Source organism: Varanus komodoensis, unplaced genomic scaffold (assembly GCF_004798865.1).
Source record: "Varanus komodoensis strain SLA01 unplaced genomic scaffold, ASM479886v1 scaffold8, whole genome shotgun sequence".
In the NCBI taxonomy this organism is placed as follows: domain Eukaryota; kingdom Metazoa; phylum Chordata; class Lepidosauria; order Squamata; family Varanidae; genus Varanus; species Varanus komodoensis.
Window position 1 is genome coordinate 3,713,712 of NW_025336481.1, and position 70,862 is coordinate 3,784,573.

The window sequence follows — 70,862 nt, forward strand, 5'->3', positions numbered from 1 at the left end:
AACTCTCACTCCTCCCTTCCAGAAGGGCTGGCTCCTCCCTCAGGGAAGTTCATTCCGCTTGTGGGCCAGGCGGTAGGAGCGCTGGGCATTGATTGGTCCGCTCACCTGCCTTGCTGATGAGCCACTGGGCTGATGACCCTAATGTGGCACTGAAGGGTCCTTGCAAGGAAGTGAATCTCAGGTCAGTCATTAGCTTACCAGCTGGCCTTAAGCAAGATGTTAGTTTTAATATGGGAGGTTAATAGTAGGAGAAAAGCTCCTGCCCCAGTTTAAAGTAGGAAATAGCATGTGAATGTGGTCTGAATGCAGTATTACTCCAACTGAAGTTCATTTCAGAGGGTCTACTCTAAGTAGGAATACCATTGGACAGTTCATGAACACTGTGGAAAACATGTGCATTGTGAGCGAGCCAGATTGGTGGACAACTTTAGAGTTATTTCAGCATTGACAAAAGTTAGTTTCATTGTGTTGGTCTCACACCAGGAACTGGCAATGGCATTGTGTGTAAGATTTTCCTTTCAGGGAAGGGGGATTCCCTTTCTCCCCCTTCTCGGGAGCTTTAATATTTGTCTGACAAGCCTTCCAGACTTCCATGCAGAAGACTTCGGCAGTCAGTGTGAGCTGACAGAACGGGAGCTGGCTTTTTGCCACCCGGCTCCCACTAGAGGTGTTTGACTGCAGCTCCCATCATCCCTAGCCACACACCGAGAGGCAGCGGGCTGAAGAAGCCTGGCGATGCACGTGACGGAGCATCGTGTTTTTGTTTTCCACTCCGGTTGCTCCTTCAATCCCGACAGAAAACCTCTCGAGGGGTTAAGCTAAATGGCTCCCCAGCCGCCCCACGGTGCCGTCATTGGAGTTTTCTTTAGCCGTGCCTGAAGAATCCTGGCAGCGTCTGCCGACTGGCAAGCATCCCAGTGGTGCATCCAGCAAAGGAACAAGCCCTCGGCAGAGCCAAAGCGGGGCCGCTCGTTGCGCTCATGCCCGTTATGCGCAAGCCATGGGAACGCCGTCTCCCAGGGGACCCCCTCGCGCCCCGTCCAGGTCCTCCAAGAGCTGCGGGGTGAGCAAGCCCCCGCTGGCTCTCCCCCGGTGCTCTGCTTCGTCACCACCATGTTAGGCCGTGCCGTTCAGCTCCGCCGAGCCGCTCCCGATGCGCCATGTTCATTCAACGGAACGGCTTTGGGTCTACGACGTCAGGCTTTTTGGAAAGCTGTCAGCCTTTGGCAGCAGGAAGCAGATGGAAAAGGCTCGCTGATCCGTCTCTCGAGTGCTTCTTGTTCTGCACAGTGTCAACACGGAGGGATTAAAAGAAAGGCAGAAACAGCGTGGAATCTGCGGCCGGAGATCTATGCCAGCAACGGTGCCCGCCCTCTTCGTGTTGCTTTTTTTAAAGAAGGAAAAAGCAATGAAAAACTGCTGGAAAAGCCTCAGTGGGAATTCGGCAGGAATCCTCAGCGCAACAATGAAAAGCTCCTAGTTGCAGCATTGTTTTCCTTGGTGTAAACAAGCACACACAAAAACACACAAACACGGTTTTCTTAAATATACCTCTGCTCTGTGCTGTTACCCCCAGCAGAGACATTCTGTGTGCTCCTTGCCCCCCTCTTAGCGCCCGTTAAAGCTTCAGAACGCAGATTGGCTCCTTCTTGAGGGAAAATACATTCCTGGCCGTTCAGAATGAAAAGACACAGGGTTAATTCTCTGCCCCACCTGTTTTACCTACAAAGACACTCATGCCAAAGTACAAAAAAAGCAATAAACATTTATTTGATACAGCTGTGGGTTTCATTTTAATACATACAGTACATAGATTTGTCTCTTCAAGGGTTTCAGTGGTGCTGATATTAATATTTATTTATTACAGTACTCAAGCTGAGGATTTATTTTGTCAATGATTACCAAAAGGACAGATCGTCACAAATCAGGAGTTTTAAGATAGTTTACAGTTAAAACATTTTAATTTTTTGTTTTTGTATTTTTTTTGCAAATAAACACTTTTTAATATATATTTATATATATATTTATATATGGTTACAAGTGATAGACTGAAAATCTTTTTTTTTTTTTTAATTTTTCAAAATACACTTATGCAGTAATGTCTGGCATCAGGAGGGAAAAAAAAATAACCCAAATAGCCAAAAACAGCAACATTCGTCGATGCCCTGGAGTGGGTACCACCAAGAAAGAGAAGGAAAAATTTTAAAATCATTTTGCGTGTGTGTGTATGAATCGACAGTGAGGGTTGCTATGGGTTCTTGAGCACACCAGGAAGGATGGGACTTGCGCACTGCTGTGCCACTCCTGACAGATGGCGGCCACTGTGGCCCAACCATCCGTGGAAGGTGTGAGCAAACGGCCCATCCCACGTCCCACACAAGAGCTGCCCCATTCATCTGGGGGGAGTGGGGTGTCCTCCGGTGGCACCAGGGGCTCTAGATCTCTAGTTCTGAATGCACTCTTCTGAAAAGCGGTCTTTGGTCTCCCTGGAGGAGACCTCCATGGAGACCCAGAGTAGTCACATGAGTAGGTCCCCCGTTCCGGAGCGCAACCGCGGTGTTGCGAATGCGACACTTTGCCCCCGAGATTCGTCGCCACGCCTGAACGTCAGCGGCAGATTGCAAGGGGGCAACGCCAGTGTGCCCACGGGAGCTCACCTATACACCTCTCCAGAGATGCTCAGCTTATATGTGCACATATATGGCAGCTTTGGCTTGAGCAGCTGCTAAGAAGAGGCGGGACTACAAGACCTGAGCTTGGTGCTCTGAGTGCCGGGTTCAAAGGACGCTCCTTCGTGAACACCCTGGTACGTTCGCAGAACCAGGTCACAACCCTTCTATTTCTCCTATCGCAAGTGCGCGACACAAACAACATCGCATTGCCAGTTTTTCCTGTACCCACCAGTCCAATCCTACGTTGAGCTAAGGGCAAAGCTGATGGATCTCAGTGGGGACGTGCCCAGTACAACTGGGCAGAACCCCGGAGGTGAGCTGCAAAATTGAGCACGCTGTTTTCCTGTGCTACACAAATAGGATTTGGGCACATTTACCCCCTTCCCGTGGAGAAACTGATTGTCAAAATTTCTGAAAATCTCCACGTGGATCCAAACAACAGTTTTCTCCGATACTTAGAAGAAGCTGCTGCAAAAGGAAATGAGTCATGGACTGAGGCTCAACAGAACTTCTGTTTGGCCCCACTTAATATATGCATGTGTGTATTTTCAAAGATCACCTAATGGGGAGATCCATACGGCACTTAAGCCATGGGAATGTGTGTATCCAATCCATTTCCCCTGGTTTTAGGAGATCCAGATGAAACTATGTCATTTGAGGGGGAAAATATCCTTTTTGGGGTAGGATGTCATCCTACGAAAGAATCGCAATGCGAATCCATAATGGGACATCTTGTCACTGGAGTCGGAACCCCACCTTGTGAGGTTCCGCTCAACTTTAATAAGCCAGCCAATCAAAAGCCAAGGCAGCTTTCCCAAACCTGGTGCCCTGCAGGTATGTTGAACTTCAGCCAGGTCATGCTGGGAGTTGGCACAGCCCTTGGGAGGCACCCAGAAAGGCAAGGCTAAGCTCAGTGGTATTTGCACTAAACCGCAGTTGCCGTCTTTGCTTTGCCCCAGTGCAGAAAAGAATGGTTAACTACACAACTCTGTATGTCCAGGAAGGCTGGGCTTGGTAGACATGCCAACTGCTCTTGCTGTTCTTTGCAAGCATTCCAGGGGAAACGGTAGTAAATGATCATTATGACAGTTTATTGCAGTAGTTTAGTATAACAGCAAGCTACTAATTTAACACAAATTACTACTGCTCAAGTGAGGATCTGATAGCAGTATTTCTGGAAGTAAATTACCACTGCGGAAGAATGTAAACTAGGGATGTGCTCTCCTCCAAAGTAGATAAAAACTTGCTCCGTTTGTATAATATATTGATATTTATCCCATTTCTTTCAGGTAACGCTAAGGTCCTCCCTTCTCCCTTTTAGCCTCACAACAACCCTGTGAGGTAGGTTAGGCTGAGAAATAGGAACTGCCCAAGGTCATGGCTAAGCAAAGATCTGAACCTGCAGATCTGCATGTCTCTGAACTTGATGGCCAGATTCCACTGCAGTGAAGTTCTGGAGGGCTGCATTGCAGGGGAGGGTGGACCAGAGGGTCAGGCGGAGGGGAAAATACAAAAAATAAAACTGCAAAATCGAGCATGTTTTCGCCTCAAGTACGTACTGCAGGAACTGAACTGTAGGCAAGGCGTGTTAGTCTTTTAGCATGGGAGGGAAATGCTCTCAGTGTGGGGAGCCACCAAAAGATTGCTACTCAGGAAAGGGGGTGGGGGCAGGGGAAGGGGGTGGCCCTCTGGGGAATCCCAGAGGACTGGATTGGGACCCCAGGTGGGCTGGCTTTGCACCCCGGACCTGAAGTTCTTTATGCAGATGGCCCTGTTAAGGTTTAATTCTTCCTGGTTTCAGAAGTCAGTGCTGCACCTGATTCCTGCCACTCCATTTCACTCTCAAGATCAGGACGGAATGTGGGAAATAAAAACAGGACCAAAAAACAAGCTGGTATCCCACTACCTGCCGAGCAAGTTCCTCCATGGGATTTTCTGGCCTTGCCTCTGGGCTGGTCAAGTTCAATGGGAATCCAGAATGCCTGCCACAGTAATGAAGGACTGCAGATAAACTGTCCACTTTTTCAGTTTAATTCAGAGCTTTCCCTAGCCTTCAGCCTTCTACATGTGATGGAACTCCCATCATCCCCAGCCAGCACTTGCATGCTGTTGTTGTTCCTGTTCAGCTGGAGTGCTTGGCCATATCTAAGTGAGCCTCACCATCTGTGGGTGTTATTGTAACAGGAAGCATCCCCAGTGGAAAACCAAGCAGCAAAGTGTTCTAGTCTCTGCTCATGTGAAAAGAGTTTTTACAACACCTGAGATCTGGGTTGGGAATGCATCCTGAGGAGCTGTGATGGGCCGCATTGCTGCAGCCGCAGGAATCAATCCTGAATGCCTTCCTGGGTTGAAAAGACATGTCCCGCAAGTAGAAATGCAGCTCACCAGGGAATGGGTTAGCTTACATGCCCTCAGATGTGCATTTTTCTATGGTTTTTGTTAAAAGGAGCTTTGAGAACATTTTTTCTTAAATTAAGAAAAACTGGATATCGGTTTCTGAAGAAACAATTTTAAAAATGTTCCTTGATGTGCTGCTTTTTTACTTGCAGGGAAGTATTTTGACAGGGGAGATGAACAGATAACTGGTATCCCATTGGTCGTCCAGACACAGAAAGCCGCTTCATACCAGGTCACCCCATGAAGTACAGCCTGGCTTCTTTGGACAGGCGGTGGCTGCCCAGGATCTCAGCAGAAAAGGAGTTTCTCCATCTCCTACAACCGGATTCGACCACATGGAGATGCCAAGAAATGGGCTGGGTTGCTGCTGTACAGGAAACCAAGTTGCACCTTGCTATGTTTTGGAAGTCGCATTCATGGGCAAAAAGGCCAAGAAAGCACGTAACCAGGTAAGGTATACTCCTATGCACGGTCAAACAGTCCTACAACTCCAGCAAGCTAAATAAGCTTCTGTCTAAACATCTGTGGGATGGCACCTGCAGCAGATTTTAGAGACAATGTAATAATCCTAACCCGGAGATACTGCACTGCTGTGATGGACAAACACACAATATATATGGACATCATGTTCGATTTTTAATTTTTAAGAGGAAGTGGAGCGGCTGCTTTCAGCATTGGCTGAAATGTGTCTTTTTGTGCCCTGCACGATATTCAAAAGAATTGCACGATCCTGATGTGCGCAGACTCAGAAGTAAGTCTCATTGTGTTCAATGGGATTTATCTCCAGGGAAATGCACACAGGAAGGTATGCTACGGGAGCTGAGCTTCTAATTGCTTTATTCTTTGCAAGGAGATGTGCTCTGAAGAGCACTTTGGATGCAAAGCAGGAATTTTCAGTGAGCAGTTCAGGTACACCCTTTCCCTTCCAAGGGCAGCTTCTGAATCTTTGGGTTGCTTTCCAGCATTTAAGTAGGGGGAACCCAATGTAAAAACTGCATATATGATATCTGTTCCTTGGCCTTTCGTCCCTGGAACTTGTGATAATTAATCTGTGATAATTTGTTGATATCCCTTGTTTGATAGCCACAAACACAATAAATTTCATGTATGCAATGACATGATTCCACATGTGTGGAAAGGGTGCATTCAAACTTTTCTGAGGTCCAGAGGATAGTGCTCACCATGAATCCTGAGCATCAGAATTTTCTTTTATTTAAAAGTAAGTTTCTAGCCCTCATTAAAGCAGGAAAAAACCCTTAAGACAAATGAAGGCTTAGAAGCCAGAAGACGCCTGGGTTGCCCTAAGTGGACACGAGGCAGGACATCTTCATTCAGAAGTGCTCCCAGTTCTCCCTCTCCCCAAATGGTAACCAGTTGCCACGCCCTGGGGTCCTTAATGGCACATGAGTCTTATTTCTCCTCCTTAAATCTCCCATGGAAAACACACGACACAAGTGTCTGAACTAGACAGAATAATCTTCACACAGTACAGCATGCACCTTAAGAGAATTTCCACAAATTTATCCTGTGTCTATAAACTACTTTTTGCATTACTGTACCTCCTCTTTCTCAGCACAGAACTGGGAGGGTTTTCGAAACAATAAAAATCTCAGTGCAGCTTTCTAAACCCTTCACAGGGGGGATTCACAAGGGAAAGGGGTGGAAGTCTTGGGAAACCAGCCCCTCTAGTCCCGAAGAGCAGCCAAGTGGATTTCCAACGTTCTCTTCAAAGGCGTGATGTGGCGTCAGACGTTGTGCTTTTGCATGGTCTAATGGAAAAGCCTCGAGAATGAGGTCCACCTCCCAGGTGGCCCCTACCACCGGGATCACCCCCAAACCTCAGCAAGTCTGCTGGAAAACAAGGCATGTGCAAAGTGCAGAATTGCCGGGATGTGTCGTCCAAGACAGAGCCGAGCAGTTCAGATTGACGGCAAGCTACTGGCATGGGGCACCTGCCCTCTTTCCCAGCTGGAGGGCCAGGTTCCGTTTCCGAGAGGCCGGACTCATTCCAGGGGTGGGCGGGGCCAATACAAAGGGGGAGGGGCTGAAAGGCAAAGGGGGAGGAGCAAAGTGCCAGCACAGCAGAGCTCAAAGCACGCTTTGACAAGCATGCTTTGGGAGAGGGGCTATTATGATCAATTATCATTATTATTATGATTTCCATTTCTATACTTCCCCACAGCAGAAGCTCTCTGGGAGGTTTGCAGCAAACATGTGTCTCAGTCTTTTAAAAGCGGGGACTGGAAATGGCGCAAAGGCTGGAAAGGCGGTGTTTGGTGGGCCCTGGGAGTGGACGAGACGGTTCCTTCCAGCACTTTCCAGGGATGGGTGGCAAAGATGGAGAGATGGGGGTGTGGGAATCAAGGGGGCAGAGGGGGGCCAGACTGTCTCAAGGCCCATGGGAACAGGCAGGGCTGGGAGGAGAGCGGGTTGGGACAAAGGAGAGATGTCTGGGCCCTCACCCCATGATGCAGCATTAAGCTAGAAAAGCTACCCCATTGGAGGGTCTGCAAAGACCCCGGAGGCTGGTCCTTCTAAGGAGGACCCACCTGGACAGATACAGCCCAGCCCTATGGAAAAGGAGAGTTTTCACAAGTAGTTTCTACTCTGGGGTCAACTAAGCACTCTGCCCAGGCACAGAGACTGCTCTTTCAGTAGCTGTAGCTTGTTTGGTGTGACAGTAAAAAGCTATTTTGCAAAGAGACTGTGGTTTGGGAAGCTCAAAATGAATAAGGGGAAATGTAGTGCCCAACAGTGACTGGGGAAAGGGGCACGGACCGGAAAGTGGGGGTGGGCATTTGGAGACCCCCTGGAGAGCCCGACTTGACCCCCTCTACTGCTCTTGTGCCTCTCCGTTCATATTAAGTATCCCTCTGCAGAAGCAAAGTCCTGATTTAATATCTGAACAATTGAGAAAAAATTAAATCCCCAGGAAAGGACCCATAATACGTAGTTTTCCCAGCATGCCAACCATCAAGACAGCGTGCAGCTCATTCCCCTCCTGGCTAAGTATATCTTGCACCCAACCACTAAAAAAGATTCTCTGTTCTCCTCTGGAGACTAGCGGTTGCCACGGTCCCTGATGCGTTGGGAGAAGAGTCATGCACGAGGAAGCGAGACGAAGGCGTCAAGGAACCGCTCTAGCTTTCAGCAAAGGAACCACAAGCCCCCAGTTCTCATCTCAGCACTATCTCCTTGGCTGGCCTTGCTCTACAAAGCAACAAGACTAGGCCATAAACATCAGTGTAACAAGGAGACAGGAACCCTGGCCGCTCTTAAAGGGTTATAGATTTCCTGAGATGAACTGCAAGAGCTCCAGTAAAAGTGCTATCCAAAGGCCACTTGCTGACATTTGAGCACTGCACAGCCCTGTGGTCAGTGAAGGGGAAAGACAATTTTCTAGATGTGCGCCCCAAAGCTGGGAGCCTACGATTCCTCCTAGCTGTCCAGCCTAGATGGATCTTAACCACTTGCACAAAGAGGCGTGAAAGAAGAGAAGAGCCAGCTCTGCCAGGTTGATAAGAGACTCCTTGCTTTGTCTCCTGGAGGCTGTCACTGCTCGCCACAGGTGACCAGGAGAGTCAAAAATATGTCAGGTCCCCTGGACTTTCTCCATGCGAGAAAGGAGATGAATCCTGCAAAAGGGGTGTGGAATTGCCGATCCCCCAGGCAGCACAGAACCAGTTTATGACTGGGGGCGGCCAGAGCGGGGTAAACGGCATACACACGGAGCCTGCATCTTCTGCTTGGACTAACAGTGGTTCTCCTATCCTAGGCTGTCGGCTCAGATCCCGTCTCCTGGCACACGCAGGCTCCGCTCCTGAACCATGCCACCTCCCGTTCATGCTGCCTGTGCAAAGGTGAGCCGGGCTGACCTGCCCAGGTTTCAGCTTTGGGAAGGCACCATTAAAAGGCGGGCGATGATCAGCTATTTTCTTTAATTGTACTTCCGCCAAAGCGATTGGCTGCCCCAGGTAGAAAAGTCTACTTGGATTGCTATTTTCACTTGAAGTGCTTGAGAAAGAGCAGGGTTTGTTTGTTTGTCAGAATTTTCTAGCACATCAAAGCTGCAGGTTGCAAAGACATAAAGTGACACGGGACACGGTTTATGGCTCTGAGCTACAAAGCAAGAACAGAGAACACCTGTGTGGCTTTTGCTTTTTGGGCATCAAAGCAGTGCCCCGTTCTGGAGGGGTGCAAATGAGGGGATTATCGATTTCTGAGGCAGTGGAGAGAAAAATGATGCATCAAAAGATTTCAGGCAAGACTACTGCTATTTGTTGTAGAGGTTTCTCTCTCCATTACAAAGGAGGTATTTTGCCACTGGCAAAGTAGAAACCCCCCCCCCCTGCAGTGTCCCCTGAATGGTGCATGGGAAGAGCTCTGTAGGTGTCTTAATTTAGCTGCCAAGAGAGGTGGTGGAGCTTACATGAAAAATTCCCAGGAGAGACAACCTGATAAGCGTTTACGTTGACTCTTCTCAGCATACCATTAAAGATATGCCTTATTAGAGGAATCGTTCAGGAAATTACTGAATGGGTTCCACAGAGCGTGAAGAAAGGACTATGAATCTGCAAAGCTGGTGAGCAGAACGGGTGCCAAAGGATAAAATAAACCTGGGAGCTTAATTAACTAAAAAGTAAATAGATTTTCCTTCTGAAATTCAAAAACCTTCAAATGAGAAAGGATGGTACAAATAGTTTAATCCTGTTATTCATGGGGGCGAGGGGGGGGGCACAGTTTCCATCCAGAGTTTCTCCTAGGCGAGGCCTATTAAAATGGCGATTAGTTCTGCACACATTAGAAAGGCTGGAGAGGAACGAGTTGGAGGCGCTGGGGATATGCCACAGATCCGTTCGGCTCAGTGCAGGAAAGAAGAATTTCTGCTCCTCTGCCATCATCTCAGAATGAAAAGATTTGGCACGGTTTTCTAGCACCTCCAGCAGATACACAAGTGGTGGAGAAAGGTGGCAGCACCATCCCACCTTCTGAACTCTGGAGAAGGAAAATAAACACGGGGAGAAGGAAAATAAAGGAAAATAAACCCGACACCCCCACTCTTGAGACAGGCAGTACAAGAGGCACTGTAAAGAAGAGATACATGGATCAGCCCCACAGCTGTTGTGGGAAGAGCCCACTGAGAACAGCTGCTGAGCGATGCCCCTTGAGAGGGATGGGTCAGGACACCAGCGTGGCGCCCTAGATTGCTGAGGAAGGCAGGGATGCTGGTGCAGGGGCATGGGATCGTGAGCTCCCCCACTCTCAGGTTGCGGCTCCCGCAGTCCCCCCTTCTGCCAAAGGGGCTCCAGAAGATCACAGCACCCCGCAGGAGTGGCATTCCATGGGTGGAGTGGAATCCTGCAGAAGGGGGACTGGCCCTGTTGCTCCACCTGCTGGAAGCCCCTTTGGCACAAAGGGATCTTCAGAGCCAAGACTCCGTTTTGTGTAAACCCCATTCTTTTAATGTGACATATATAGTCACAATCCACACAACATTGTCTACTTAGTGACTGTTGTTTTCTAGAGTCATCCTTACCCCCTGAAAGGAGTCAGGTTCTGTATACTCTCCTCGAGGCTGGCAATAACTTTATCGAACTTTGGGGTAAAAATCAAAGGCTTGCTTAACCTGGAAAGGGCTACTCTCACCTAGCAGGCAAATATATGTAGATCACTTGGATTTTAGTGCTTCCATGACACTGGATTTGCATTCTATCGAACAAGTTATCACAGAATAGAATTTAATATTGCACCTAGCTTTTAGTTCTGCTGATTACAGCCTATGGATTTTAGTTAATATTTTATAACAATGCACGCTTTCACAAGAAAACAAACGTCTGGGGAAAATATAATTCAGAAATCCCTCTTCACATTCTTCATTTCCATTTCTGTCATGGGGTAATCCCATACTTTCTGAGACAGATGTTCTTAAACTGCAGTCCACAGACAATGACTGCTCCTTTGTGCTTTTATATGTTCTCCAAGACCATAAGGAAAATAACAGAGGAAAATGCTCAAAATACCATTGGTGTTTCCACCACATGAGAAGAGGAAACCTGCTTTTCAGTACAAATTGCACAAGGGAAATTGAAAAGCAGCTTGCCTCTTTGCCAGTGCAAACTCCAAAAATAAGATTGAAGAGAAACATGGCTGTGTGCTCACTTCTCAGCCATGCGCACATCTGTCCTGTTGTTGCAGCTCCAGCAGAGCCGGCCAGAGCCGGGGGTCAGGCTAGATGACCTGAGAGACCCCTTCTGACTCGCTTTGTTTCTATGTTTCTAAAGGACAGGCAATTAAATTTAGATTTACAAGTGCTGCGATTCATGATGGCTATTAAGGCAAGAAAATGTGGTGGCCCTCAAGGGGCAACCAAAGCAGAACAACTGTCTTCAACCAAACATAATTTAGGGAGCACTTGTGCTCAAGAATATTTTTGATCCATTTGCAACTGCCCGGCATTCAGTTCAAAACAAGCAACAAAGCACGCATGGTGGTGCTGGGGGGGGGCGGGGGGGTCCCATTGCTATCTCCCATGCTCAGTCATGGTCTAGCACAATGCCACATGAATGGAACTTGCACTGCACGGGAGATGCTGCTTGCGGACTGTGCTCAACTGCATAATTACCTTCCCCCACGAATCAATCCCTGCCCCTCCAAAGGAGGAAATGTGCTCAAACTTTCCAAAGCCCGACCCACCTTCCTTCTGCACTCATCACAGAGACTGCTGTGATTCCCTCTGGTGCAACCTTGGATTTTCTGCATCAAAACAAACAAACCAACCAAAGGAAACCAGGTAGCTACCCCAACTTTCTCCTAATCCCTTTCTTCTTGTGATTTGACCAACAGTGCAGGCCAAACCCTTCCAACAGGGACGAGTTGCCCCAGTGCTGCAAACAAGTCCACAAAAATTACTAACCCACAACAATTCTGACCGGGCAGGGGCCGACACCTTGCAATAGTCTGCCTTACAGGCTATGGGTCACCAGAAGAATGGCTCCATCAGACTTCCCCAACCGATTCCCTCCAGATGTTTCAGATGGCAAGCCCGATCATTCCTGAGATCTGGTCATGCTGTCAGGGACTGATGGGAATTGTAGCCCTAACATTCTGGACGGCACCCTGCTAGATCTAAGCCTCGGCTGTTCACATCTACTCTGAAAATGGAAGTAATATTAATACCATGCCAACCACAGATGAGGGGATACAGACCAACGCAAACTGGGTATTCAGAGCCTTCCACAAAGTTCTCACCCTCATCTATCTGTATCACCGTCAGTGTTCAGTTTCTCTCTAGTGCTTGGAGACACCTGGTGTGTGTAGCGCAAATGCCACACTTGCTGCTAACGTAAACGTTTTCTTAGCCCGTGTTAATTTTGTGGCCTCCTCCAGTGCATCCTAGGAACTGTAGTTCTGGGTGGGAGTTGACCATGTTTTCTTGCTCCCTAAGCACTACAATTCCCAGGGCTCCTTGGGAGGAAGGTGCGAGCTGATGGAAACCAGCTGACTGAGACAAAAAGCTAAGGGAAGAGGCTGGACAATCAGAGGTGAAGCCCCTTGGGTTATGGGTAGAGGATTTTCATACTTCAAAATGGAACTGATGGATATGGGGCATGTGTCTCTGTCTGTGCATGTGAGAGGAAGGAAAAACCTCTCAAGCCCAGCCAAAAAAGAATCCGTAGCTGTTTTCATGCTCCAGATGCCCAGGGGATGAACTCCTGAAAATATAGATTGAAAAACCTGAGATAAAGCCAGAACAATTGAGAGAAACAACTTACTTCCAGGGATGATGTTGCTGATTTTGGAGGGCGGGGGGGGGGGATGCTGCCACCTCGGATTTCCCAGTCCCCTCCCTGATTTTTCCATGTCTTCAAATCTACAGGTGTCTCTGGGTTGTCATAGCTATAAAAGCTACATGGGCTCGTCATCTGCCGAGTCGCTGAACTTCCCCCACTATTCCATTACAAAGCAAAATTCTCTCCCAGGAGCATGGGACCTGTGGCATCGCCTTCACTATTGCACAGTTGCTGAGGAGCTGGGCAGGAGGAGGGCTTGCACCCATCCTGCTGGAGGGACCCTGTGGTTATGCCGGGTTGCCACCATGCGTACACATGCTGGACTAGATGGACTTTGGGTCTGACACAGCATGGCTTTCCCGATGTTCCTACAAAGCAAGTGATGCGGCCGGTTGCCCCAAAAATCTACCTGCGCATGGTTTGTGTGAATTCGTCTGTGCAGCCCTGCGGGCAACTGGTTCAGGCATTCGAGTCTGGTTGCCACGTTTGAAAAAATAAAACAAACCCCAAATATGGAGCAAGGTCCCGAGGCCTCCAGCAGCTGTTCTGATGGGTAGAAACGGAGGAGGGGATGCTTTTTTCCCTCTAGCTGTGAAGATGTTGTCACGGGATCTGCTCAGTTTATGAAATTAGGCTCAGAAAATCGCCACCTCCATCCCAGAAACTGCCTGAACGCAGACTGTGACAAAGAGAAACAGCAGCTTCCTGGCAGTGAGGCGGCTTCGTTCTACAACCGGAAGTGTCTTCAGACGCAAGGCATAACCCAGTGAGCTCCTCTTGGGTTTCACCATCAAGAAGCACATGATGGTTAAGGCAATTTCTGAAGAAGGCAAGACAAGCCATGCCGGGTCGGACCAAAGCCCTCCCTTTGTGCAGCAGTCTCTGCTCCCCTTTCTTGCGAGGGGACAAGCAGACTTTTCTGGCCTCTTCCTATACTTTTCTCTAGGAGCAAGTCTTGGGTAGTTAAGCTACTCTGGGTTTCCATGTTGGGTTGATACCATAACTATGGTTAAGGCATCAAACCGCCTAGTGGCTTGATTTACCACAGGTAAATTTTATGTCTGCACTGAGCAGGTCAGCAATGCAAAGTCGGGTCTGGGAATCCTGACTTGTTTTGGAAGTTGGTGGGACTGGACCCGCCCCTGCCCCCGGGAAGACTGGGCTTGCTTTAGCCTCTGAGGTAGCGGCCCCAGAACCTAAGCTGGCCTGGTCGTGTTGCTCGACAACAGCGGTCCCCAACCTGTCCCTCCAGACGTGGCAGAAGCAACGTTCCTGGTTCACTGGAGCTCACAGGAGGGAATGCTGGTCCATAGAGGCAAACAAGCCCCCAGCATATTGGAAAGAAGACAGATCCTTTGCCCCGAAACCTAGTTTACTTGGTGGAAAGAGTACTTCTATATATTGAGGATCGTTCGGTCCTGTGACAACATTTCCTGCTTCACACACAAGCTACAGAAGTACAGCTAGAGCCCAGATTAGTGAGGTCCAGCTACAAGATCCCCCGAAATCTAAATTAGCTGCTTTCTGGCACAACCAAGTGCAAGCACAGGGAGCACTCCTGGGAAGCACCATCTATGCTTTCTCCTAGGGACCACTGAAGCAATGTTGCAACTCATTGTGCATGCTGGGTGGTCCAAACTGGTCCCATAATGGGCCCCACTGGTTGTGTGAGGGATGGCAGACCAGCTAGACTCAAGGCTGAAGGGTGGTGGTGACACACTGGCACAAGGTAACAACACATGCCACGACAACCCCATGATCCCGCACAAATACATTTCTCACATCCATTGACTGACTGATGAACTAATTCACTAATTGGGCCCGTTTAGTATTTTCTTTCTTTTTGTATGTTCTCAAAAGTGTCTATGCTCCCACCCCAATGCAGCAATTTTTTTCCTTTCAAATCTATCATTAATTGAAAGATTGTTTACAAAAAATTATTGTGGTTTCCATAATTAAACCACTCAGGCAATTTATTCTGCAAGAAAAGTAAAAAAAAAAAAAAAGACTCATTGCCAACACCTCCCCACCCATTCCATCCCCAAGAGTTGTTTTCTAAAAACATCTCATTTTTAAAAACCTTGACATCCAAATTATGACTTCCAAAAGAGGTGCCAACTCTGCCAATCTACTGGCACACCAAAAGCAGTTGTAAGAACTCAAATCAGGGTAAATAATAATATAAAAACCAACGAAAAGGAAGACTGGGAAACCATCAAAGTTCTGAAATGTTCACCATCTAACAATCTCATCAGATTTTTCTTTCCTTTAAAAAAAAAAAGCATTTCCTATGAAAATGATCAAAGAAAGCTGGTTTTCAACCACAACCACAACAATAAATTCATTCATAGAATTCCCACCAGCTCTATTTCCTAACACATGACTGCTACCGGAAAGGCAATTCAAAAGTAAAGAAGTGTGAGAAGCTTACACCTGGGTTCCTATTGCACTTTGCTCTCCCTTTGCTCAAGCAACACCCGTTTGCTCTTCCTCGGTCAACTGGTGTCAGTTTCAAGGACAGATGAAAGAGGAAAAGTAGAATGAAGGTCCCCACCAGCAACCGTCTCGTTAGCGGCCGGTCCATGGATGGAGCGTGCAACGCACGGGAGCGCACAAGCACAGGTGTATGTACAGTCTGTGCAGGTTCTCAACAGAAGATTCGTCTCGGCCGACACGCTTGTTTTCTTCTTTCCAACGCGAAAACAAATGTCCATGATTATGCTTTGAAGTGGCTTCTTGTTTAAAAAAGGGGTGAGCAGAGGTGGGCTGGGGCTTGGCGAGCGGGGAGTCGCCCCCCCGCCCCATTGCCCTGGGCTGTAAACTGATCATTAAAGAGTTTTCCTTTCTTCTCAGCCACTTATTTCTCCAGCATTTTATGGGCTGCCCCCTTCTTGCTCGGAGAGGTCTTGCTACCTTTCTCGCGCCCATCCGGATTGCAGTCCATGGCCTGCCACGACCCTGTCATTTTTTTATGGTTAGTCTTTCCAGCCGTGCTCTCTTTGCTTTTGGCGAAAGCCTCTGGAAGTCTTTCCTTCGGCTTGCGCCCCCGTTTTTTCCCATCTGTGCTTTTCTTCTTCTCCTCTGTGTGGCTGGGAGAGGACTGTTCCCTGCTCTTTTTCTTCCGGATGGCCTCTGCAGAGGTTCGGAACCAGTTCTGTGTGAGAGAAGGAAAGGGAGAAAAGCAGCGACGGAGTCTCAGCACAGGTATTGTGAGCATAAATGTGTTTCCGCTGCACGGCAGGGGCAAGACCTCCCAGGGAAGGACCTGATCTGGACCAGGGAGTAAAAGACTCACACCAGAGACTGCTGCTTCATTTCAGAAGTTCAGAAGGGACATGCTGGCCTGGACTAAGGTCCATCTAGTCCAGATCCCCGTTGATACAGCAGTCAAGTGGAAGCCGCAAAGGGAAGTCCCAGACGGGCCTGGTGGAGCCGCACCCTCCCACTCACGTTCCCCCACAGATGCTGGAGACCTTCTGCACCTGGTCAGTCCCAGGATGCCTCGTCCTCCACACGCCTCTCCACCCCCCCCCCTTTCCAAAGCATCCAAGCGGTGGCCACATTTCGAGTTCTTTTTCACATCTTCTTTTGCATGTGCAAAATACACCGTGGGATCAGACCATAAGAATACCAGAGAATCCCTGCTGGATCAGACCTAAGGTTTTTATTTAAAACTTATTTTAATTGTTAAATTATTTAATTAATAGGAGTTTAAATTTTTAGCCAAGAATGCACTGGGGGTTTTTTCAACATTTTTTTTTATTTGTTGTATTGTTATTATTTATGTATTTATGTATTCTTTGTGAGCCGCCCCAAGGCTTTGTTGCGATGGGGGCGGCATAGAAATGCTTTAAATAAATAAATAAATAAATAAATAAATAAATAAATAAATAAATAAATAAGGTCCGTCCAGCCCAGCACTCTGCACACACGGTGGCAAAACAGCTGCCCCAGGATCCCTCCGGCAGGATGGGGGCAAGACCTCCACCTGCCCAGCTCCCCAGCAACTGGTGCATGCAGGCAGGCCGCCTTTGGTGGAGGAGGGAGCCCATGGCCAGCCAGGCTAGTAGCCCCTGATCAAAGGTCTCTACTCGAGCATTAAAACAGTAGCTGTTCTGCTGCTTCAGGAAACCCCAAAGCAGGGCAGGAAGGGGATGCTGATCCCTCGTTTATCCCAAGGATGAGCGCTTAGTGCAGCCTTACTGGACCTGAGTTTTCCTTTTCCAGTGACTGCAGTGCCAGGTTGGTGCGTCATTCCCAGAGGGATTTGCAGGTGGGGAGGGCAGCAACCGGCCACTGCCAAGAAGCGCTCATAGCTGCCCCCACTGGTAAACATGGCCCCCACACCTGCTGCCAAGAGGAGGAGAGAGAACGGGGAGACCTCAGCCAACCCTACGAAGCTCACCTGCATTCTGGCTCCCGCCTTCCGGGCCTCAAGGGGATTTCTCAAAATGCCACTTCCTTCCTGTGGCAAAAGTTCCCCAAAAGTCCTCCATCAATCAACCCCAGTGCTTACCTCTGAGTGAGTCTTAATGATGTGGTATTTGACTCCACTTTCTGAGCTAAACTCCTTCTGACACAGAAGACAACGGTATTTCCCCACGGAATGTTCTCCCTGCAAAGCAAATGCCAGCCCTGTGAATTCCCCCACTACTGCAACCTTCTTCTGGGAAATTTCGACCACACTTGCGCATTTGATTTAATTTAAATTATTTAATTTCTCGGCCTATACAGTTTCAGGCTGTCAGCGGGGGAAAACACAGAATATCCTGATATTTCATAGGTACAGGGGGAAATAGCACCTCTCTCTTTGTAAACAAACCGGACATCAGCAGCAAATCTTTCAGCCTAGCCTTCTCTGACACACTAGTTTTCTAGCTGCGGAGACTTTGTGTTCCCCTGTGAGGGGGAGTTAAAGAGGCACAAACGCAGTTGTTCTTAACTGAAGCGGTTCTGACCAAGAGCGACTGGGTCACCAGAGCTGCCCTCTGGGCACAAGCAGGCAGTTCTATGGCCTCCTCATGTGAAGAGATTCTCACTGCCGTTAGACATGTGTGGAGCGAGGGCAAAGAGCTCGATTCTCTGGGGTCCAGCTGCCAAATTCTGCCCTGACTACTTCATAGTCAGCACAACCAGACATGAAGCCCTCCTGGGACGCTGCAATTTCATTCTGCACCACAGACCATCTATCAGGAGCTGGGCCTCCCTTTAATTTATGACCAAATGTGATCGATAAAGCTTTCGTAATTACTCCTTTAGGTTACAGAGCAGCTAATTAAAATGCCGGATTTCTGCTATCCTGGAGCTTGTGAAAAATGAGCTCTCCTCTTTGCCTCCACCTACCCCTGGAAGGTGTGACATGCATTCTTTAGTGCAAGGATGGGCTGCACTTTGGGATTCCCAAAGGGAGCTGTGGAGAAGGGCATTCTGCAGATATGCACTTCCATTTGGACCTGTCCCTTCCATGGATTAGAACAGGGTGGCCAGACTGGGGCTCGCGGCCACATGCGCCTCTCTGAGTGCATTTTGCGGCTTGCAGAGGGGCTGGAAAAGCCCGGCAGTCCAGAGCCGACTGGTTCAGCAGCAAAGCGGAGGTGGGGCCAAGGAGCCTGGCGGCTTCCAAACACCACCTGTGGGGTGCGGGTGGCCTTGGGCATGAGCGCACTGAGGCTGTGGCCGAGAGAGGAGAGGAGCGCCTGCACAGATTTCGAGGGGGGCTCGGCACTCCTGCAGTACCCCATTGGAGGGGATTGGGGCCAAGTCGGCGGGCAGAGGGGGGCGGGCTGTTGCCGGATGGGGAGCAGCTGCGAATGCTGGCTCAGGGAACGGCTGTGTGTGTGCGTGGCTGTGGACGGATGCTTTGGTCATAGTAAATAGGTGCTATGGCTCTCAAAGGTTGGCTGTTTACTTCCGTGGCTCTTCCGGGAAGCAAGCCTGTCCACCCCTGGATTGGGGCCATCCTCACACAGTTTGAAACACCGTAGCTGGCAGGGCTGGGCCGCCATAAGGCAAAGTGGTCGTCTGGGAGACACAAGCCGTTCTGGTCGGCACCAAGGAAGTCCTCATGGCTCCCCAGACAGAGGGTCAAGACACTGGGCTCAGGTGAGGCTCGAATCTGCAGGGGAGGAAGACGGAGTGGGTGTGTTCTCGGGGGAGTCTGCCCACCTTTGCCAGAGCATGGATGGCCGTTTCTTTGGTTCTTTCTTTCCGCACCTTTGCTGCTTCCATTCTGGCCCTGGGGAGATGCTATGAACTATCGCAGCCAGCGCAGCGTGGTGGCTAAGAGTGCGGGACTGGGACCCAGGAGATCCGGGTTCTGGTCCCCTCTCAGCCACGGCGCTCACTGGGCGACTCTAGGCCAGGCACAGACCCTCAGCCCAACCCACCTCGCAGGGCTGTTGTGAGGATAAGATGGTGGCGGGAGGAGACCTAGGTAAGCACCCTTGAGTTCCTTGAAAGGAAAAGAGGGGGTTGTAAAGCTAATAAATACATAAACAATAATCCCAGGGCCTTTTTTAATTTTCTTGCAGACGGGGGGGGGGGGGAGACCCTAATGGTGGGCGGGTACGATGAAACGCTTACCTTGTTGCAGTTTGCAAGGTGGGCTTTCAAACCAGACACGCTGGAATAGATGGCTGCGCAGCACTGGAAGGAAACACAGCAAGGCAGAGGCTGAGCAGGGCTTGCAGCCCCCCCCCCCCCCCCCCGGCCCCCCCCCCCGCCACTTACCGCAAGCCCTCCTCTGCAAGCTCAGCACAAGCCTGAACCACACGGCTAAGCACCGGGCCTTGCCACCCACTCCCTCCCCGGAGGCGGAGGATAATGGGAGTTCCGTGGCAGGCTGCCGGGCAGGCCGAATCCATCCCTTCAAACACAGCTGTTTCCGGGCAGTTACGGGGGTCCTGCTGGGTGAGAGGAGATCCGAAGGCAGCGGGGGGCCCAGCGGCTGCTGAAAGGGAAACTGGGCCGAGTGTCCCTGGGTGGTTTCAGGCACGCTGGCCGTTTTCCAGAAGGGGCATGCTCCGTTGGCAAAGGCCTCCCACTCACACCTCTCAAACTCATGGCAAGGTTGCTCACGCGTCGGAAGGAAGCCTTTCCTGTCGATGAGAGGTAGCCAACATCTTCAGGCCAGGAGCCCAGTCCTTCCCAGCCGAGCTGCTGTGGGGCTGGACACCCCAGCTAAGGAATAACCACTCATCTCCACACTGCGTAACATCCCACTACCTCCTCCGTCCAGGGTATGAAGACACTTCACTGACGAGGGGGGTGCCCTGGCAGAGATGACACAAACTCCTCTTGCAGGACCAAAGGATGCATTTGGCCAGCTAGTTATCTGGATTGCTTTCATGTACTTATTTAATTTCTATGCCACCCAACAGCTGAGCTCAGCGGGATTCTGGCCAACACTGGAAGAAGCCCCAGAAGCTTCTGCACCATCCCCAAACCTCCTCTCTGCACACACCTTAGGAAACCTGAAGAGACGGCCTGGCTCAGAAGCCGCACAGGCCTTGCGGAGGCTCCTGACTAGGCACGGGCTGCGCTGATTTCCAGGGAATGGGCAGCAGACCTGAAGCGGCTTCTTGGCTCTGGAATGCCCCTGCTCCTCGCAGCCTTTTTCGCCCTGGAAGGATGCTCCAGACATCTGTGTCATCACACGGGTGCCCCAGGGAAGCCCCTTTGGCCCAGGGAGGCTGGCAGGCGGGCGGGTGGCCGGCTCGGAATGCCTCACGCACAGCCACTGGCCCAGTGATGCTGCCTGGACCAGCAGCAACGTAACAGATGCCAGCACGTACTTCTGGGCTGGCAGGCGCTCCATTGAACCAGCTGGGGGAGAGGATATGCTTTGCTGGCTCTCTACTGGCTCAGCACACTGCAGAGAGTGAACCACAGACAAGGAGCGTGTGCTCCAGAGATGTACCGCTTGCTGGCCAGCGTGTTCTTCTCCTTTTTGGAAAGCTGAAGGTGCCTGGCGTCTTGTGAAGATCCAGTGCAAGGGCCACCAAGGGACTCGGTCTGCTCACGCGCAACCTGAAAACACGACTCCTCTGACTGCACCCCCTTGGATTGAAACATCCATGCCGTTTTCCCCTTAATTAGGACAGGGCATGATTTTCCTGCTCACGAGACTGGGAATAAAGGAGGGTAGCCACATCCCGGTTATCTCTGTTTATAGAATCACAGAATAGTAGGGTCGAAAGGGGCCAAGAAGGCCCACTTCCTGCTATTGCAGGACACCAGTTCCCACCATCCCACTCAGAGGGCTGTCCAGTTTGATTTTGGATGTCTCCAGTGTGGGAGAGCCCCCCACCTCCCCAGGCAGCTGGCCCCACTGTCGCATTGCTCTGACAGTGAGGAAGCTTTTCCTGATGTCCAGCCTGAATGTGGGTTGCCGCAACTTGAGTGGATTATTCCGTGTCCCACAGTCTGGCATCAGCAAGAAGAGACCGTGACCTTCCTCTTTGTGATGGCCTTTGAGGTGCTTATAGGGGGATGTTGTTGTAGGGGCCATTCTGGCTGAGCAAAGATCCCCTGCCAGGAATGGCGCGGTGGCTGGAGTCACAAGGTGATCTATGAGGAATGGCACGGAATTTTCAGAAGCCGCAGCAAAGACCCCCTTGGCCTTGGGTGGCCAGGGGTGGGCAACTGGTGGCCCACCAGATCCTTTGGCCTACAGCTCCCATCAGCCCTGGGGAGCATAGCTACGGGTAAAGGTCATGGGAGTTGGAGGCCAAAACATCTGGAGAACGACTGGTGCTTTAAGCCAAGCCCACCGTGTGAGCTCTTCCCCCGGTCCTTCTGGATGGGATGGGATGGGATGGGATGGCAGCATTGCACCCACCAGCTGGCTTTGCCAAGCTCACCTGTCATCACTGTGGTGATGGGAATTCGGGTTATCTTTGTACTGGCGGCTTGGGATTCTAGTCAACCTGCTGCTCCGCCGGGTGACGAGCACTGGGAAATGAGTCCCTAGAAGATGTTCCAGGTTCACATCCCCGTATCCTGTCCACATCTGCTCCATTCAGCTCTTCCAAGTTTGTGGTTTCCTTTATGGATTCCACCCATCTCCGATTTGGGCTTCCCTTTCATCTTCAGCCTTTGAATTCCCTGCCACGATTGTCTTCTCCAGGGAGTCCTGCCTTCTCATGATGTGTCCAAAGTACTTGCCATTTTTGCCAATAGGGAAGCTCCAGCTTAACTTCATCTAGGAACCATTTGTTCGTCTTTCTGCCAGTCCAGGGTACTTGCCAAGCTCTCCTCCAGCGCCGTCTTTCAAATGCATCCATCTTCTGCCTGCCAGTTTCCTTCCCTGCCCAGCTTTCACACCCAGACACTGTGATTGGCATATAAGAGTGTGGACGATCGTGGCCTTGGTCTCGGGTGAACATCCTTACATCTGACCATCTTTCCTTCCAAGCCTCCATCCTCCTAATTTCTTGGTTGCAGCCTCCCTTTGCAACGAAGACTGAGCTGATACAAAATCTTTCATGATCTCAAGTTCTTCACTGTTAACAGTAACGTTCCACAATTCTTCTGCCATCACGATTTTTGTTTTCTTGGTGTTCAGCTGCAGTCCTGCTTTTGCACTTTCTTCATCCATATGTTATCTGTAGTGTTACGGCCATTGCCTACCATACACTCAGATCTTCTCTACCTCCGGAGAGATCCATTGCAGAGGAAAAGGGTGCCCTTCTGGAAAGCCGTTTGGGAGAAGGAAGCCCACCTCTCAGGAAGAAACTCTATGGAAAACTCAGGACTTACGTGGTTGGGACAGTTGATGTGGCCTTTCTCCTTCACTTCGTTTTTCCAGGACTCCAGGAGTGTAGGATTCAGCTTCGGAAGACCAGGACGGGTGTAATTTAGCTGCCAAACAAGCAAGAGGTGTTCATGGATGTCACCATTTCCTGAGGAACAGATCCCTCCCGATCTCTTACCCATCCAGATCTCTCAAGCCAGCTAATAGTTTGGGAGCATCCTCCTCCTTTCCAACTCTCCCATTTTCACCAGTCCTATTAGAATTCTCCCCTTTAATCATATATATGTATAATATATAATGTGACTTCCCGCCTTGACTTCTGTAACGCGCTCTATGTGGGGCTACCCTTGAAGACGGTCCGGATACTTCAGTTGGTTCAAAATAGAGCTGCCAGGTTGCTGACGGGGACTGGGCATTATGTTCACATGACTCCAGTCCTCCGACAGCTTCACTGGCTTCCCATTGAAGTCCGGGCCCAATTCAAGGTGTTGGTGATGACCTATAAAGCCCTAAACGGCTTGGGTCCTGGTTACCTGAAGGAGCGCTTACATCCATATATGCCCGGCCGCCCCTTGAGATCGGCGGGAGAGGCCCTTCTCCGGGAACCCTCCGTGAAAGAAATTAGGAGGGTGGCTACTCGGAGGAGGGCTTTCTCTGCGGTGGCACCTAAGTTATGGAATGCGCTCCCCAGAGAGGTCCGCCTGGTGCCGTCATTATTTGTTTTTCGGCGCCAGGTGAAGACCTTTTTATTTAAGCGGCATTTTAACTGTTAGTATTACTTGATCTTATCTGGCCAGGGCGGCTTATTTTATATTGTATTTTTGTATTTTTAATGTTTATATTTATTGTAATTTATATTATAATTACTTTTATTTATTGTTGTAAGCCGACCTGAGGCTTCGGTGAATGGGGCGGCATAAAAATGTTTTAATAAATGAATGAATGAATGTATAATGCTAGGCATTGGTGCTAACCTTGGTTCAAGCTAACCAGGATTGTCCTCATTACCAAAGTTTGCAACCAGGACTTCAAGTCCTCAGGAGACTGGGAAGGTCAGGCCTGAATTGTGCAGTTACATTCCCCATTCTGTCAGCTCAAAATGCCTTTTCTAAGGCTTCATTATCGGCAGACAGAGCTTTAAATAAAAATAGGCTGGGATTTATCCACATCCTTTTACCCTTTGCCTCCACCCCTTTGGTCCCACCTATCACTAGAATCCGGCCCCGAGATTTTCCCCAGAAGGTTCAGCAACCCTGATGTAAAGCATCAGGTTTTCTAGCAATGGAAGCTTCTAGGCAAATTAAATGGAAAAGCAACCAGGAAATCACACTCCACGTTGGTACTCCACACACAGCCATCTCTGAAGCACCAAACATGAATGAGCCCCATTATTTCCGTTTGCAGCCAGGTGCTGACTGGCTGTCCTTTATGAAAAGCACTCCCTTCTCCACAGCAATCCATGTTTGTTTCAACAACTTTAAAAAGAGACTTCATTTACCAACCCACCAAGCACAAATTGAGTCAACTGGCTTCCTTCTGCATGCACAAATTTAAATAAACTGAAGAAAATGTTTCACTCGATAGAGGCCCAAGGGCCTTGTTTCGTTTGGAGATAGAAGGGATGTGTGAAGCTGAGCTCACTCAGCAGAAGAAAAAGCACTGATGCCTTTGCAGATACCTCCTTAGCATCCAGCAGGGCATGGCTGGATTATGCATCGGACAAACATCATGGGTTTGCTAGAAGAGCCCTTGCATGTATCATGACTACAGGCAGCATTCTGCTCCCCAGCTCAGCAAGAACCAGCTACCAAGAGGGACCCAGCTGATGTGAACGTGTAGACCAGCCCGCTTTGGACTACAGCTCCCAGAATCCCATGCCAGCTAGGCTGAGAACTGCAGTCCAATGGATCTGGAGGGCACCAAGCTGTGGAGGGCCGGTACAGCTCACCTGGGCCTGGTTCCTCAGCCCATAGCCCTGGTTTCCACCCTAACCGTTCACCCCACTTCCAAACTGGCTCGGTGAGTCACAGGCTCTCACCCGCTTCGTCTCAGGGACCAGGTCGTCCTTCATCCTCCGCTTGGTCCAGTCTTTGGCCAGCTCATCCTCGGCGATTTCCTGCAAGTGGAAGACAGCCACCTGGGCAGACGTGCGGCGGATCCTGCCGCTCGGGGTCCTTTCAAAATCCTCCACCAGGCTGGCTTCAGGTTTCGTCTCCTGCTTCTGAGGAGGCTGAGACAACAGAAAAGGGCACAGTCACCAGTACAAAGACAGATGCAGCGGCTGCTGAAGAAATCTTCCACGCCAGTGTTTGGGAGGGCCTACTCAAAAGAGCTTGGAAGCTACATCGGGTGCTCGGGGCGGGGGGGGGCAACATTCACAGCTGTATGGCAGAAGCAGAGCATTTATTACTCCACGTTTACATTTTATTTATTATTGCATGCATATTCGGCCTTTTCCCCTCTTGCAAGGAACCCAAGATTCCTCACCCAATTCCCCTTCCCCCATTTTTCCCCAAGAATAAATAAAATAAAAAATAAAAAATAAATTTTCCCCAAGAACAACTGTGTGAGTGTCAGTGACTGGCCCAAGGTAGTATCCGGGTCTCAGAACATGGCAACACGTTGACTCCCATTCGGCTTTCATTTCCCTGTTATTTTAACTCCCTCCCCCTGTGGCACTGTGGTTAGACTGGGACTTGGGGAACCTGGGTTCAATATGTTTTTATTTAAATAAAAAAATTCAACCTAAAAAAAAAAAATAAAAATTTCAACCTAGGGAGGTTCGCATTGCTTAGGGCCAGACAGCAGGAACACTGGACATTTACTGTCGTGAGGCCGTAACTCACGTCTCCAATTAACTCACACAGCAGCCGGCAATAAAACTAAAGGCTTTTATTGCTATTTGCTACAAGATTTACGATGCAACAGATAAGCTCTGGCAACGAGCTCCTAGCAGCTCAGTTGCCCACTCCTTTCTGAACTAAGAAGGCTAAAGTCACGTGGACCTCAAACGCCTCTCCCGTTTCTCTGTCCGTGGGTGGGACAAACTTCTCCCCTGCCTTTCCAACTGGTCTATTCTCCGTAATCTTCTCCGAAGCTGAGCGTTTCGTAAATTTCCTGTTACGTCTTCCTGTTCTCTAGGACTCAGCCCAGCAGCTTCAGAGTCTGGGGGGGGGGGGGGGGGGACTTGCTCAAACACCTCGGAGTCTCCAGGAAGGGGAGCTGCACCCTGCTCCAACAACTCAGAGCCAGGATGTGGGGAGGCTACTCACGAGGAAGCCTCAGAATCGGGCTGCAGGGGGGTCACCTGGGCCCTGGGCACCACGTAGGAATCTCCCTGTTCCAACGCCTGACTCTCATGGCGAGCCCCTGGCCCTCTCTCACACGCCAATGCCTCTGTCGAGCCGTAAGGCATGACAATTACTTAACTGGTCTGTTTGCTTGGTTTGATGATGTATCCCAGAGTCGATGCACTCAGACTCATCCCCCTCAGATCCTCCTTGTTCTCGAGTGTCCCTGCCTGAACCAGGGATGGTTTGGTTCTCAGCAGGCGCCTGACTAATCTCAATCCTTAACCCTGACTTTTCAGGAACACATTCCTTCCAACTCCTTCCTTCCTTTGTCTAGGTCACCTTTCCAGGCTGAATTTCTTCCCTGGCACGCTGTGCTTCAAGAAAAGCAGGCCCAATTCTTGCATGGGGATTCACAGGGATGTATTGTGTCACCTTGCTGTGCATTAGTCCTACCTCACAGGGTTACTGGAAGCACAAATACACAGAAACAGAAACAGAGCGAGTCAAAAGGGGCCTCCCAGGCCATCTAGTCTGACCCCCGGCTCCAGCTGGCTCTGCTCATGACATGCCCACCATGTGCACGTCCAGCCTATCCTTGAGCACCTGCACTGATGGGGCCTCAACCACCTCCCGTGGAAGCCCATTCCACACCCTGGGGGTCCTGACTGTCAGGAAGTGCTTCCTGGCATCCAAATGGAACCTGGGCTCCCTGAGCTTTGCTCTGTTGGGGCGCGTCCTGCCTTCCTCTGCAGGGGAGAACAGGCCTCTACCCACCTCCGTGTGACATCCCCTCACATACCTGTGTGTCACCAACATATCCCCCTGGAGTCTCCTCTTCTCCAGGCTGAAGAGACCCAGTTCCCTCAGTCTCGCCTCATACGGCATCCCCTGCAAACCGGCCACCAACCTTGTGGCCCTGCTCTGCACTGACTCCAACCTGGCTACATCCTTTCTGTAATGAGGGGCCCAAAACTGAGCACAATACTCCAGTTGCAGGCGCACCAAAGTTGTATACAGTGGTAGTAATACCTCTCTCGATCTAGAAGCCACACTTCTGGCTATGCATCCAAGGGTGGCGTTCGCCCTCTTGACCACCGCATCACACTGCTGACTCATGTTCAGCCTGCAGTCAACCGGCACCCCGAGGTCCCTTTCACAAGTGCTGCTCTCCAGCCACTTGTCCCCCAACCTGTACTTATGATAGCTATTCCTATGCCCCAAGTGCAAGACCTTGCACTTATCCACATTGAACGCCATCCTGTTGTCGCCTGCCCACTTCCATAGTCTGTCCAGATCCTTTTGGATCTGGAGTACCTGCTCCTCAGTTGTGGCCACTGCCCCAGTTTTAGTGCCATCTGCGAATTTGATCAGCAGACTGGTCGCCGCTTCTTCCATGTCATTCATGAAAAGATTAATACAGGTCAGTAAAGGCAGCAAAGCGCTTTGCAAAAAGCGTGCCTTTGGCTAACCATCAACCACAGCAATGAATGATGGGTACAGGGAGAAGCCCAGAGCATAACTCACCATAGGGGGATGCTCTGAGCGCAAGTGGTAGTCATGCCCAGCTTTCGACTTATAAGTCTTCCCACAGTGTGGGCAGCTGAAGACTGGTTTCTCCACCTCGGACGGCTGCTTCCCACACCGCTTCTGGTGGTACTGGTACCCCATGAGGCTGGAGAATGTAGCCACACACCCCTGCAGAAAACATGGAAGCACAGGCTGGGATGGCTCGGCAGCAATGCAACCAAGTTCACAAATAGGACACACAAATGATCAAAGGCCAAGCTCACTGTGGTTTTCTCAAACCCATCACAATGCCCGTTCTAATCCAAGCCTAAACCAGAGAACAGTTTTGCTCTTCTTCTTTCCCCCTGAAAATCTATCCATATTTGTGTGACTCTTTTCCTAGGCCTGCGCATCAACTATGCTTGCCTGTGAAATGCATGCATTTTTGTGCATTTTTTGTGTGCAGGTACTGGTGTGCATTTTTTCAAGTTGTGCACATTTTTCATGCATTTTCTAAAGATACACATGCTTTCAGTCTGTGCATTACATTGAGCTAGGATATGTATGGACCAAACTGCAGATTAAGTCTGAGTCCACGGTCAGCCCAGGAGGTTCAAACCAGGTAAATCCAGATGTTAAAAAAATGAACTGACATGGTTGTCTCCTAAATCTCAACTTCCAGGTAACACATCTGACTGTCAGCAAAAGTGACAGTTCCACTTTTTAAAATGGGAGCCAGCAGAAAAATTGCTGCAAAGATGCTGGTGGAAGTTAGAAGGTGCTGGCATTGCCTTCCCCAACTTAGCACCTGCTGGATGTTTTGGGAGTTCAGCGCATCAGTCCTAGCTGCTATGGCCAACAGTGAGGAATTCTGGGAGCTCAAGTCCAAAAAGGCTGGACACTCAGATGGAGAAGGCCTAGAGGGAACCCTTTCGGGCAACCTCTGCCTCTTATGAGGCAATTAAATGCACATGGGAGCATTTATTTCTCATAATTCCCTTCTTATAGAGCAATTAAATGCCAGGAAAAATTACGTGACAACTGTACTCACAGTTGGCCACACAATGCCTTGAATAGATCAGAATGGGCAATTGGTGGTCCCCAGATGTTTTTACTACAGTTCCCATCATCCCTCCTCAGTGTCTGCGCTGCTAGTGCTGATGGGAGTTGTTGGCTGAAAGATCAGGGCGGCACAAATTGTCCACCCTGATACCTACAAACCCTAAAGCGCAGGATGGCGGATCCATGTTGGCCTGGAAATATGGAGAGGTATCCTCAACTAGGCACTCTCCAAATGGTCTGGACTACAATCCCCATCCTCCCCAGCCAGCATGGCAGACACCAGGTTCAGGAAGGCTGGCATGGCTGTGCACCCTGCTTCAACCAGGGTTCAGCAAACGAGGTTCTGAGCTGAAATGCCCTTTCTCTCCAAGTGCAACTGTTTCCATCCCGGGCACAGCGGAATATTTCTTACCGATATCCGTGAATTAATTAATTAATTAATTAGAATATGTATATGCCGTCCTTTCGCAGAGCCTCAGGACGGCTTACATAAATAAATAAGAATAAGAATATAAAACATGCGAGTATTTTTGCAAAGGGCATAATTAAATACCTCGTTGGGGCATTTTAGCTTCCCCATCTGCTTCAGCACCCTTCTCAGCCTCTCGCGCTCTTCGTGTTCGGTCAGCGGGATCGTGGTTTCCACAGGTACAGGCTGGACAGAAGGGAGCAAGACAGGGCGTAGCGTTATCCAACAGCCTATATGGCGCTGTGCGGACATCTGCCATGCAACGTCCTATTCTCAGGAAGCTCTTCCACCCACCCACCCACCCACCCCATTTTTATACCGCCCAATACCCGAGGCTCGCTGGGCAGTTAACAAAAGTTAAATTAAACAAAAATTAAAGAAGACACACAAGCAAACAAAAATTAACTTGAAACCACAGAACTATAGCAGTGATTGCAACTGAATCAGCACAGAAGCATAGCAGCTGCACGGAATAAAATGCAAGATATAAAAACCAAGTTAAGAAGCTAAACTGCTGCCTGGCACCGTCGTTATTTGTTTTTCGGCGCCAGGTGAAGACCTTTTTATTTAAACATCATTTTAATTGTTAACAATATTTGCTTATTTATCTGGGCAGGGCGACTTCTTTTATATTGTTTATTTATTTTATATTGTTAATTTAAATTTATATTGTTATTTTTGTATTTTATTGTGTTGTAAGCCGCCCCGCAAGGAGCGGCATAGAAATGTTTTAATAAATAATAAATAAATAAATGCTGGGAAAAGAAGGTTGTCACCTGGCATGGAAAAGAATAGAAAGCAGGTGCCAGACACACCTTTTGTGGAAGCTCGTTCTAATGCACAGCAGAGCCAATGGAGCGTTGGGCTCGCCATTTGTACCGTCACTAGATGGAGTTTTATTTTTTTTTATTTTATTAACATCCGCACTCCCCGTGTGCATGCACAGAGGACCATTTGCTTCTGCAGCCAAGCGCAAGAGGGAGGTATTGGCAGAGCCGGAGATACCTCAAGCATTGTGGCACCACGCAAATTTTGAAGGGCAGAAAACCCCAAAGGGGGAGGAGTCCCCTGCAAACAGCCCAGTGAGGACAGAGCACGTGAGCACCCCCTGAACAGGGGCTGGCAGTTGGGAGGAGTGGGGGACAGGAGGCTTGGAGGAGGGGAAGGCAGGCATAGACTGAATGCTGAAAAGCAGGACCTCATGCTGCAACATTTTGCTGCAGGGCCCACTCGCACAGTTTGAAGGCGCAATCTGATGCGCTTAGAAACGGAAGACTACAACTCCCAGCATGCATGTTACAGCCTAAACATGCAAACAGCTCCACTTTTAGTTGATGAAACCAGGACTTCCTCGGGACCCAGAAGGCTGCTTCACAGCAGCAGAGTCAGAGAGGAGATTGTGTGCCTTACCTTGTTGACATGTTCAGCCATGGTGTGATAATTCAGCCCAGCTTTGGACTTGAATTGCTTCTTGCAGTGCTGGCATTTCAAGGCATCCTGCAACTGAGCAAAGCAGGCAGAGGCTCAAGGTTTGAATTTCAGGTGCGGAAGCCTGCGCACATGGTAGGCCTTTTCCCTTCCCTTCCCTTCCCTTCCCCTTCTTGGCCCAGAATCCAAACAGGAAAAACACGACATCAAAGATGGAAGCGTAACAGATGCATTTTATATTTTTAAAAATGAGCTGAATTCACTACATCACCTTTGGCATTTCTCTGAATATCAGCAACTCTCCAGCCCTTTGCCACATTCCTTGTCAAGTTTCTGATCACACGAACTTCAGTATCATCAGTCTTTCCTTCTTGCCCTCTTCAAACCTGCTTGTGTAACACCCTTCTCAATGAAGGGATCCAAACTGGCACGTTTTGCTCTTCGATTCAGTAAGGTGGAGGGCCGGAAGAGCACAGCAGCTGCACTGCTGAACTCGGGAAACAAGAGCTCCAGTCCCCACTAAGAAGTGAAGCTCAAGGGGTGACTTTGGGGCACTCGCTGACTCTCAACCTCACCTACCTCACAGGGTTGTTGTGGAACAAAACAGAGAAGGAGGGAAGGATTATGTAAGCTGCCTTGGATTTCTTGCAGGAAAAAAAGGCAGGCTATATAATTAATAAATAAAGGTATTCCCCTAACAAGGATTTTGGAGGTATTTTTCCTTATGGCCACATGGCTGTTTTACAGGATGAAAACATGACGTTCAACCCCAGCAAAGTTAGGGTTTGCATATTTCACAGCTGTTCTTCTGCAATAGGAACGGGGTACGCGCGCTGGAGCACTTTCCGTGCTTGCGATGGCTAATATGGAGGCGCAACCTCTGAGGCACAGTCTGGAATTCTAGTCCAAGTTCTTGCAAGAGACTGGGAAAGGAGGGCAGGGTTAGACTGAAGAGGAGAACCCGTAAGGGGAAGGCAAGCAGTCTGGCCAGAGGGCTACTGGTCGAATGGAGCATCAGGTGGTCCAATACCCCCACTGCCATTTGGCCTTTGCCCTTGTCAGGAGCCAGCCCAAGAATCTGGCAGGGGAAACCAGATTAGCAGCCCCTTTGCTGCATGGTTGCAAACCGCCCCACAGATCTCAAAGTCACGCAGGTCCAGGCTTCCGCCACAGACTGAAGCTGGGCAGAGGAGCTCACAGTGACAGGAAGTGCAGGGCACTGGAATCCCCCCTCTTCCTTTGTATCTTGGGCTGAATTTTCAGGAACAGGGGCAGGAAATGTCCCCAGCGCTGACCTTGGCTCTTCAGAGCCACCACCCACCATTTCTCATCCCCCAGAATGCCCTGGACACCGTCTTATTTAAGGGCATTCTGGGGGATTAACCATGGCGGGCAGCAGCAGCGAGCGAGGGTTACATCTCCTACCCTCAAAAGGAACTGAAGCAACCCCTTCTCATACAGGGCGAGTAGGGATACAGAATGACCCCTACCCACCCTCACCCCATCCGTGTTCAAAGAAAGGCTAGACATGCACATGGCGGGTGTGTCGTGAGCGGAGCCGGCTGGAGCCGGGGGTCAGACTAGATGGCCCGGGAGGTCCCTTCTGACTCGCTCTGTTGTATGTTTCTAAATGAGGAGCTTAGGGACGGAATTCTTGGAGGCGGGCGCGAAGGCAGACACACACGGTGGGGAGAGGTTTGCTTGTTTGTCTCCTATTTGCCATTGCTAATTTCGGAGTGGGTGTTCCCCTACTTTTTGGCAGACTTCCATGTGCTTCTTGAGACCAAGAATCGTCTTCCTGGTGATCATGCTGCAGGTTGGGCAGGCAACCTCTCCTTTCTCATTGATTGTACGCTGCCACAGTTCTTCTGGGCTCGCTGGAGAAGGGGAAAGATCAATCAGTATTCAGGCAGGAGGAAGGCCAGCACCCACCAAGGCCAACTTCACCTCACGCCCAGAGCTTCCGTATTTCCCCGGAAATAAGCCCCAGCATGATTTTTCAGGATGCTCGTAATATAAACCCTACCCCCAAATAAGCCCCAGTTAAGATTGTCGGCCAGACGGACACATTTAGCACATCTGTTGCAACACATGACGGGCTGTATTGAATTATAAAATAATAATATTAGTATATGATTCAATATAAATAATAATATTGACATTAATACTTAAAATAAATGATAATATAAATTATAATTATTTGAGAATACCCAAGCAGGTGCCTTTGGACGAGAGGTAAACGCCTATGTAATCGGATGAACTTGAGACTTATTGCCAAACAACCAAGTGGAGCACAGACACAACGCACTTGATAACGAACGGGTGTGTTTCATAATTCAATACATCATGTGTTGTAACGCACGTACTTAATGCACTCGTGTGTTGCCACTCCTGTCTCGTAAATCTTCAATTAACACTTGATTTAATGGTAGATTTAAAGGGAATAATATTTTGACCCCCAAACAAGAAGAGTGCAGAAAGAAAGCTATTCCGTCGAGTACAAGACAGGAATTGTGGAGGACTCTCGGGGCAAAAATCTTACGGCTTTCGTAAAAAAAAAGAAAATAAGACATCACCTGAAAATAAGCCCTAATGTGTCTTTTGGAGCAAAAACTACAAGACCCAGTCTTATTTTCAGGGAAACATGGTCAATCTCACTGCGCTGTGAGTTACACGCGATGGAGGCAAACCCCTCTCTGTGCATATAATGCTTAAAGGAAGCAGGAGGTGCAGTTCGAAGCCCGAAATGGAGCCCCTCACTTCTCCCTGGAACAAAGACTGGCAAGTTCTGGAGATCAGGGCTGAAACTGCTTCCAAATTTGCTGCTGCAACAGAAATTTTTCTAAAGGCAGCAATTTTGCAAGGGGACATAGACAAAGCAGTGCTCTTGCACCCGTGCAACCGGATCGTTTTACAGGTTTTAAAGACAGCGATTCCATGAGAACTGGAAAGGGGTGCTAGAGTTTGAATTTTATTTAGAAAGCTTTTTTTATTTAGAAAGAAAGCTTCTATGCCACCCCATTTTAGCCCAGTTCGGGACATACTCCACTATGCTTACTGTTGTTTGAAAAACTCTCACACCAAGTTCCAGGAGACCCAATAAGGGCCTGATCCGTTGCACATTTGGGCAGAAAACACCCTGCAACTCCCAGCATGCCCCAGCCTGAACAGGTATGAGCAGCCATCGTCCGACTCCTGACGACTGGTGGGGGGGTGGGTGTTTATCGAAATGGCACAACGTGAAGCCAAAAGCCACAAGAGGCCAAGCTGTTGTGATCTCACAAGCAAACACAGGCCTGGCCTTGCTCCCGTCGCACGCAGCGGACTAGGCCAAAGTGAGGCCTGCTGAGGAGTTTAGTTGAGCAGCCTCACAGCAATCCATGATCCGAAAAGCTGGGAACGTGGATCAGCTGGAAAAGGCTGCAGCTGTGTTTACTTGGAACATCCTGCCTTCCTCGAGCCAGGAGAGAGATCCCCAGAGAAGCGTGATTTTGTTTGGCTCCCAGACTGGCTCCAGACATCTTAATCGCCAATGATGGAACATCCAAAAGCGCTGATCTGAGAGGCAATCCACACAACCCCTAAATCAGCCTTCCCTGACTTGGCAGCCTCCAGAGGCAGTGATGGGGGTGTAGTCCAACATATTGGGAGAGCCCCAAGGGCAAGGTTGCCCTAAGCTATAAACAAGCTGCGTTTTCCTTTTTTGAAGCTGGAGGCAGAGAGCGGCCAAGTGTCAGTCACAAAATACACACATCCCAGGCCAGAAAGAGCAAGTAGGCTGGGTTTCTTCAGCTGTTCCATGCACGCTGCTGGAAAACAGCCGTGTAAAAGAGCATGCCATTCACAACCGGTGCCATTCCTGCTGTTTACTTTTGATTTTGAGTACTAAAGGCACATCCAGTACAAGTTTAGACAGAAGGAGGGCTTACAACGGTTGGTGCTTCACAGGAAACGTAAGACTTTTTCTGTCTAAACTTACTTATTATTGAAACTTTAATTCATCATGTACTGTGTGTCTGTCCTGAATATGTTGCCAGTTAATTCCGGGGAAATCCTATGCAGGTTTAGAAAGAAGAGAGGGTCCTACAATGCGCATCTCGCTCCAGCCAGCTCTGGGCCTAGACTGCAGCCCCTTCTCTCCAAATGTGAACAGCAGGGCAGCGATTCCAGCCCAAGCCTCAGACAGCTGAGCCCAGCTCTCTGGCCACCGCACTAACAGAGGGCAATTCAGATGTCCGTGCCAACTGACGTAAGACTTGTGTAATGCTAACCTGGGTTGCTCCCTGTGTGCTCTCGTTGCGGTGCCAAATGAAATTTGGTCAAACACCTGCATGGTAAGCTCAGGGGGCATGATCCCTATCTATGCAAAGCTACACTGAAGCCATTTATCAGAACTTGCCTGTTTTTGCCTAATTTATTCTGCAGTTTCTGGTCCTACAGAAAATAGGCTCAGTGTTGAAGCCTCATTCCAGGTCGCAGAAAGGCCACGTAGCCTCCAACTGGCTTCTCAGATTTTCCCAAGTGCTGCTCACACCTTAACCTCCACCATCATAAGAGCTAGAAACTTGTTTCTACTTCCTGCCAAGCTGCCTCTGTGGGAGAGGCATTTCTGCCACGGCTCTCCTGTAAAAATTCCAATTTCACCCATGCGGCTGGGAGGCAAAAACCCTCGACCCTCCGTCCAAAGAGGCTGCCTGTCTCGTCTCTACGTGACTTGCCGACCTGGGCTTGCAACCTTCCAAACAGGAGGCACGCAAGTTGGGGACTAACGCAGAAACACAAGCGGTGGCCTTCTCAGGGAGTGGTTAAAACTTCCACTTGCGCGCTCGAAACCTATCCTTCAGGCTCACTTGTGTGAAGCGTCTACAAACACCTGTGCAGAACATTCACACTTTCAGGTGCCACATGCGTAAAAATCTTGCACCGGAGAAAGTATCTGCAGAGACACATCAACCTGGCAGGCAGCCTGGATGTCCTCTTGGTGTTTTGGACTACAACTCCCATCACCACTGGCCAGTGGGAACTGTAGCCCAAAGCACCTGGTGGGCACCAGGTCTTTGGGGAAATGGCACCACAGTCCAAAGACGCTTTTTCAGAGGCCTGTGCAGAGCCCAGCCCCCAGCCCACCGTCCCACCTGTTGTCGAGGAAGCTGCCGCAGCTGTCGGCGCCGCCTCCTTCTTCGCGCTGGATCCCAGCGGCTTCTTTTTCTGCTCGTCGTTGCTGCTCAGGGCTGCCTCCAGCTTCTTTGCTCGGTGTGCTTTCGCCTTGTCCTCTGCTTTCACCAGCCCTGGAAAAGAGCAGGCGAGTTATCTTGGAAGAAGGCAGAAGGGGCCGTAGAAGTTGGAAAGGCGTGATGTAGCCCTCCGGGCTCCTCCTGAGCTGGAGTACGACACCCATAACCCTCGGCCTGCATGGCAAGGCTGACTGGGGCAATGGCGGCGGTGGGAGCCACATTCAGCACTCCCTACAGACATTCAGCAAGGGAGAGTCCGCACGTCTGTTTTGCAGCTCAAGGACTGTGGACAGGGAGAACGCCAGCTGGCCATGCCCTCTCTGAGGAGGCTCCATTCCATTCCCGCTTCCCCTCCTGTTTCCCTCCCTCTGGTCTCTGCCAAAGCGGTCAGGATTCAGTGCCCCTGAGCATGGACAATCTTCACTGGCCACTTCTGGAGAGGACTTGCCCCTTTCAGCCAGGGGGCATGATGTATCAGAAAGTATGAATGTGCTCATGTGCCAAGTATTATCACTTTAAGCCAGAAGGTCTTAAATCCTGGTGTGCAGGCCACTGGGGGTCTTCACAATCCATCCAAGGGGCCTGAGGAAATGTTGCGGAGAGGCTGAGAAGAGCAGTCCTTTGTCTGACAACGGAGAGCCATGTGTTCTTGGATTGGGGACGGTTTACTGAACAGGCTAACAAGGCCCTGAGTCAGGAGCCCCGGTTCTCTTAACAGGCTGCCCCTGCAGAGGGCTTTGCTTGTGGGCAGCACAGAAATGGAAGGCCTTCCTAAAAGGGTTCTTGCAGCCTTCTCCCCAAAAGGCAAGTGGATTGCGCCAGACCTGAAGCTCCGAGCATGATACCCAACGTCCCCGCACTGTGCAGAAAGAGGCACGTGGCCTCATGAAACTACGGATTATTAAAATCGGTGTTGTGCATGCAACTCGACTTATGTGACACAAAGGAAGTTGACACACGGCTGCACCAGGCCATCCATTTCCAATGGCCAGGCAGGGAGGCGGGGGTGGCGGTGGGAAAGGAGAACTGCCGGCACATGCTAGCTCAGGAAGGGCTTTCTGAAGGGAGTAGGTGAATTCCAGTGGGGAATGCAGCTGTCAGAGCCTGCCGCGGCTCGGCCCACGCCGATGCTGGCAAACTCCAGCTGTCAGGTCCGATCAGAAACAGCTGTCAGGCCTGAGAAAGGCCCGCAAAAAGCCCTGAAGGACTGGAGAACGGCGGAAGGGCTCAACCTCTCCGTGACTGCTACCCTAGCCCGTATCCCAAAACAGGGGGTTGCCTGTGCATTGCCTCCTGTATTAATTAATTGATGTACCGCCAATAGCTGAGGCTCCTCTGCCCCCTCCTACCTGTGCGATCACAGTGAGCACTTGCAACGCAAATTCCTCAGGGAAAGGGTCTGTCTGTTTGGATTACTTTCATCTGCAAAGTGCAATGGATATTGAAGGGGGGAGTGAAATCGAGCATTCTGAGGCGCATCGCGTGGCTTCCTGATCGCCCTTGGAGCAGGAGACTTGCCATCTTAACAAAAGATTAGTTAGTTGCCGCAGGCCACAGGGCTGCGATACGGCATGCCCTCCCTCCTGTAACCGGAGGGCAGGATGTGTTCCAGTCGAGCAAAGCTCAGGGAACCAAGATTTAGCGTGGATGCCAGGAAGCTCTTCCCAGGGGATGGAATGGGCTTCCATGGGAGGAGGTTGAGGCCCCATCGGTGAGGTTGTCTGAGGACAGACTGGGCATGCGCATGGTGGGCATGTCATGAGTGGAGCCGGCTGAAGCTGGGGTCAGACTAGATGGCCCAGGGGGACCCTTCTGACTCGCTGTTTCTGTTTCTATGTAACCACTGCCTCACCACAGAAGTTTGCTGGGGGGGGGGGTCTTGGGCCCCCCAGAAAGGCCACCCACGGGCTGGCAGTCACCAGAGGGGAAAAACAGCAGAGGAAAAATATCTATTTATTTACTTACATATATTTATAGGCCACCTAGGCGGCTTACAATACAATATGACAATACCAAGGAGGCAGCTTAGCCTCCCTCCCCCTCTTGCCCCCCACAAAAGGCAACCCTGAAGTCTCCTGGAGAGAACGTTGTGATCAGTTGTAGCATTAAAGGTGGGTAACTTGACAGAATTCGCTTAATCGGAGGGCCGAACTCCACTTCAGAGAAGCTCTCGGGGCAGGGGGCAACACTGACAAGAGGCAGGTGGGCCTGAAGGCGAAACGGCGCGAGTCCGAAGGATCTGGGTCCCAGAGAGTAAACCTCCTCACATGTTTTAGCACAAAGCTCTTACAGCCAGCCATTCAGTCTTCAGAGAGGCATTTCAATCTTTTAGCAGGAGAAGCCAACCGCACAGATGCTGGGAGCCACCAAACGACCGGTGATGGGGAGAGGGGAAGGGGAAGGGGCTGGGCAGCCTGATGAATGCCACAGGCTCTGCACTGCTGAACAAAACCAGGGGATCCGACCCTCCTGTCTCGCCAGGGACCAGCCAGCAGGGCCCTTTCACGATGCAGCACAGCCGGAAGCCCGCTGAGCGCACGGTGGCCGAGGCCAGCCCTGGGGGACCTTCCGCTCACCACAGCAGGTGTGGCCCTCTGGGGCACCCGCTCCATTCCTGCAAAGTAACAGTGAGGTCCAACAGGCCACAGAGTGGCCAGCCTGAACCAGATGTGCTGCTTAGAGCATTTCCCAGACTCCTCTGCAGCGTGCAAAGGGCCCCACGGGAGAACGTCTGAAATCGCCTGCACTCAGACCAGCACAACTTTTCCTTTACCTTTCAGTCCAAATGTTCCCGAGATGGACGGCTGCTCCCCAGTAAACTTCTTAGGAGTTTTCTGTTTCCTTCCTAACTCAAAAAGGAGAAAACAGAAATGAAATTTGGTCAAACACCTGCATGGTAAGCTCAGGGGGCATGATCCCTATCTATGCAAAGCTACACTGAAGCCATTTATTAGAACTTGCCTGTTTTTGCCTAATTTATTCTGCAGTTTCTGGTCCTACAGAAAATAGACTCAGTGTTGAAGCCTCATTCCAGGTCACAGAAAGGCCACGTAGCCTCCAACTGGCTTCTCAGATTTTCCCAAGTGCTGCTCACACCTTAACCTCCACCATCGTAAGAGCTAGAAACTTGTTTCTGCTTCCTGCCAAGCTGCCTCTGTGAGAGAGGCATTTCTGCCACGGCTCTCCTGTAAAAATTCCAATTTCACCCATGCGGCTGGGAGGCAAAAACCCTCAACCCTCTGTCCAGAGAGGCTGCCTGTCTCGTCTCTACGTGACTTGCCGACCTGGGCTTGCAACCTTCCAAACAGGAGGCATGCAAGTTGGGGACTAATGCAGAAACACAAGCAGTGGCCTTCTCAGGGAGTGGGTTGAAACTTCTACTTGCGCGCTCGAAACCTATCCTTCAGGCCCGAGGTCTGCGTCCGGCCCTCCAGGGCTCCCAGTCGGGTACCCCGGGGCTGTGCAAAAGGCCTCACTCCTTTCCCCCAGCTCCACTCCTTTCCCCCCAACCATCGGTCGTGCAGAACCTTCCCAGCTTTTGTGCTGTATTTCTCCCCATTCAAAATGGTTGAAATGCATCTCCTAGGGCCTCGTGATGGCAGTAGAAGTGTGCAGCTACAAGGTTTTGGCATTGTGGGTGCTTTGGCTCCTCCCCTTTGCCTCTGGCCCCGCCCACCCACGGATTGCAGCCCGAGAGCTTCTCTCAAGTGGAATTCTCCGAGAGTGAGGTGCTCCCAGCTGGAGCAAGGCTGGGCCCTTTGGCCTGAGCGAACGGAAGCCTGGGAAACGCTGCTCTAATCTTACTGTGCTTCATCCGCTCAGGGTCTTCCTCCTGCACAACGACCTGCCGGTGGGGCTGCTGCCTGGAGCCTCTGCTGCCCGACGGCTGGGCGGCCGGGGTAGCTGCCACCCCTCCGCCTCTGGCTGCCGTTGTTTGGAACTCTTTGCCGCCCTGGCTGACCGCCGTGTACTCGCCGTTCTCCGGGCGTTGCAGGGTGACAGCCTTCTCCACCTTCGCCTGCTTGGGGTGGCTGCCGGGCGAAGCGGAACCCTCGGCAGGTCTAGGGCAAAGCACAGAGGACTGGTTTAGAGCGGAGCCACCACCATCAAGGCCTTCCTCAGATCAGACCCTCTCCTGCCATCCCGATCCGCCTGCCACCAGGCTGCAGGCAGATACCTTTTCTTGCCCCCGCTTTTGCCAGCGGATTTCTGCACTCTGTTTTCCGCCGGCGGGGCCACGGCTGGCAGGGTCCTCTCGAGATGGTTCCACAGGTGGTGCTTTTCCAGCTGGGTTTTGGAAGTGAAAGTGGCTTCACAGTACGGACAGGGGAAGGTCCGTTTCTCCACGACGGCATCCTGCAAGAGAGGAGAAAGAAAGTGGACAGGAACTGGAGCGTGGAGGAAACGGAAGCCCTGGGTCTTCCAGCTACAGCAGAGGGCTCTGGATTTACTGCACCTCAGTGATCTTAATCAATGAAGGGCGTGACACCAGCATGTTTGGACACAAGAGAAGTCCCAGGACTTTTTGTCTGCCTCCCTTTGCACAGAATCACACCCAATTCTCTGAATGCCACTCAACTGGCATTCATTTGCATGGGAATAAAACAGCAAAACTAAGCATTCAAATTCCACAACTGAGAGCAACCTTGTGCAGCCCTTTTGGCCCACAAGTCCCATCAGCCCCAACCAGCGTAGCCAATGGTATGGGACGGGGCAGCTATTGGCCAAAACATAGGATGGCCCCAGATTGCCCACCCTTTAACCCTCTGCAGACCCATCTTCATCCTTGCACAAGCATGAAATCTAATGCTCTGATTCCGTCTGCACGAGGCTTTTTGCATAGGCACTTCATAAGCTGTTCCAAGAGCCAGTTTGCAAGGCGCCTCCAAGCCGTTACGCCTTCAAAAGGCTGGGTGTTTCTTGCACCGGTTCTGCGCTCTCTTTGTGGCTGCACAAGGGGTGGTTACTGCGGCGGATCAGGACTCCGGAAGTGGAAGCGCTCGTCCTCACTCAGCCACGAAACTCACTGGGGGATTTGAGGCCAGTCATGTGACTTTCAGCCTAATCTACCTCCCAGGGTTATTGTGAGGAAGTGAATGACAAAGGGGAGGCGGGTTATGCAAACTGGCTTGGACGCCTTGCTGCAATAAGGCAGGATCGAAACATAATAAATAAATACACACAGCAATGCCAACCCTTGTGATTATTCTGAGAGCAACATGTTAGCCTTAACCCTTTGTTTTTAGCTTCTGGTTGAGGCATGGTGTTGCAGTGGGCACACCCTCAGAAAAGGCATTCCTTCTTGCGGAGAAGGGAAAGCAGGGCATGCTTCTTCTAAGACGAGGCTTGCGACGCATGAATTTTCATGTAATTATAGTAGAAAGAATGAAGACCTTTCTCTGAAAATCTGCCATTTCCAATCAACCCATGGATAATTATAATTTTTAATAGGACACAACACGCATTCACAGGGCCCTCAGTCTTATGCTGGTGTTCTTCTAATTAGGACTTAGATGAGGGTGTACATGGGATGGTTTGTCAAATGTGCAGCTGACACACAGCTGGCAGGAGTAGCTAACACCACGGAAGGCAGAATTGAGACTCCCAAATGGACTGGGCCAAAGCCAACAAGAGGACCTTCTCATGAAGTACATGCAAGGCAAAACAAAGCTTACAAGTTTAGGATGGGGAAGACATGGCCCAGCAGGTACAGGTACAGGTACAGGTACAGCTCTGGTGGGTTGCAGGCCCTTCTTCTGCCCAAATTTGCCCAGGTGAGTACCCTCAGTGTTTCTGCTGTGTGATGCAGTGCCTCAAACATCTAATGCCACTTCGACTGTGCTAACTGAAGGATGCTGTACACAACGAGGAATTCACCAGCTGTCCTCACCATTTTCTAAGAACATGGGAACGCTACAACAGGGGGTAGGGACAGGTACGATGGCCCCACTGCCACATCCCCATGCATGCCAGCACTGGCGCATCCAATCCCCAGCCATCTGGTGTTCAGCCACAGCTCTGCAGGAGACCTCCTCTCACTTAATTAAGCACAAATAGGGCACTCTATGTGACCGGGAACCCCATAAAGCAGCCCCTGCCTCATTCCCACAGTCTCCAAGCTGGATTCTGTCAATTGCATTTCCTTGACCTTCCAAACAGCTTTCTCCATAAGGGCTAGAAGTTTGCACGTTCCTGTTTTGGTTTTGTTGTTTGCATGGAACTTGAGATTCCTGGGATGCCGCCTTTTAGATTTCAAAAGCATGTTCTTTGCTCACTTTCCCACATGACCCCAGAATCCCAGTGTACAGATCTAACTTGCTGAAGGAGCGCTTTGCAAATAGCCTGGACAGACAGAAAAATGAGCAAGCAGGTGCTAAAGCAAATCAAGCCAGACTGTTCCCTCGACGCAAACACAATGAAACCGAGGCTGCTGGACTGGGCACATCATGAGAAGGCACGGCTCCCTGGAGAAGATAACAGTACCAGGGAGAGCCGAAGGCAGATGATGAAGAGGAGGAGCAACTACGAGATGGATCACAGGGTCCATCATAAGGCAGGGACAGCTTGACAGCACATAAAACCAAGGTTTAACATTCTGCTCCCATTTTAATTCAACTTGCAAATATGAGGCATATGAATAAAAGCAAACCAAAAGAATAATGATCCACGATGGAAGGAACAGGTCAGAATAGTTGCAGCGACAGCATTCCCAAAAAAACGAGTTCAGAACTTAAGCATTTGCAGATACCTGTCTGAGCAGGGAAGCCTGTCAAAAGAGGATGATCCGATTTGGTGGGTCTCTTTTAACAGGATGTGCCACACAGAGGGAGCCACAACTAAAAAGACCCCGTCTCTCTCTCCCTCTCTGATTCTATGGGTCTTGTGAGTCGAGGGCACCTAGAACAGAGCCTTTCTCAAACATGTAAAGTACCTGCATGTGTGTACCTGACAGGTGAGTGTATAGGGGTGAAGTTGTTTATTAAAGTGTACTGGAAGTGGATCAGATGGGTGCTTGCATGCCAAGGATTATGGATGTGTCCATACCTGTGTACCTACAGTTACGATGTGATGACCTTGCAGGAGAGAAAAATTGGAGGGGAAAAGCACAACTTCCCCTCTGGGAATTTTAGAAAATCTAGCAGGCAAGGATGGGTTTGCCTCCCTGCCCCATTTTTCTGTTTCCTCCCATTTATTCCCAAGACTTCACATGCAGGAAGGCAGCCAAGCTTTGACAGGGTTAAATAACAAGGTTAGAGACACATCCCACAATGAAGGTGATAAAGAGGGGTCACCAAAAAGAAGCACAGACCTCAGTTTTCCTTACCCCTTGGCAGCGCTGGTAGTGGTATTTGAGGCCGTAGATGCTGGGGAATTCCAGCCAACAGCCTGAATTGGGGCACTTCACCCTGGAATGGGCCTTGAACTCATCTTTCCACTGGTTCATCAAGGGTGGCTGCGGGAGGGGAAAGGTCCGTGTAAACACACCAGGAAGAGAAAGGGTGAAGAAAGAAACGCCCACCTCTTTGCAAAGCAGCAAGCACAAAGCTCCCACCAAAACTAGCTCAGGCATGCTAGTCCTAATCTCCAGGAAGGCACCCTGTGGAGGGCCCTGTGGCTTCCCACGGGGATCCAGTGGTGCTTGGGGCCAAGCGAGCCGCCAGCTCTGGCTCCATTCCTTGGTCAGAGCTACCTGTTACAGGCCAGGCAGTTCTCCGTGGGCCTCTCCCAGCTGGGAGATGCCAGTACACAGCCCAAATTCTTCTCCTCCCATCCCAGATCCTGGCTTTGAAAAATAAGAATGACCGACCCCAGAGGGTTGCTCTTGAATTACTCCAGAGCAGGAACTCAGGCAGAGCTGCAAGAGGAAGCCTCTTCTGGAAGTGGCCAACTCTGTTCTGAGTGACTGAATGACCAGATCATAGGCAATGCGGAGAAGCAGCAAATGTTCTCGCGGCAGAGAAGGAAGCCAGAGGAGTAAATCATGCAGAGATGCGTCAGGCACCCTCCTCTGTCGGTGGGGTCTCCGGATTTCCACCGCCAAGGAGACGCCCTGCAGGGCCACTTGCCCTTCCCGGCTGGAAAACGAAGGCTGCTTGTCACCCAAGGCTGGTTTTGCCCAGTCGGCCTCGTCCAGCTGCCGCAATCCAGACATCGAATGGCGGCTGAGCGCAATGGGGGTCGCAGGACGGTTCCTGCACTCTCAGATCCCCCTGAGCGGGACTCCTCTGTCTTTGAGGGATCGGCCGCTGCGGGTCGACCCATTTCCCCGAGTGCTGCGACGTGCAGCTGACTTCCCCAAAGGTGACGCCCGCACCCCTGGCAAAGAGCCCTCGGTGGGGGGGGGGGGGGGGCTCTCCGACGGCACAGTCCCCTTCCCCGCAAAACGAGGTCAGAGGCATCAGTGGTGCAACCCGCCTGCAATGGCCGGTGCAGCAAAGAGGGGCAGGTAAAGGGCAGCTGCCTGCCACGGCCCCTTCCGCGGGCTCCTGCATCCACCGCGGCACCCATTCTGGTCTTTACAGGAGCTGTCCATGGTGCTGAACCCCATCCACACATAGGTTCGCCTCCATGGAACACAATGGGTAGCTCCTACAAGGCTCAGGATAAAAGCAGCAATGCGTAAGAAGCTCCGCTGACCTAGGAAGCAGCGTTCTTCCAGGTGCGGAAGGGGCTGGTTGCAGGGCTCGGGATGGGGCCAGAAGGTCAGATGAGTGGGCGCCAGCGTGGGCCTGGAGCTGGTGCCACTGGCATTTCCCAGGAACGGGCCAACATCCCTGCACAGGATAACTTATTCTGGATCAGGCGGGGAGAGGGAGGTGGAGCGCGTTGCTGCAGTACCTAGGATGAAGGAGCCGGCAGAGGAAGAGACCCAGCTGGGCCTAATTCTTCGTGCCTGGCCCTTTGAACCCAAGGGAACACAGACTCCTAAAGAACAGGAACGGGGCAGGGCAGGAGAGCAAAGAGGGAGGCATTGGATGAGATTGGGGGGGGCGGCATAGGCTCATGTGGAGCCCCAAGAACTTCAGCTAGGGAGGAGCCCCCCATGGAAACACCCAGCTTGGGGGTGGGGCCTGGTGGCCCACACAGCTTGGAAAGGACCACAGTCCACAGCGGAAGGAGTCACTTCGGTGACAACCCTCCTTCGTGGGGCTCTAACCCACGGAACTGCCTGAGCCCCAGAAGGTACTGGGCTGTGCAAAACCTGCCTGGAATACCAGTCCCTTTTGGCTGTAAGAGGACACGCTCCGCAGCCTGAGGCAATGCTTGCTTGCTTGTTGTTTTCATAATAGAGGTAATTGATTCAAAATAAGGCTTGACAGCTAACTGCAAAGACAGCCAGGGGCCAAGAACCAGACACAAACAGCCAAATCCCGGGGAACTTGCCAGGAACAAAGAGCACGACAAACAGAATCGGGTTCTGGAATGCCCTGGCTTGCTCCCTTTCCCCTTCCTTTCCTTCCATCACCAGAAAAGAAGAACTACATTGAAAAAACATCTTACAGGAATATCCTTCAGCGCCTGGCTGTCCGCCTTTGGTCTCCCTTTCCTTTTGCCTTCTGCTCTGTCATTGGTTGCATTTCCTGCAAGAAAGGACAGAGGCATGCGTGAAACGACAAGGTGGCTCGCCTCAGCACATCGGCACCTCTTGATGGGTGTCCATCAATTTTAAACCCTTTCCCTCCAATGAGCCAATGGCTTTTGCACTGGCCAGGCAGTTCACATCCCATTCTTGCTAACAAAGCAGCAAAAAAGCCCCAGCAAACTACTTTTGATGTGGGACAGACATCCTTTCGAGCAGAATGCAAAATCACCCCCTTGTGCTCTTGGCTTGCACGCGAGAGTGCCGGCAATACAGCTAAGCGTGTGCAAAAGGGATTGGTTTGACACTGAGGATAACGCTGTACCAAAGTATGCACTGACATCTGAGCGGGGCCACGCCAACTTTGCAGCCATTGCCAGGTTTGGAACCATGGACTTTGGGCCTGGATCTCTTTGCCAAAGAGCCCCGAGTCCCCATCGATTTCCATTCATTTATTTATTTACACGTATTTATAGGCTGCCTATAATTGCCGAGGCCTTCCTAGGCTTTTAAGCTTAATTGCATGGGGCAGGGGCACTTTTCCTTAAGGCGGGGGGGGGGGGGAGAGAGAGAGAGAGAGAGAGAGAGAGAGAGACAGACAGATGAGGATACACTGGATTCAGCTAGGAAACACTGAAACTTCGGTGTAATCAAATGAATTTCCGGTTCAGGCTGATCTGGGAAGAGCCTGCGATTGGATTAAACAATTTATTTCATCACAGGTGATCTGGGTGAGAGATAAAATGGCTTGCTTTGCCTTCCGCAATCTTTAAAAAAATAAAACCTAACTGTTCTGCATACGCAGAAATAGCTTGCACACGTTTTTGCAGATATGCTTCCTCGGGATCTGGGCCCAAGATCTTTAAATGCCAGAAGTGCCCCCATGCCTAGCAGAAAGGAGGGTATTTTGACTCATTGTCCAACGCGCCACACAGTCCCAGGCCCAGAGGTCAGGTCGGCGTCTTTCTCTTTCGCCTCCCTTCCTCAAGACCGTCAGTGCTGGCATGTTTACAGAAAGCATTGGATTTGCTGCCAGCCTCCTCTCTGCAGGGATGTGGATTAGGCAGAGCGAGAGAGGGCCAGAAGGCAGATGGGCCACGTTTTCAGTGGGAGATGGTTACCGGAACACCTTTTACCCGAATACTCCTTTTTCCGGCCCTCCTCCACAGGGTTTTCTCACTGTCGCTTCCCTTGCTGAGTGCAGGCCCAGCACAGCTTGGAGGTTCACATGTTTTTTAAGGATCTGTCCCTGAGGCTGCAACCCTTGCCCACAAACAGGTTCAGGACCAAGGACAGCTCCTTTAGAGCCCAGAGGGGAACCGGGAGGGCGTCTACCGGCAGCTGCAGATTCTTAAGCTTGCAGGCCACATCAGAGGATGGCTATGCCCTTTTCCCCAGACGCATGCCCTTTGCCTTTGAGTCACCCACCAATAAAAAGCACCTCTCTTAAATGGAAATTGGCGCTGTGCTGAGAGCGCCTCTCACCCCCAGGGCGATGCCGTTCCCCCGAGTCCAGAGCAACCCTGTCGGCTGCACTTGACGAAGGCCAGGCCCTTCCTTACCCAAGCTTGATTCCTCATACGCTGGGTTTATCTTCATCTCTGTCTTGCCGCTGTCCTTGTCCGCACTAGTCTTGCTGGAGCCGGCAACCTTCTTTCCTACCCTGTAGGAATATGATTCTGCCATGGCTAAAAGCAAAGAAAAGATGCTCAGACAAAGCAATTGCTCAGCATGAAAGCAGAAAGCAGGTGACAAGTTTTCTCCTCCACGTCAGCCCAGGCTGGTGCCCTCATGTCATGCTTGGAGGTCTCCCCAAAAACATCTGATGGGTCACCTTTGGGGAAAGGACAGCAGAGCGGAGGGACCTTTGGTGCGAACCAACAAGACTTCTGATGTTGTTACAGAAGACTGGAGTGTAACCTTATACATGCTTGGACAGAAAAAATCCTACAATTCCAAGCATTCCAAGCTACTGGTTAATTTAATACACAGGGGAAATAAATCTCATAGCCGTATAGCTTTCGGGAACGCTGGGAGTTGAAGGTCTTTTTTCTCTCCAAACATGCATAGTATTTTGTGTTTAGTCTTTTTATGCTCTGATATAACCCCAGAGATTTGGTCCAGCTGAGGCACCTCACTTTAGAATGAAGATACTTAGGAAGAAATGAAGCCACCTGGGTAAAAGACAATCTGGTTTCTAGGATGCAGTGATGAAATATGGATGCAGAATACGAACAGGTGAAAGGAAGGTTGCACTCCCCTTCTGCATGGCCTTGTCGGATCCCTGCATAGGCCCCGGGATGCTCCGTGGACTTTCAGAGTTGTCTGGGTGGGCTATGCCCACTTCCTCTCCCCAGGCAAAGAAGAAAAAGCAAGGGCTATTGCCATGGAAAGAGTTCCTCTCTCCCAGTCTTGCTGGGTCTGGCTGGATGTACGCAAGCTCCAGTTCTGCATCCTGGGATATGGCGTGAGGGGCAAAGCTGCCTCAGTAAGGCAAACAGTCTCGTTCTCACAGCAAAAGCAGCTCTTCTCTACAGAAGGCAGCTCCCTGGCAATCCTCTCCGGTACTCCTCCTTACAAGCCAAAGGCCAGAAAGCTTTGGCATAGCTCAGAGAAACTAATTTGGCTTTTGGACAGTGGGAAAGTTCGCCTATGAATCTTAATAGCCTCCTTACTGTCCTTCCTGGAGAGCCCTTATAATATACATCGCTTCCTATTTAGATGCTTCAGGAATGCTGCCGCACTGATTCATTTAACATGCAGGCAAAAATGCATCTAGTATGCATTTTTTCTTTTGCACTCTACTTTGGTCCAACAGGAGCAAACATCTCTGCAAAGTTACATTCCTCCATGGAAGATCTCGCTGCCTACACCAGATCCCAGATGGTTCGTCACTTCCACCTCCGGGGATCAGGTAGAAAGGCGATTGGGAAGCCCTTCCTGAGATCCTAAAGATGCTGCCATCAGCCGGTAAAGATCTGCCTTCCCGAGGCTGGTGTCCTCCTGAAATGGCCATGCCATCTGCCTGGGGATGATGGGAGTGGAAGGGCACCAGAGTAGAGAAGGCTAGAACAGGACTTTCGCTTAGCAAATGGCAGGTATATTTTACCTGTTTGCAAATCTATCAGGAGCTGATAAGCAATTCCACTGGAGATGTGGCTGGAGCTCCCACCCCAGCCCATTCCTCAGGAGGACACCCGCACCCCAGGTGCAAGTGCAAGTAGATGATCCAAAATCATCTTCTGGATTCTCTGAAAAAGCTCACAGACAAGAAGATCCGCCCCTTTGCTCCACTGCTCATTTTTATTATACCATGTCAGGGAATGAACCTTAATGAGGAGATCTAAGTGATAACTTTCCAATTTTCCTTATTAATGGGAAACTGCTCTAAACAAAGACATATGAATCTTATCTAAATGCTCAGAATTAATAATTCAAGTGGTCTTCCCAGTGAAATGTTGGGCATCAAGAGGAGAGTCCCGCTGGAATTTTATTTTTACAAAATTCACAGCAGCTTTTGAGTGAAAGATGCCTTAGATCCGAGTTCATCAGCCCAAGATCCTTCACAGCCATGGCAGAGCTAAGCTTTGCAGAATGAAGTTTACAACGGAGAGCTTCTTAGTTTCTGGAGGATTACAATGTGAGAATCTCAAGCAGTGTCAGTTAAAGAGAGCAAGTTACCAGTCCTCATGCCACACAAAACACATGTGGGTCTGTCACTGGGGTTCTGCTTGGACAGTAGTTCTGCGAGCTACTTAGGAAGGGAAAGCAGCTGTATGACTTTGCCATATACTGAATACACTCATCCGTTTATCTAGCCCAGTATGGCTGACCCCAGGGGTAAACCGACAGAAGATCTGGATTTACTGGTGAAACTCTGGATGTTTTGCAATAGAGCCAGAGTGCTGTAGGGGTTAAGAGTTTGGGACTGGGGCTCAGTAGGGCTGGTTCTAGTCCCCACTCGGCCGTGGCGCTCATTGGGTGACTTTGAGCCAGCTGCAGACTCTCAGCCTGACCTACCTCGCAGGGTTGTTATGAGGATAAGATTCTGATGAGTAGGACAGTTATGTAAAATGCCTTGAGCGCCTTATAAGGGAAAAAAGGCAGGTTCCATCAATGGGAAGTCTTATGGACAAAGAATATAAAATTCACTGCATGCCAAGTATTAAGAGAAAATTGATATAAGATGTACTTTCTGGTGGTATATTACCCCAAAAGAGATACAGAAAATGGACAAGAATTATAATGGACAATATTGGAAATGTAAAGAGATAGATGGGGCATTTTACCGTATGTGGTGGACATGTGATGGAATTAAATGGTTTTGGAAGCAGATTCATGCTGAGATGCAGAAAATACTTAAAATTGACTTTCCAGCGACTGTTAAGAACATGTTATTGAATACTGTGCCAAAGACCATTCCAGAGATTATGACAGAGTTATTTAAATTTATGATAACAGGGACAATGGTAATAATTGCTTCTAAGTGGAAAGCTGAAGATTGCCCAGTTGTTGAATTGATAAAACAAGCTTGCTGACAATGGCAAAGTTAGCTCGCTATATCAACAGAAGACCAGTTAAAGAATTCACTCAAAGACGGAAGGCTTATTATAAGCCATTTAAATAACTGTTAAAGAAAATATAATGACTGAACTTCATAAGGTCAAATGTCTGTGATTACCACTCTAAACCAAAGCAATGTTATAATTTGTAACTAATATTATAGGCCGGATAAATTTCTGATTAAGAATTGAATGGTTTAGATGGGATGGTGGCTGAGAGAAACTTTTGTTTATTATAAATATCTTCAAATGAGGATGTTGCATGCCAAATTTCTGGAATGACCTTTGGTACCTTTTTTCCTATATATTTTCTTCTTTCTATTGTACTTTTTGAAAATAAATAAAAAAGATTTGAAAAAAGGGAAAAAGGCAGGATAGTTAGAAAGACATCAATCAGCAAAATAATTGACTGACAATTATTTAGGGGCCATTATTCCTAAATACTAGGACAAGCAGCACTCTGTATACAGGCTGAGAATCCAACATTTCCGGATATTATTTATTTATTTATTATTTCGATTTATATCCTGCCTTTTTCCTACAAAGGACTCAAGGCAGCTGACATCATTCTCCTCCTCCATCTTATTCCCACAACAACAACCCTGTGAGGTAGGTTGGGCTGAGAGTCTGTGACTGGCCCAAAGTCACCCAGTGGGCTCCATGGCTGAGCGGGGACTCGAACCCAGGTCGTCTGAGTCCCAGACCCATGCTCTTCACCACTACACCACACTGGCTCTCCATATAGCGGGAAAAACTCCTGCCTAAACTCCACATAGCGGGAAAAACTCCTGCCAAAACCCAGGAAAGCGGTGGCTGCCAGCCAGTGTCGATATGCTAGGCTAGACAGATCAACAGGCTAAAGCCATACACGGTATTTCTCTATCGGAGCCGGGGGTCAGACTAGACGACCCAGGAGACCCCTTCTGACTCGCTCTGTTTCTATGTTTCTATTCAAGAACCTAAGCAAGCAAACTCCCCTTCCCACCCTAATTAGACCACGAAGAGCAAGTAAGTGGAAGCGTGTGAAAGGACTGTAAGGAGCATTCAAAACTTTCTGGGCTCAGAATCCCTGAATTCTATGTCTTTTCTACCAGACTTCAGCTGGGGATGGGAGCAAAAAACTTAACAGCAAGAGAACTGTACTTCAGACTGCACTTGGGTAAATGGGGGAATTTGCTGCCACAAGAGGGGACAATGCCCTCTGGCCTAGCAAAAAATTAACAAATTCAGGAGGAGAGGGCTACATATAGTGTGTGGCTGCAGGAGAACGAGCTTCTGCTGTCAAGTCCTCCCCCAAAAGTCCTCTCTCTCCTAGGTCGCTATACTTGTGCTGCTGGGAAAAGGCCCTCCTTTTATCCCGGGCTTTTCAGAGATCCACTCCTTTTCTGGGCTCTTTTATCCAGCCCTGCGCTGTGTGCTGGCTTGCTCTGCATTTTATTCTAGACTGGCCTTTGATTTGGTCCCAAGGAACTCTTTCTGCATTCTGGGTTGGCTGCCCGATGCCTTCAGTATCCTTGCATAGGAAGCACAAGCCAGAGACAGTGCATTATTCCTGGGCAACAAGCTCTCCCAGGAGAGAGTTTATTTCCCACCTTCCTCCTACGGTAGGAACTGGCCACTGGCCACAGCTGGGCAAAATCCAGTGTACAGAAAGATGCCAGCGGGCCCACCAGCCAGCCAAAGCATCTCTCAACCCACCTTCTTCTTTTGCTGCTCTCTTCTGCCCTTTCTTCCAAAACATCTTTTGGAACAACGGTCAGTGCAGGACACGGTACCCAACACTGGCTAAGCATAGCCGATTTGATGTCCCTGGTCCGGCCTCCAGTTCATTAGTTGCCTGAAGCAAGCCTAAAGCTGTGAAGTTCCCAAGAACTCTGAAGCCACTGGGAGCACGGAGGAAATCTCACATTTCTTTCTCTAATCAAAAGTCAATTTCTAGGAGAATGACTGAGAATGCTCAATTTTATCCCAGACTGCAGAGAACGGAAGGCTTCTAACAGCAGCATGCCAGGACAGATTCTCTCCTCTTTCCCTTCTTTAGCTCGTCTCTTCCTTTGCTGTCCATATTTCCAAAGAGATCCCTGTTTCTTTTATGTGGTGCAGAAAACCAGAGGAATCTGTAGTGCACAATTTTTGATTGTCCCTCTCAGGAAACCAGAATTGCAATCACTTAATACTGCAGATTCAGCCACCTTTGACTGATGCCCTTTAGATATGTAGCACTACAGATGACATCATCCCCAGGCAGCACAGCCATGGGTGGGAGGGGCAGACCAACACATCCAGAGACAGTGCGAGCTTGTTTTCCATCATTAAGGCATGGCTGACAACTACCCAGGGAGTTTTGGGGATTGGACAGCCCAGAAATAGATAGGCAGGCAGGCAGGCAGGCAAAGGGAAAGCACAGCTAAAATGATAAGAAAAAATAAACTTCACTCTGAAATGTGTTTCCTCAGTTATCTCCTGCATTATTCCTTCCACATATGGTGCTTTCAGCTCTCCAGGCTGAATGGTCCCCATTCCTTGTCATGGGAGAAAGTCAAGAGTTCCAGGGCTCAATCCGTCATTCATAATCCCCAAATCCTCGACAGGGTCTCACAGTGTCTGACGGTGTTCAGCAAGCAGTGGGGAAAACGTGTGTGTGTGTGTGTGTGTTTACGGGGGAGAGGCTGCCCCTCAAATGTTCTGGCTACAATGCCGTCGGCACTTTGGACGCCCCGTACAGCTCCCCTCCTTCACTGGCATGGCAGGATTCTGAGCCTGGGCCACACCAGAGCAGAAGGGAACCCCCAAAACTGGGGTGCCAGAAAGTATTAAGAGTCAGCGCAAAACCTACTGACAAATCAGTGAGTTTGACTATCCCACATGTATAGATATCACTGCAAGAGGGGCTATTTTTACCCTTAAAAAAAAAAGTGACTTTTGCTTTCAACCAAAAGACCTGCAATCAGACTACAGACAAACCAAACTCTAAAACCCAGAAAGGCTTCAATAAAAAGGTCGACTGAATATGACAACTTCAAAGAATCGCTGAATGGCCAAGAATCATCAAAGGACAACACCACCACAGAAAAAATGAAAGAGCCTAACCATCCCAGGGGCACAGATAATTAAATGAAATTCGAAGTTCCTTTAAAACAAAAGGATGTGCCAACCTGCAAAACCCTAAGAGGGAGGGATTCCCAAGAAGACCGTGCTAGCTGGGGTTTATGGGAGTTGTGGCCAACTCTTCAGGAAGGCACCAGGAAAGGAAAACTGCAGGGCAACCTTTCATGGCCCCCTTTCCAGATATGTTGGACTACAATTCCCATCTTGCTGGAAATGATGGGAGCTGTAGTCCAACCCACCTGGAGGGGGCCTGGATGGAGACAGCTGCCCTAGATACTAGCACTGAGGAGACCCCTTTCCACAAACCTGCCAACAGCACCTCAAATCACCCCAGGCAGTTTTTAAAGGGGCACTTCAAGGAATTCAATTTTGGTGAATTCCAGTGCGCAAATGAACATGTGGGAAAGCAGCTGGACTGTCGGATTTTGCACTTCTCTGAACATCAAGCACAGTTTTTGGCTCAACCAAAAATGTTGCTGGGAAAACACAAGTTTTGCAATGTGTCTTTTGCAAGCAAGCAAGTGCGTTTATCTGAACACATTTTTGCGCAGAGTTGAAGAAAAACCAGCACATCTGCTGGATAAGATGGACCAACAAGAGAGACTCCACAAAGGACAAGTTGACCAGGAATCAGGGAAGCTGATGGGATCTGAGCTATCAGTGGGGATCTGAGCTATCAGTGAGTGTCCGGGAAAAGTTTACTGGCGGCAGCTCAATGAAAACAGCAACCCAGAGCGCAGTTGCTCGGAAAACGGCAAACTCCACATTAGGCACAACTAGGAAGGGAATTGGAAGTCAAACTGCCAAGATCACACGTCCCTACAGAAATCCTTCCTGTGACTGCATTTAGAATATTGCATGCAGTTCTGGTTGACGCGGCTTAAAGGGGTATTGTCGAATTAGGGAAAGTACAGAAAAGGGCAACGGCCATGATCAGAAAGCTGGAGCAAGGGGCATCCCTGGAGGAGAAGCTACCACAGTGGAGATGGTTTAGCTTGGGAAAAATGTGAGGGGAGATGCACAGAACTATGAAAGCGGACATAAACACACAGAATTATGCATGGTGTTAGAAAAGTGGAGAGAGAGACATCTTTCTGTCTCTCTCAAAGGACTGGTACCCACAGGGGTCATCCTGTGGAGCTGACGGGCGGCAGATGGAGGAACTGGCATTTTCTTCCACAGGCTGGAGCGATGGCCAGGAATTTGGGCCACTTTAAAAGCTGGCTGGACAAATTCAGTGAGGAGGCGGCTATCCATGACTACTAGACCATGGGCTATTTCTAGGGACAGTGTAACGGGAAACTTTTATTTTCTTTTGCTGCACCATATAAATAATATTTGTCTCTTGTTTTTTATTATTACGATTAACATCTGCATTTATATACTGCTTTCCACATGTAACAAAATGTAGTTTATATAGCATACACAAACTGCAGTGACATAAAACCCACAATAAATTTAACAACAGAAACAAGCACCATACAATAATACGTGATAAAACAGCACACCCTACGGTATGAAGCAAACCATACTGTTCCCCACTTGATTATGTTTTTGCCTGTTTTACTGTGTTTCCTTGCCTGTAGCCCACTTTGGGATTACTTTATAATGAAAAGCAGTTACGTATTTCTTAAATACATAAATAAACAAGCCAGGAGGCACGGAGGGAGTTATGGGACAGAAAAAAGGAAGGGCTTCTTTCAAACAGTGCACAGAGGGTAGAATTTACTGCTACAAGTTTTACAAGGCTCAGCTAGGATGGTTTTAAGGGGGAATTAAACGAGTTCGCTGGCAGAAGTCTAGCAGTGGCTACTAGTTGTAAGGGCTGCATGTTTCCTGCACAGTGAGACCCCTGAAGGCTGGATCCAGGGAGAGAACTCACATCTCGCCTGAGGCTTTGCTTCGGGGCTTCTGGGTAGCCGCTGCAGGGACAGGATGCTGAACCAGGGAAGTGGCCTACCCATCCCATGCCTTGCCCCCTTCCCAGCACTAAAAGAGGGCAGCAACTCCTCAGGACTGGGAGGGGTAACCCTGCTGTTATCTCTGTTCACTGATCAATGATAACCAGAGCTGGGCTGTTCTTGGCCAGTGCAAGAGAAGGGCTGCTATTCTCTAAGCTCTGAGAGGGGCGGCCTTTCGTCCATGCAGAACTGCTCCCGAGTCTCTCTGTGGGGAGAAGGGGCCCATCACTGCTCTGATCTAACAGGGCTTTTCTTACATTTGGAAATCTAAACAAGATTTCATCAAAGCAAAAGTTACAGAGGCCAAAAAGAACAAAATATTCTGACACCACAAGGACAGTCCAGTCTTTCATGCCATGGAATCGATCATTCTAGCAATGCTATTTGCACCAGGAATAGGGTTTTGGTAAATCAACAGTATCTACTTTGTCATAAAAGCCCCCCCCCAAAAAAAATTGTTTGCGTTGCGAGAAGGAACAATGCCTTGCTTCATACATATCCCTCTCCAGATATTGTGAGCGTTGCTGTTAAACTCGGCGACATCGAGGTAGGGTGGCACAAGACATCCCTGGGAATCAAAAAAAGCCAGGGGTGTATCCCTGCAAGCCCCGGTTCCCCCGCACTACCCAGCACGCCTATGCCAGGTGCAACTGGGTAAAGTCATTGCCTGCCTATCCAAGTGCAAAGCTGTGCCCAGGAGCATCCGAGAGCTGCAAACCTGAGAGACCTAACACGGCCTGTGTAACAGATCCTGGATCAGCTGCCCTACCTGTGGCATGCGAGCTGATTGCACAGCACACAGACCCATCCGTATTTGTGCTCTGCACCACAAGCCCTGCATTCACAGTCCTCTCTTTCACCATTCCAGCATCCAGTACTTCCTGGCTTCTTCCCCAGTTCTAAGTATTAATCATTGGCTTTAATAGTCCCGGGGAAATCCAAAGCAAAAATCATCCAGAGTCAAGAGGCCTTTCATGAATTCCCTCCTCCAGCTCCTGTTTTTGCTTCAAGGCGACTTCCCAGGTAATGTGGTCTCAGGCAAAAAGCCAGCCGGCTTGCTCAGCATTATTAATTAATAGCTAAGTTGCAGCAAATGGTCACATTGCAAGTTTGGAGTGGGTACAGTAGAAGGGGAATTAGGTTAGTTGCTGCAGAACAGAACAACGGTTCTGTCCTGGAAAAGTGACTGTCTGTAGCTTTGGCTGGCGTTTGATTTGCATGATAATCAGCTTGTTCTGTAAAATGCAAAAAGGAGGGAGCTCACATTAAGAAGGAAACAAAACACAGGGTCTTGCTGCAAAAATTAGCTTGTGCATTAATGCTCAGTGTTTGTTTGGACAAGGAGTTCTGTCAAACTTTAACAAGGGACAAAACTTCCCTGAGTGATTCTGGGGAGAGAAACAAGCCCAGGAAACAGAATTTTCATGGGAAATCTGAGTGGCCAAGGCTGGAAAAGAAGGTAGATAGCAGTCCACTTTCCCTGTCAGAGGCTGATCTGTGTTGGTCCCACATTTTGAAGGCTGCCGGGACAAGATGATGGCAGCAGTTCAATCTGCTTTCCCTGTGCCACTGGGCATTCATCTGCCCACTTTCCCTGGGTCCAATCCAGAACACCATGCAGTCAGACAGCTTAGGCTCTGGGGTGGTATACAAATGAAAGGAATAAACACATATTTTCCAAAAGAGATACTTGGAACTTTACTGGTCCCCTATTTTAATCCATGCACTCCAATCCAGCTAAGTAGGTTTGCATGGGAAAGCAATTTTCCACAGGTGTGAAGCCTTCCTGGTCAGCGCCTGTGAAAGTAAAGTGGAAGACACCTAGATATGCATAAAATATACATATCTAAATGCATATCTACATATTCCAAACTGCATGACTCCCAAGGAGATACCAAATCACTCTTTGGAAAATATAACGGTCGAATATGGATTGAGTGTCAGTTGCTGTTGAACTGTGGGTTGTTCCTGAAAATGGGCTATTATCTGAATAGGTCTGAATCCAGCCAAGATAACAAACCACAGTTTGTTCATCATCTATGAAGCAAACCCCGAGTTTGTTGTAAGCCGCCCCGAGGCTTTGGCGAATAGGGCGGCATAAAAATGTTTTAATAAAATAAATAAAATAAAATAAAACCCATGGTTTGTTACTGGGTCATGAACTGGTTGTTCATTGTAGTTTGTTGCATTGGGCTGGGTTCGCACGTCACAAGCAGACATAGTATTTTCACCTCTGTTGACCTGCCGTATCATCCAGACCCAGTCGTGGTGGTTCTGTGCAGTACCTTTACTTGCCAAAATCACAGAGCCAGTCCTGCTCTACGACTTCCAGGCTTCACAGTGGCTTCTCTGCTCGTCCAGACCCAGGAGCAACGTTTTATCATTGTTGGTATGGAAACTCCACAGAATCACCTGGACAGAATGAACCTGAAAGTGGTCCACTCAGCCATCCGTTATCTGCCACCCTCAGCACCCTAGCAACACATGCGTCATCACCTGCTTTATTCCTATTGGCCAAGTGAGCTGTCCATCTCCCCATTTACTTTTGGAAGCAGGGAGAAAGCAGAAGTGTACAGAAAGAGAAGAGGGGATTGCAGCAAAAGTGTTTGCCTTGATTGAACAGCAATACACTTAGGGACTGGAATGGCCAGGAAGTGTTGCAGAGATGCAGAGACACTCAGGGAGGGAAGACAGAGAACCCGCCTCAAAACCTCAGTGCACCAATCAGTATTAAGTGGCGGAGGTCCATAGAGTGATAGTGCAAGAGTCCACTCACATCTGGTGAGAGCAGGAGGGCAGAGGAGGGAACACTGAAACTGCATTGCCATGGGAACCGCACCATCATCTGACTGGTGACTTCAGGCAAAAATCCACACGTCACAGAAACGGCACCGAGTTGTTTGCCGTGACGTCTGCACCCAGCCGATAATTTGCATTCTAGTGCCATGACTTGCCCACCTGCACCTTTCCTTTTTTTCCTTGAAAAACACCACGGGAGCCGGCTTGCGAAACCCAAGGCTGCACCTTTTCTTCACACAGCCGTGAATTGCTCCATCGCTCGTCTGTGTGAATGCACAGACGAGACGGTGGCATTTCATAAAACAAGAAATGAAAATGGAGTTGCAGATGGAAAACTCTCTTTTCTCACTGCAGTTCCGTCCCTAAGAATTTGTTCCAGCACATGCACCCACCAATTCCACAATTTCCAAACAAACACAGGAAGATAAACCTACAAACACCCTTTAAATAGAAACTATACTGAAAGAGCACCAAGCACCATGTGCAGCTACTGACTTCCACACTTTCTCTCGGTGCAACTACAACTTTAGATCTGTTTGACCTGTTTTGCTTTCCCCCCCCAAAATACTTTAAATATAAGTATACAAAACAGCCCATAGCATCTCTGACATCTCTTCAAATATTAACTTGTAGCATGGCAAAATGGATGTCCCACCAATCCTGGAAAGACCGATCCTGCCAGAAAATCTTTACTTGGCACCTTTCACCTTGTGGTCTCCCAACGTGTTGGACTACAACTCCCATTGGCAGGGGATGATGGAAGCTGTGGGAACATCTGGAGAACACCTGTTGGGGAACGCTTGTCCATATGGACATATCTAGCTGTGGAGCGTCATAATTTGAGGAGATATCATTAGTGTCCGACATGCCATGGTTCGTTAATCATGATAGTCATTAACAGAAAGAACATGGAAGTCTTCCACTTGGTAGATCCATCTGAGAGACACTAAAAATGCGCAATGCTTGCCTGGTAGGAGAGACAGCTAAACAACCATGTGGCAGAAAATTCTTATTGTGCGGCTCTCTGTTCGAATTGGGTCATGGACTCAGCAGCAGGAACAAAGGCATCTCTGTGATGGCCTGCGAACATGTGGACTCATTGCAGAACAAATTTGAGACAGGCCTGCAGGCAGAAATGCTGTGAGGAGGGGCTTAAGTGGTCCTGGAAAACAGCAGACCAAAAAACACAGGCTTGCCAGGTCTTTCAAGTTATTTGTTTTCCTTCTCCCCGAGCAGTTGTGTGGGATCTGGCCTGCACACTTTGCTCATTAAAGGCCTAAAGACCTAATCTGGCAGTGTTTGTCCTAAAATTAAAACTGGGCATCAAGAAAAGAACCCGCACTATCCCTGATGGAGAAAGCACTGCAGCCCTGCTTGCTATGCTGGTTTCGCTGTCAGCTCAGTGTTAACCTTTGGCAACAACTCCCAGATCCTTTTAGCAAAAGTTGCGGCCTGAACACTGGACAGCAAGATGCCGCAAGCAACAAAATGGGCCCTCCTGGAGTCCCCGCTGGTCCCTCTGGGGTTCCTCAGATGGTCACAGACCCCTCGTTTAGTTCCCCGCAACCATGGACTGTTTGGTAGTTCTCCTCTTGTGTGCAGCTTCCCCAGCGTGTTTTCCTCCTAAGAGTGTTACACCAAAATACGCTGCTTTTCTGGCCCCATCCCCTTGGCCCATTTGCCATTGGACCCAATAGAAGCGTCCCCTGCAATAGAATTTGGCCCTCAGATTGAAAGAGGGTCAAGGCCTGTGCCGGAGGGCTTTATTTCTGGCTGCTTCTTGCCCATATTAGCTTGAGGTTCTGGTATTTTTCAAAGCAATGGGCAGTAGGGGTAATATTATGCAGCAATGAGTACTCCATGTTATCTATATGCTCTATGAAGAAGCCTGTTTTTTGGTCTGGCTGCTGCCCGTGGTAATCCGTTTCACAGGGCAATCCCTGAAGTTTTGAGCTTTGAGAAAACAGAAATCTATTCTCTGCTCTATCTCTTCGCACTACTCATGAATTTCTAAACCCAACTGTCTGCCAACGAAGTCCCGAACTCCTGGAATTAGTGCTGGGACACACGGGTATGCTGTAGGAGGACGTAATGCATGCCACAGGGAACGGGTGCATTAAAAAGCAAAACATTTCCTTGAGATCCAAGTCACTACCCATGGAGCACAGATGCCCACAGCTCTGCTCCGATCTTGCCTCCCCCTGGTTCAGGATAAGACCACGCGACTGCTTCGGGAGCAAGGACGGGCCCAGCCTTCTCTCTCCCCCAGAAGCAGCTCCCTGTCCCATCCACGCAGGAATCACTGCACCGGCCTTGCCTCCTTCCAGCCAGGAAGTCACTCCCAAGTTTCTCCTCGTTCATTAACTCAAGCAGTGGATTCCTCTGAAGGTGCAGTTTTCAACTTGCATTATCTTCAAAAACATTTTAGGCATATGAAAGCATGCCTCTAATTTTAAATTATGTGGAGAGAGGGGGGATTAGCTCCTTCAGCTTTCAAAATGTTGGTGAAAACAGAATTAATACAAGAATCAGCCACGGTTAAGCCATAGTTCACGTGGAGCATGAGCTGTCAAATACTGCTTCCTTTCAAAACAACTTCTGCACCAAAAAGAACCTAAGAAGAGAGAAAAGGTGGAGTGGTCAGAGTACTGGTGAAGATCCAGTACTGAAGACTGAGGTAATCTGGGTTCTAGTTCTCAGCTGACCATGAAGCCCACTGGGTGCCTTTGGGCCAATCACAGACTCCTGGCTCAGCCGACCTCGCAGGGTTGTTGTGAGAATAAAATGGAGCTAGATAAGCTGCCTTTAGTTCCTCACAAATGCAATGGAAGGAAGTGGTGGTGGCAGCACCCCCCCCCCCCCCCCGGCCCGGATAAGCCCAGCAGACTGTCTAGTCCAGGGATGGGGAGCCAACTTGTGGCCCTGCAGCTGTTTGGACCTACCACTCCCATCATCCCCAGCCAACACAGCTAGAAGTAAGTGATGACAGGAGTGGTAGCCTGATAAAGTCTGCCTAGCCCTGGTCTACTCCAGCCGTGGGGAGGCATTATCAGAAAATGACACAGAAAGAGGGCAGCCGGCGCGTGGAGAGGGGCTGTCTTTGAACCCAGAGCCTCACTCCTTGCTATCACACTCCTTATGCAGCAGAGGCCAGTCGGGTGGGCCCCCAGTCGGACGGAAAAGTCTCGAGCACATCTGCAAGGAGGTCTTGTCACCCTGATGAGCAGCTAACCAGGGATTTGGACGCCAGGCGGCGAAGGACATGCGAGCAAGCACAAGGCAGCCGATCCCCGAAGAAGCCAGCACCGCATGAGGCAAGCCGCGCCCCGGAGCTACGATGTGCCTGCGGGACTCCCACCCACATGCAGCGCAGCTGTGTCCACACGCACTGGGGAGTGAGGCGTCCTGCAGTGCGGTGCCCGGGTAGGGCTGGACTGGGACTTGGAAGTCTGGGTCAAGTTGGGTCTTTCCAGCCCGGAGGAGAGGAGACTCTGAGGGGATCTGTCGGAATCGTATAGGTACGTGAGGAGGTGTAATACGGAGGCGGGCAGAGGCCTGTTCTCCCCTGCAGAGGAAGGCAGGACGCGCTCCAATAGAGCCAAGCTCAGGGAACCCAGGTTCCATTTGGATGCCAGGCAGCACTTCCTGACAGTCAGGACCCCGAGGGCGTGGAATGGGCTTCCATGGGAAGTGGTTGAGGCCCCACTGGTGAGGGTGTTCAAGGACAGGCTGGACATGCACATGGCGGGCATGTCGTGAGCGGAGCCAGCTGGTCAGACTAGATGGCCCAGGAGACCATTTCTGACTCACTCTGTTTCTATGTTTTGAAGTTCCTGTTTGGGACAGAAGTTCAATGGATAACTTTGGGATGGTCACTCACGAGCCTGCTTTGCAGGGTTGCTCTGGAGATCCCGAAGGGAAAGAAAATCATGGAACCTGCCACGATTTTTCTGCTGGAGGAAAAATGGTGGGAGATCGATGCAATAATAACAACCGCAGAAAATTAAACCGTGGTGCTTGCAGCAGTTCATAATTAAAGTGGGGCGAACTCCAGTGACAATGGCATTCACAGCATCCTGCCAGTGGTCACAGTGTTGGACCAGAGCTCAGGGGAACCCGATTCTAGCCCACTGGGTGACTTTGGGCCAGTCACTGACACTCAGCCTATCCTACCTCACAGGGCTGTTGTGCGGATAAAATGGAGAGGAAGGGGATTCTGTAAGTCGCCGGGGGTCCCTTGCAGGAAAGAAATGGTTGCGTAGCAGTAGCACAACCAACTCTCTTGAGCCAGACACACCCATGCAGTCTCTCCGTGCTGAGGGTCGCTTCTAGGGTCTTGGGGACAGGGCCCAAGGCTATTGCCCCCCCCCCCATGTGCCTACGCTGGGATGGGACCCGCATCCTCGAGACAGCACGGCTGGCCATACCAGTTTTTGGCGCTGCCTCTCTCCGCACAGCGGAAAGCACAGGGGCACGCGGGCGGGCGGGCCGGCCTCCCAGCAGCGACTCAGTCCAGGGCGCTCGGTTTGCACCCCGGGGCCAGTTGGCACTGCGATCTGCTGCTACCAACCCCACGTGTGATGCCTGAGCTGTTAAACTGGTTTAAACTGCACAGTAAAATAGGGACGAGGAGGAGCAGCTGCAGGAAAGAGTCACCCGGCAAGTGGGAGATGGTTAACCCTTCCCCTGCCTGTCACATTCTCCACCTGCTTTCCTCCAGCAGGGCTAATTTCCTGGCATGGAAAAATGCCCAGGAAGAGGCTGGCTGCATGGGGAGAGAGCGGCAGACCAGCAAAAGGTTAAATTCACCTCACAATGGTTAGTACCCATTGCATATAGTTCCAGGGTTAGATCGTTGGCCAAGGAATTTTGTCTTTCCTAGCATCCCAAAGAGCTCCCTTTCTTTCTGTCCAGGGTTTTATCCATTTTGTAAGTTTCATACTCCAAAACTTACTGGAGATGAATCCTCAAAAGCTGTCTCCCTATGCTAACCATATGAAGAATGGATTAAATTAAAATGGACTCTCCTTTTCCTTTGCTTCTGCAGGCATCACGTTTTTTAAAAGAAGGAAAGAAGAGGAAGGAGCTGTACAAAGAATTTGAATGGAACAGATTTGCTGCATAACACTTTTAAAAGGATAAGCTTTAAAACGGGAATAATTCCGCTCCATCGGTGCAACATTTGTTTGTGCATTTGATGGTTTGAAGGCTGCTTTTTTTCCTCCAGAGGATTAACGGCTGCTGCCGTCACCACGCTGCCAGCAAGCATAAAAGCAAATGTGAACGCGCAATAATTATAATTTTAAAGGACACCAAATGCCATGGACCAGCCCTTTCCTGAGAAGGGCTGAAAAGTCCCTAACTTGAGCTATCAAAACCCATGTCCATCCACCTCCGGGGCTTCCACCCCACTGCTTCCCTTCCAAAGAATTTCTGGGTAGATAACCAGTGAACACCACGGAATAGCTGGCCCGAAAGCCACCAGGTCACTGTGCCACCTGGGTTCATACGTCACACTAAGCCACCCTGCTAATAAGCCAACAAGAGGACCATGCTCACTGTCTTCCCCTTGGCCCCCCCGTCCTCCAGCCAGCTCCAGCACTTATCCGAAACACCTCTGGGGCAGAATTCCTCCTTGCCTCAGTCCCTGTATCAGCACTCTTTCTGCAACCAGGCTACACTCCCTGCCCAACATACTTGCCCACGTGCACAACACACACAATTCAAATTGCCAAATGGAATTAATTTTCGGTGCCCCTACAAACAGAGGAGTGTGCTTTCCCCCAGCTTTCTTTCCCAGTCTGCAGCACAAGAGCGCACGTCCCATGGTCTCCTATTTAGCCCCCGATGCCTCTCGTCCCCTCCACTCCATGTCCCAGTCAACTTCCTCCTCTAGTTCTGGGCTTGAGCTCTGTTGCTCCGCTGGATGTGAAAGGAACAGCACCTGCAGGCAGAGCGCCACCTTTCCAGCCACTTCTGGCTTCCCACTGCCCCTCCTGCTTGTTGCCACCTTTTGTGGCTAACTGCTGCGTTCAGGTATCTGCGATTTTTAGGGGCCTTGAGGGGAAGGAACCAAGAAGGGACAAGGCGGGATGTTGGCAGGACTGTACGGAGTGGCGTGGAGGTCACTGCTCTGACCGTGTGGCTCCCCAGCCGTGCCTGGCAAACCACGATAAAGGAATCTCCCGCTGAGTTCGGACGATATGACAAACCACCATGGGTACCATGAACCCTAAAATAAGCCAAGGGCTCTCAGACTGGAATTTTTGAGAAAAACAATGCACCCTGCAGAAACCACACTGGATGGGCACCACACGACAACCTCCACAGCAGATCACCCTCCGTGGGTTTTCATGTCCTCCACAGCAGTTTCCTCTCGTTCAGCCCCACTTCTCAGAAACAATGGTGGCCTGCCTGGCAGACGCCTTTAAAGCACTTCACTAATTAAACCACACTATATAATCAAGCCCCATACTGCTTCTGGCCATGTCATAAGACATGCAAATGTGTCATGCACTCCAAATTCACACGGTCTGGTTTTCCCGTGCAGACTTTCCATCACCTGTAAAGCAGCCCTGCCTAGGCCAGGATCCTACTTACCTTCATTATTCCATGTTAATTACTATTCATTTACATAGTGCCATCAGCATAAGCAACAAAAGAGGAAGGGCGGGGACTTGCAAGGGGATGCAAGATACCGAGGGATGGATGCAAATACAGTTACTCCGGAAATGCAGCCTTCTCCAAACACTGGACCCTAAGAGCAGGCTGCCTGCATCCGACCAAGGATGCACTGAAGCCAGCAACCTGCTTGCCCACACGGACTACAGTCTGATACACTCAGGAGAGCTGTAAGCAGAGCATGAAAGAAGGCGTGTGCCATACATAGTCTCTGCTTCCCACTTGCAAACATGGGAGGCACCAATCAGCCACTCCAGTGACCTGCTGGTGACGGGCCATCTTGTCCAAGATCGCTCCAAAATACTTCAGTTTGGATAGGGAAAGTTTGCTTCTAAAGAGCGGCTCCAAGAACGAGGGGACCACACTGTTCACAACTTAGCTAAATGGGCAAGCATGTTCATTAGCACTGGCCCACGCCAAAGAAATGGGGTGCAGTGGCTGGAGACCGGCCCCTTCCAAAGACCACATCGCCACAGCTTCGGTCAGTGTCTCCACCTCCCTTCCAATCCCTGCAAAGTAGGGATGCCAAGTAAAGGCAAGAGAGGAGGGCGGGCAGTCCTGCCAGTCCATAAAGCTGATGGGTGGCACAGTGTGCGTTGCACAGATGCCACACGCACAGCGTGGAGCACGGAAGTCGCCTGGAGCACGAGATGAAGACATGCCAACACTCCTGGCTGAGAGCTACCACAGCAAGCCAAGCACTCCTGAGAACTTTGCCCACCCAGAAGTGGCAAAGATTTCTGCGTCCCCGGCCAAAGCCTAAAGCAAGGACCTGGCCAGACCAACTTCTGCAACACAACTGGTAACTCAGGGAAGCCGTACCGGGTCACACACCTCTTCCCAGGCAGGGGTGCAAACAGCAGCTCCTCCATTCCTATCTGCATGGACAGCACATCCGAATGCTATCGCACGGCCCCAGTTCTTTGGGTCTCCCATCCACAGGGACGCCGGAAGATGCGTTATCCTAAGAGGCAGTGCTGTTCCGGGTGGCCCGGGACTGCTGACACGGAACCGCAGCAATGGCTTTCTAGGCTCTCAGGCAGGGATGTTTCCAGCCCTACCTGGTGCCTGAACGGGGACCTTCCCCGTGAGACGCTGGTGCTCTGCCCAGTCAGCCCCCAAGCTTTCCTGCATGTCTCTTAATCCAAGAGTTCCATTCACTGCGGGATTCCAATCGCTCCATTTCTCCTCCTCCTCTTTTGAGATCGGCCAATATTGACTGACCTTGACCTGTCCAGCCCTTGACCTTGACCTCCACCAGGGCATCCTGCCCTCTGGTCAGGACCTCCAAGCCTTCTGCTGTGCACCTACTGCCCAGTTCCGCGACCCCCTGGAACCACACGTCACCCCTGGCCTTAAGCCTCACCGGCATCCTGCACAGGGCTGTTTCGGAGCGTTTTTCTGTAGCGGGGGGGGGGGGGGCTCACACCACCTGTCGCTGCAAGGGGACAGTCTGCTTAGTTTGACCGGATTTGGGGAAGGGGCTAATCTGGTTCCTTGGGAGCAGCTCTCTTTTAAAGCAGCAAAAGCCCTAACACTCTAGCCTCCCCCCACCTCTTTCTCTTCTCTTTGCTGGATTTTCCTAACACTACTTTAAAATAGAAGCAAGGAAGAGCAATAGATCTCTTCCCCCTGCTTCTTTTTAAAACACTGTTCCACCATTGCAATAGATCTGTGTGTGTGTGTGTAATTTAAAAACGAATAAAGAACCAAAGGCAAGGGAGGAGAACGCCATGCAATGTGCGTGCGTGTTCTCTCTTGCGAGGGACAGGAAGGAGGCAGGGAGAAGCAGGCGAACAACCACCCCCCAAAAGAGCAAATAACCCCCCCCCACACACACACACGAACGGACGAAGACCCTGCGATGGATTTCTCCGAGAATGCACATTTGGGGTGGGGTGAGGTGAGGTGGGGGAGCGAGGCGAGAGGTAGGACGGAATGCTCCATGCGTACCTTCATTTGCAAGAATAAGAGTCATCATCATAATTTTTTTTTAAAAAAAGCACACAAAATAAATAATTAAAGGCCCAGGAAAAGCAATGAAGCAAAATGGCGACTTTTTATGTAGAAGGAGGAGAGAGAGAGAGAAAAGGAGAAGGAGAGCAAGAGCGAGGGATGAGAGAAGGAAGGGAAGGGAAGAGAGGGAGAGCGCGGGAGGCGGCGCGGGAGGAGGCGGCGGTGGAGGAAGAGGGAAAAAATCCCCTTTTCTTCTTGCCATCCGCTCCGGCTCCGGCTCCGGCTCCGGCGCGCGCGAAAAGAAGCGGGCAACCCCTCGGGAGGCGGCGACCGAGGCCGGGCAAGGGGCGACCGGGCGGAGTAAAAAGCGGGCTCGGGGTGGGAAAGGGCCGGAGCGCGGCGGGGCGAGGCCAGGCGCGCGCTGGCCGGCGAAGGGGCTGCCTTACCTCGGGCGGGCGGGCGGGCGGCGCGCTCTCCTCGCTCTCTCGCAGGGGCCCGGGCGCGCACAGCCCCAGCCGCCGCCGCCGCCGCCGCCGCGCTGCGCACGGCCAAAGCGCCGCCGCCGCCGCCACCGGCTCATGCGCGGAGGAGCCCCCCCGCGCCGCCACCCCCCGCCACCCCGCCCGCTCCTTCCTTCCAGCTTTCCTCCTCCTCCTCCTCCTCCTCCTCCTCCGCGCCACCTTGGACAGTTTTGCAGCCGGAGAAAGAGGGAAGCAACTTGCAACTCTCGCGTTATTCTTCCAGTCGTGCCCGCGCCCCGAGGGATCGGCCCCCTCCGAGGCGCCCGCCCGCCCGCCCGCCCGCCGGGGTGGGGTGGGGTGGGGTGGCGGGGAGGGCGCACCCCTGGCAGGTGCGCGATCCGGGAGCCTACAGGGCGAGGCAGAGTAGGGGCGCCCCGCTCGCGGCCGCTCGGCTCCGGCCTTTGGCGTCTCGGGCATGTGGCTGCCGGCGCGGCTAGTGCCACGCGTGGGTGGGCTCGGTCCTCCGGGGGGGGGGCGCCCGGCCGCCGCGCCCCAGCCCCCCGTCCAGAGGTGCGGGCGATGGCGAGTATCTTGGGCACATGGGGGAAATCAAACTCTTCACATGCTCTGAGGAAGCAGCCTCGAACAGAGGAGACTGCCCGATCTGCCTCACCCGGGACTGTGTCTGGGTCGCAGTTCCAGGGAGGTAGATCTCAGGTGGGTCAGAGAAAGGTCCCCTGAACTGAACTCTGGGCATTGCCTGCCCAGAAATTGAACCAGCTGCCCTGTAGGATGCAGTAATTCTTGTCACTGCAGGATGGTCCACCTCAAAGCCTTCTGGCAGCTTGAAAATATGGTCAGGAACCATGAAGAGTGCAGGGTCCCGGTTTAGGAGTGTCTTTGGGCAGGACTCCCTCTGCGATTTGCGATCACTCGCAGGCCTCCTTTCCACCATGACCACTTGCTGGACAGGCCCAGCGCCAACAAGCTAGCCAGCCATGGCTTTTGCTTCTCCTTGCCGCCGCCGCCATCATCTGGGCCAGACCAAGAAGGCAGGTTGTAACAGAGAGAGGAGCTGAACAGCAGGGCCTTCTTGGCAATGGGCCCTGCTGGGGTGTGGGCCCTAGGCAGATGCCCAGCCATGCCTACCCTTGATCCTGGCTATGCCGAAGACTAACCCATTGGTTGGGAGGGGAGATCCATGGAAATCCAGGCAGGAAAGTGGGATGTACCAAGTGATGGAATGACGGGTAGCCATACATACTTGAACTAGAGACTCCAAGATTGGGGATTTTCCAAGCAGAGGACTTCTGATGCTAGCGGCCAAGGGGCATCATGGATCTATTTTTTTCTCCTGGTTGGATTTTTAAAAGTATATTTATGTATCTGGCTGTGTCTGGTTCTCATGGACAATTCTGTGAGCAGTACAGGGTCCTTGCATGATAAAATGCCTTTTCTAGAAGCTTCACAGGGTAAAGCAATCCGGTAACATGCCTTGAAGCCCTGCTGCATGAAGGGTAAATTTTTGCATAACGGACCAGTGACAACCAGGCCACCTTCAGGAAGCTGGAGTCATGCGGTCCCCATGGAAAGGGCCAACTCAATATTTTGTCTCCGACGGGTCTGCAAATGCCTTAAAAGAAATCCCCGGCTCTTCGTTTGGACTTTACAGTTATTATTAGAACTGTCAGCTCTGAATTGATTAATATTTATTTATTTCATTCTATTTTTATCCTGCCCGTCATAAAAACCTCAGGACGGCCAACAGCAGTGTTAAAACAACAACATAGGAGAAGGCTACCCAGGGCTTCTAGTCCTCATGACTAAATGAGGCTATGGACACCATTTGCTGGGGAACATGAGTGGTAGGGTGTTGTTGAATTGATGTCCTGCTTGCTGCTTCCTGTGGGCAGCAGGTTGGCCACTGAACAGAAGATTGGATGAGATGGACCCTGGCTCTGATCCAAGACCGAATAGCAGAAAAATACAGCAAATAAACATGTATAGAAAAGTGATCAAATCATGAACAAATCCAGTGGTAACTAACCAGTCATGAATGCCCAGGGAGAAAACGTCTTGGCCTGGCACCAACATTTCAATAAACTCTGTGCCAAGTGCACCTCTTGGAGAAGGGCATTCCAAAGTTGGGGTGCCACCCCCAAGAAGGTCCTGTTTCATGTTACTGTGTGATGTACTTTTCCTAGAGGTTAAGGTTAATTGACTAATTTTAAAGAAAAGATCATTTGATTCCAGATTAGTGTTTGTGGGGAGAGAATGCAGGTATTTTGGGTTTTTATTTTGTTTTTCAAGAGGGGTCACAATCTTTTTTAAACTGGTGGAAATCACATTTTAAATCCACTGGTGACAAACGGACATCAGGGGAATTCCATCTACCAGGACAGACTGGCTTTACTTATGAGAGTCGTTTTTATGGTGATTGCAATATTCAGAGCAAATATTGGTCTGGGTGCAATTTGGGTGCAAAGCTCCAAATAACCCCCAGGGAGTGGCAGGTGATGGAGGGGGTGTATTATAATTCCTGTTATTAATTAATTGTTTCACTGATTGTTTTATTTATATACCACCCCATAACTGAAGCTTTTGGGGTGGTTAACTACAATTCATTAAAAAATCATACAGGTGCAATAAGAATGAAATGTGTGAAATGTAAAAGCAACACTTAAAATCCATTTGAGGAGTTAAAGAGATACGTTTTATGTGAACTAGACCGCTGCAGACAGAAGCCCCTGAATGTGATCAGCATAGAGGGTAGTCTTAACCTGGCAAAAGAAAGAAAACGGGCACCAAGCAGGTCTCCAAGGGGAGCTTGCTGCATAATCCAGGGGCAACCACCAAAAAGGCCCTGCTCCTTCTTGCCAGCAACTGAGCCCCCTTCAGAGAATGGTCTCTGCTGTTGAGTGAAGCACAAATAAAGACCATTTTATTCCTGTAGTCAAGAAGGCGCTGTGTTCAGCAGGACAACCCTTTGCATGTTTAGGCAGGACAAAAATCGTACAGCTACTAGAATGTCCCAAATGTCATTGAAAGTGCACAGCTACATATGTTCAGAGCATTTTTTTTTTTTTTTGGCAGCCACTAATTCTTACGCAGTTTTGTTCTTAAGCTGTTCTAACATACTTGAAGCAATACTGCAGTTGTACCGTGCGGAATGGCAACTGGGCTGAGAAAATGAATTTTAACTGTATGCTTCTCAGCTGAAGTGATGTATTTGGCCCACTCCAGAGTCTAAACTTAGGTGTACTCCTCGACCCGGAGCTTTCTTTGGAAGCTCAGGTGACAGCGGTAGCGAGGAACGCCTTCCTTCAGCTTCGGCTGATTAATCAGCTGCGCCCCTACCTGGAGTACGACTGCCTGGCGACGGTGACACACGCGCTGGTGACTTCCCGCCTAGACTTCTGTAACGCGCTTTACGTGGGACTTCCCCTGAAGACAGTCCGAACACTTCAATTGGTGCAAAATAGAGCTGCCAGGTTGCTGACGGGGACGGGGCGTTATGCTCACATGACTCCAGTCCTCCATCAGCTTCACTGGCTTCCCATTGAAGCCCGGGCCCAATTCAAGGTGTTGATTATGACCTACAAAGCCCTAAACGGCTTGGGTCCTGGCTACCTGCACGAGCGCTTACGTCCGTATATGCCCGACCGCCCTTTGAGATCTGCGGGAGAGTCCCTTCTCCGGGAACCCTCCATGAAAGAAATTAGGAGAGTAAGTACCCGGAGGAGGGCTTTCTCTGCGGTGGCGCCCAACCTATGGAATTCACTCCCCAAAGAGGTCCGCCTGGCACCGTCGTTACTGGTTTTTCGGCGCCAGGTAAAGACCTTTTTATTTAAACATCATTTCAATTGTTAAAACATATGATCTGGCCTGGGCAACTTCTTCTTCCTTCTCTTTCTCCTCCTATATTTTTATTTTATACTGATAATTTTAATTTTGTATTTGTAAATCAATGTATTTTTTGTATTGTTATATTTAATGGTAATTTATTATGTACTATTGTATTTCAATGTATTTTATCATGTTGTAAGCCGCCCCGAGGTTTCGGCAAGGGGCGGCATAGAAATGTTATAATAATAATAATAATAATAAACTGCCTTAACTGCAGGACTGGCTGAAAAACGGCAGGATGAA

The 70,862-nt window shown here is 50.1% G+C and overlaps 1 protein-coding gene across 2 annotated transcripts; it reads right to left on the reverse strand.

The window, feature by feature from the left end:
- Nucleotides 1–9,794: 9,794 nt before the first annotated feature.
- On the reverse strand, nt 9,795–46,871 carry ZNF512B (zinc finger protein 512B). Of its 2 annotated transcripts, XR_006417125.1 has the most exons (17): nt 46,748–46,871; nt 45,107–45,186; nt 42,915–43,058; nt 39,783–39,961; nt 39,410–39,666; nt 38,379–38,450; nt 35,507–35,659; nt 32,124–32,248; nt 30,354–30,446; nt 29,028–29,129; nt 27,431–27,601; nt 24,652–24,843; nt 22,619–22,720; nt 19,442–19,504; nt 17,376–17,474; nt 15,291–16,013; nt 9,795–10,064 (listed from the first exon to the last, which is right to left on the reverse strand). XR_006417125.1 is itself a non-coding variant. In XM_044455561.1 (16 exons), the coding sequence occupies exons 1-16, from the start codon at nt 46,869–46,871 to the stop codon at nt 15,717–15,719; spliced, it is 2,253 nt and encodes a 750-aa protein (XP_044311496.1). In that variant the 3' UTR covers nt 15,052–15,716. The 2 variants fall into 2 exon arrangements, 1 of the variants encoding a protein (XP_044311496.1); XM_044455561.1 differs by lacking the exon at nt 9,795–10,064 and having other exon boundaries at nt 15,052–16,013.
- Between the last annotated feature and the right edge of the window lie 23,991 nt (nt 46,872–70,862).

What these genes read in the sequence shown, in the direction of transcription:
- ZNF512B (XM_044455561.1), bottom strand. Translation starts at nt 46,871, where the DNA reads ATGGCAGAATCATATTCCTACAGGGTAGGAAAGAAGGTTGCCGGCTCC. An exon ending in GGGAACATTTGGACTGAAAG is followed by an intron (nt 35,660 to 38,378) that starts GTAAAGGAAAAG and finishes GCTCTTTTCCAG; the next exon opens with GGCTGGTGAAAGCAGAGGAC. An exon ending in TGGTCCCTGAGACGAAGCGG is followed by an intron (nt 22,721 to 24,651) that starts GTGAGAGCCTGT and finishes CTTGTTTGGCAG; the next exon opens with CTAAATTACACCCGTCCTGG.